The following is a 62,343-nucleotide window of genomic DNA, read 5'->3' on the forward strand; positions in this document are numbered from 1 at the left end:
TCTATTTGAAGTCTTGACGCTGATACTCAAATACAACCTCAGTTGTGGAAGACGAGGACGGGAATTTGTAACAGCAGTGTACGGAACCGAACAGCCGGGTGAGACACTGTGTCGCCGGTCGTCGTTATCACCTCACTACACGGTAACGTCGTGATGCGATGTGAGAGACCCGGAGAGTCTCTGACGGCGCCATTAAATCAGTTCAACCGACTGTGGACCTGCCAGTCGCAAAGACTTGCCTGACTCCAGATTAAAAGGCAAACCTGCGATGTTTTTGCATTTCCCGGTAAGTGTATTTTTTTCAGTGTGCAGAGCAGAGCTTGGGCACATAGTGGGTTTAGGCTACTATTAATCCGTTTTTCAGACATGACAGCTGTCTCAACAGTAGCCTGATGTGCATGCACGGTTCGCCTGGCAGAACTGTAAGTTCGCCTGGCCACGTTATTGGGGCTAGGGGGCACCAGCCGCTGAATAAATAGTTTGCAGCCTACATTGTGTAATAATTTGCAACACATGTTCCTTGTCCAGTTTATAACCCACTTATATGTGACCTCCTAGACCAATTCACATCTTGATAAATCCTTTACCGCTATGCGTAATGGTTAACGCTCCAGTCACCCAGAAACCCACAGGACACGTCCAAATAAACTGGATGTAAATGAAGATTGCAGGACCATGTTTAAATCAGATGCAGCGGATAATTGTCCTTCTTTGTCTCACCGCATGTCCTCACTTAAAATGCAAGTCCTGCATGGACAGATAACACCGGGCTCTTCCAAAGCTGTTCACACTTTCTTTTTCCGCTATGTATTTTAATCTCCCCAAGTTATACTCCTCTCCGCTTTAACACACTGAACTATGTAGCCTAAGTCACCGAGCCTGCTGGACCGGGATTGAGATCACTGATCTTGAGGCATAATCCACTTTGGCAATTAACCTTTCACCGGTCCGAGATCAGTAGGCAAGGTCACCCCTGGGTGCTGTTCTCGCCGCCTCCACGGTGCGCCGCATTTAAAACCGTCAAACTGAGTTCACGGTCTGTGATGCATTGACAGTGACAGAGATCACTGGTGGCCCCTGACAGATGATAAGAAAGCTTCAAACCACCTATGATGTTTGACTTTTTAGTCAAAGTGCAGTTAGAAATACATTTATTCCAATTAACTAGTTGAATTTACGCCGAAACAGTCAATCCTCGCTCACTGAAGTCACTTGAATGAAGTTGTCATATCTTATCACTTCCAAAATCATACGAGCAAAGCATCCTAGTTTGTTACCACATATTGCAGTGCCATTGCTCAAGCTTGAAGTTGCTTTAAAAAAAGTCCTCTTTCCTAAATCTGCCATTTAATGTCCAACTCCAGAGTCATATTTTTTATTTCCCTATAATGAATTGAAATGATATTCCATGCGTTGTTTGAATTTAAAGCTAGTCTCTTTAATTATTTACAAAGAGTTATCACCAAACTTCAGCTTATGACTTTGTATGACTGTGAAACAAGGTGTTGGCTTTACTCCGTCTGTCCTTCAAGCATTCCTGTGACTGTGACCTTTGGAGTGTGTCACGCAGCATAAGGGGGAGGGTACTTGAGCGGCGTGCAGAGATCTGGGTAGATAGAGTGGGTTATGTATTCTTTGAAAGAGATTTTTTAGTTTTAGGAGCACCTGCCTCATTACAAAAGGAACAAAAGTATCTGCACTGTATACTGCATGTTCTCTGTGACATGTGTTAAGATTTGCACTGTTATTACTGTCAAGAGCCTTGTAATCATTTAATAGGTACGACAAGTTCTCGTTCATCATGGTCATTCTTAGGCTGGACGCAGTGTACTTGTCGGTCTTGGACCATTGCAATTGCAAATGGAAGGTTAACGTGAGAGGCGATTGCTTCGGCTTGGCTGTAAGTTCAATGGCCTTTTTTTCTTACTTTGCAGGTGTCGTGATAGCCACAGACTTCAACCCACCGCAATAGCATATCACTGAGCCACCACAGAGAGCGAGGGATATATTGGCTTCAAACTCCAGTTCACCAAACAGGTAAGCTGTTTCCACATTTTTTTTTTTCACTTTTATTCATCTAGGATTATGTACAGCTAGGAGCCTCACCTGCCTTAGCTAGCAATGCTAACTTCATTATGCATATGGAAGAGGAAATGCAGCAAAAGCAGGATCATTACCTTCAGCACACACGTGTGTATATATGTATTGCTCTACTGTCTGAAAGCAATACATGAGAAAATAGGCTGTGATTGTGCACTGAAAAATGAGGGGCAAGTAATGGACAGAGGAGAGGAATAGTGGTATAGATCGATGTGATAATGTCCACAATCCTGTATAAGGAGCAAGTGAGGTATCAATGTGAGGTACCCAGTGACCCTTGCTTTAAATTTTTCTGATTGCAGAATGCTGTGGAAAGAAAAAGCTGCATGCTGCAATATAAATTAGTTCACAAAATAATGCTAAAACATATACTCAGAAAGTCCTCGTCTGTGGTATTCACTTAATTTAAACCATGCCCATCGCCTTATCAGTGAGATGTCAGTATCAGGTTTACAGTTGTGAATGACATATTCTTCCTATAGGCCACCTCTTAACAACTACATTTTGGGATGATCCTCCATTATATGGAGCAAATGTAAATCCCCTTACAAACTTCAAGTCCACAGGCTATAAAAACAAATGCTTGCCATTAGCCAGGTAATTGAACCCCGCTTTTGTCAAATTAAGTTAAACGGTTTCTAAACTCCTCCTTGACTGCTACACTAGATCCATCCTTTATCATTTACCAGCTGTTAGGGAAAGCCGATTGTAAGCCCGGCCCATCTCAACACACAGCCAACACGAGCTAGCAAGGAGCTGGCAGTCTGGAAACTGATTCTCTCTCTACCCTGTACCATGATATCACGCCGTGGGGAGACTTAAGGATAAGTGCTGTACTAGTCACCGCTGTCAGGTAAGAGGCAGCCTAGTCCGGGTTAGAGTGACAAAAATAAACCTCGGCGCCGGGAGAGCTGGTCTGTCAGGATTAACGCTAGCTAGCTAGCTAGCTTAGTTAGCTCAGGGCAGCTAACCTACAGTTGCCATAATGTATCTGCTACTGTTGAAGCTAGCTAATGCTAACGCTACTCCAAACATGCTGACACTAGTTTACAGTACAAACAACACGATTTTATTGTCGAGTTTAGTAAACAACAAAAGAATTTAACCACCTCAGTCATGCTGTACATACTCTTAAACCCGTTTTAATCAAACCAGTGAGTAACCATTGAGCTACCATCGCCTGCTTTTTAACGTTTTGTGTTGTTGAAATCGATGTTCCTCATCTGGCAAAGCAGATGTCGAAGTGGCCAGCGGTGCACATGGTAGGAGACTTGGTGGTCTGCTTATGTCCTGAGGAAAACTGATTCACGTTGTCGATTGTCTAGGCTCAGGCACTAGTTTTCATGGTAATGACTGAGCCGTTCACTGATCTTTTCAAACGCACTCCAGGTAAGCTAAACTTTAAACAGGGTAGGTTTACTGTGACCTCCTTGCTGCTTGCCAAATAGTGCTCATATCCAGAGAGGGCAAACTCCAAAGAAAGTGTATGCCAGCAACTATAGGACTGACTGGGTTATTTGCTGGAGCAATAAATATGATAAGGACATCAGTATACATGGAGCAAGTATTGAATTTCTCTCTTGTCTCGTACCATTTGCTGCCCCAATTCATCGTATTAATATAACATAAATAACATACATATGGTGTGGATGAAAAGCACATGCCATACACTGTGTGAGAGTTTGGCTCAACTTTCCTCATAGTGTATATGCAATGTGACCCTCCCCCCTATTCTCATTATTCCTTAGCTGTTGAACGTGGTTTATGTGCCTGATATTGAACAGCTTTGATTGCCTTCAACACATTTTAATTCACATGTCGTGACATATTATGGATGATATGTGGGGATTGTAGTTTACTGTGAAATGTACTTGGATTCGAAGTTGTCACTAGAGCCCTTCATTATAAACATCTCTTGTCAACAACTGGATAATCTATCAAATATATCAAACACATTAATGGCTCTGCTGGCAGCCCACAGCATAGATCAAGAGTCAGTACTGGGTAGTTATTGATCATATCCCATAAAGTCACAAATTGTTGACTGATAATTAATGTGTTTAGAGACTTCATCTGCAACTAAGAAAGTAAATAAAGCAGGAAATTAATGACCGGATCACTTGTTCCATTAATCCCTGCAAATGTCAGTATTTAATCTTTTCTCCGTATATACTGTAAAGTAAATACCACAAAAAGAACATTTTATCAGTTACGTCAAAGTCCCACAGGTTGTAACTTGTGACTGTAGGCAGGGCAAGGGATCGGAGCAGTGACACCACCACAAATAATGCTTTTAAAATGTTGCAACACTTTGTAAGTTTAGAAGCTGCAAATGGATCACCAGCACAATTAAAGAAAAAGAAGGGGGGGAGATGCTTGTTAGTTAAAGGCGATTGTCAGTATGTATGCAAGTCACAAGTCACTTTCAGGTCTGGATTTAGGCTTTTCTAGGCTGCAGAGATCTCATCTCACCGTCCTTACGCAGTGGTCTATTAAGTTGGGGCAAGGTCGTTCAAGTAAGGCCCTACTAATATACTTACTGATGAGTTGAAGCCTGGGGACAGACATGGCACTGACCACAATTCATGACCTGAAATTTCACAGATTTTCTTCCCATGACTGAAATGCTGTTGGTTAAAATTTACAGCTCTAGATGCACATATTTTAGTTTGGCTCTACAATTCACTATTATCTCTGTTTACAGGGGTGGTACAGTTTTGTTCAATTTGGTGATGTTAGTATGTTTATAATACAACAGCCATGTTCTGAATTAGGCAGGGCAGAGTGGTGGGGACTTTTGCTCACACAAATGTTCTCCCATCGCTTTGTTCAGTAGCTCGAAGGCAAGAAGCCATACAGAAGCGCCCATATTTGACATAACGTGTAAAGGAAATCTGGTTGTGTTTAAGATTGTCTCATTTGTGAAAGATGGAATGTGTGGTTGATACAGAAACATTTGGGATTAGGACTAAAGCACTGGAAGTTTGAATCATCGCTTAAAAGCATAAAAACAAAATTACTTAAGAAGATCTAACTCTTCAGATTGGCATTGGGGTTGGAGGTGTACACTCACTCAGGAAATTAAATCTCCGCTTTCATTTTTATGTTGGAAACGCTTTTATTTCTTCCATATTGTACTTTTGGGAATCATTTTGAATGACTTCAATTTAATCACAAAGCCTTTGTATATTGTATTGTGATATATAAACTTTGCTGCTGTTCGATTTTCATATCTGTAACATTCAGCTTATCAGCTGAAATGGAACAGTTACAAGGGTAAAAAGTGAAATGTATGTAGATATTTTTGAGGACTACACAGCACGTGTGTTGTACAGTATATTTTGTTCAGTCCTTCTGAGATCAGATCATTTTAATAGTTTACATTAAGAAAAGTGCTTGCAAACTTATTCTGTGTCCTGCAATTCTGAAATAATGCCCTAGATTTCTTGACTTTTGAGAAGTTGTGGAAGCAATAAGCATTACAGTATATTGGCCACAGTGTTGGGCTTTTATCAGCTTGTATTTCGATTCATAAATGTAAGCATGAATTATTTACCATTTATGTTTCTGTAATTTGATTGAGAATCACATAAAGCCTTTGGTAGGCATGCAGGTTACTGCAGTACTCTTACTGCCTTCCATGAACGCAAATTACATGTCTGAATAAGGAAGTGTGCCCAGTGACCTTCATCCAGTCACCTTGGCTAATTTAATGACTACAAATGTGACAGACTAAGACTCAACACAATGAGGATGGTGGAGGCACTTTATGGTTTTATTATAGGCATGAAAGGGTCATTTATGGCAAATGTGAGTTTTTTTTGATGGCTTAAAAAGTGTGACAACACAGGCACTTAGTTCTGCTGAAGAGAATAAGCAGACCTTTTGTGATGTATGTGTGCTGATAATGCAAAATCTAAGTGCTTTGCACAGTCCATGCCCCAAAAAAGAAAACTGAACATTATCTCAGTATGAAGTAATAACAAGCTCACTGGTTAATAGTTTAGTAAAGATTAGTGGGGCTTTACAGCCATTGCCCAGGGCATTATGTGTTCTCCCTGGATGACAACCAGGCCAGCTGCACTCCTGTTCTTCTGTTAGTCCACCATAAGCTCGCTGGTTTTACTGATACTGGCCTTCAGGTGGTTGTTGTTGCATGTGATGAAGTTCTCTATCAGTAAAAATAGTCTCTAAGTGAAAGCATTCTGTTTCTTGACTTGGAATAGAATAGACTAGACTAGAACTGGTCATGTCAGTTTAGTTATAACTTAATACCTTTAATTAAATCCCTTCAAAGTCTTCACAACAAATATAGTTTCACTTAAGTCTGGACAGACATGGATGTGAATTGCAACTTGACTGGCTGGCAGAGGCACACAACCGCAAGGCATTCATTCTAGTTTTCTGCCGCTTTAATTAAGGCATTTGAAATCTTTTTAAGATATTTTTTGCTGCCTGTTTTCTTCTAGTCACTATGTTTACACTCAAACCATCCCACATCTCCACGCATCAGTGCAAACAACAATTGAAGGTACAAAGGCTTGAAGTCAGGGACTGGAGCCCATCATGGGACACACAGGAAAACTAATTCAGACACAAGTGAATTGATGTGAGTAATTATGAAAATCAGTGCTGAGATCAAAGTTCTATTAGAACATAGTTGTGAATATTAAAGTGAATATTTAAAAAAAGAAAGAAAAAAATTATTTTTTTTATGAATTTACAACCAATAACCAAACAACCATGTGCAAATGTGCAAAAACAATAGTCCAGAGTGTCATCTGTCACACACAGATGAGAAGTTGTACAGGTGGATGGCTTGAGGTCGGAAAGATTTCCTATACCGTTGTTTGAGACAACAAAGTCTGTGTATTGTGTGGTGGAGAGGGTGGTCAGGGTTATCTATGATTGATAACAGTTTGTTTAGTGTCCTCCTCTCCACCGCCACTTCAAAAGTTTCTTGACTGCAGGAGCCAGCCTTCCTGATCAATTTGTTGTAAGGACAATTGGATGGTAATCATCGAGGCCAGATGGAGACGACTTCTCGGGCACGGGAACTAGGCAGGAGGTCTTCCAGAGAAGCGGCACTCTCTCCAGGCTGAGGCTCAGATGAAAGAGATGCTGGAGAACAGCAGACATCTGTCTAGCACAGGTCCTCGGTATCCTTACCACACGTCCCTCATGTTCTTCTGCTGGGGTTTGGCCTCCAGGTTCCTCCTGTAGGAGTCTTTGCACTCCCTCAGCTTGTCCCGCAGTTGGTGCTGTACCCTCCTTACCTCCTCTTTGTCTCCAGACCTGAGGAATGTACATGGTGATCACAATGGTGGACGCGAACTCCCTCGGCAAATAATAGGGACACAACCCTACAGCCAGCAGTTCCACGTTTGGGCTTCAGAGACGTTCCTTCACGCAGATGTGTCCGGGATTACACCACCGCCTCCCCTTTTCTTACTGCTAGTAGTCACGTCTCTGTCTGCCCGCACAGTTACAAAGCCAGGTGTTGCGATACTGTGGTCTGGGATGTGCGAGTGCAGCCATGTCTCCATAAATCTCAATAAGCTGCACTCCTGAAATTCCCTCTGGGTGTTGATCAGCGCCGCTGTGGCTTTTGTTTGCAAGGGACTGAACGTTCCCCGTGATAATCCTAGGTAAGGCATGCTTGTAGCGCCTCTTCCTTGTATTCACTTTCTATTAAGAGAAAAATTTTGAGGCTCACAAAAACTCTTCACACACTATATTCCCGACATAAAGTGACGAAAGAAAGCACAAAACACGCACAAACTCAGGAGCTGCTGCAACAGGCATCCGCCTATAACGACGCCAAGATTAGTCTAAAACTAAAAATGGTAGGAATAAGGTACGACACCATTATTTACTTTGACCTTTCCTTGTTATTTATTTGACCTCTCCTTTTTTTGTTGCTCTCCAGGCATCATGTCTTCCCGAGAGCGTCGGTCAGATGTCTACATAAAGGCAGAACCGAGCAGTCCAGAGGGAGGTGGGGGAGGTCGGATCAGCCCAGGCGGGGCCTCCTCAGACTCTTCTCAAAGCGGAGGTGGAGGAACCAGAGGAGATGGCACTAAACGATACTCCCCGCCACTGTACACACCAGCTCTGCGTTGCCATTTCAAAGACGAGGGTGGTGACGGGGCAGAGGAGAGCTCCACTGGAAATGGAGCAGGGCGATGCAAGTATGCCCTGAGCACGCTGCCCAAGAGGCTGTGTCTAGTATGTGGGGATGTGGCATCGGGGTACCACTACGGCGTAGCGTCATGTGAGGCCTGCAAAGCATTCTTCAAGAGAACCATTCAAGGTGAGCGTTTTGATTTTCTTTTGTTTTGAAAATGCCTTTCATAGAAAATTGCTTCTGAATCTTTTACATACACTGAATCAGGTATAACATAATCACCTTCCCAATATTGTGTAGGTCTCCCTTGCTCCTCCAAAACTGTTCAGACTCATCAGAGAATGGACATGGACCTTCTGAGGGTGTCCTTTGGTGTCTGGAAACAGAATGTTGCTAGTGGGGGCCTTTGGGTCCTATGGGTTGAGGGGAGGGGCCTCTGTGGATCATCCCACAGATACTTGATCAGTTTGGGATCTAGTGAATTTGGCCAGGTCAACACCTTGTGCTGTTCTTCATGTTTTTTTTTTTAAGTTGTTCCTAAAGTGTTTTTGTGTGTGTGCCTGTGTCAGGCTGCATCCTGCTGGGGATGGCTGCTGCCATCAAGGAGTGTTATTGCTATGGGGTGGGGGTGCCTGGTCTGGTCTAGGTGGGTGGTACATGTCTAAGTAACATCCACATGAATCCCTAGTTTAAAAGTTTCCCAGCAGAACATTGTATTGTCACAAGATGGTCAATGTTAATTACTTCTCCTTTTAGTGGTTTTAATGTTGTGGCTGATCGGTGTACATTCTGTTTATTTTCAGAGAGAATAACAGGTAGCTTGTTGCACCTTTATGAAGTGTGGTGTGGTCTGGTTAGCTTTAGTTTAGAGGGTTAAATAAACTGGGGATCATAACAAGATTATTTTTAATATTGTTGGTACTTGCCATATAAAATTGTAGTTTAGCTCTAGTACCAATCTGAAATAGCCTGAGTAAAAAGTCTAAGGAAGGAGGGAGTAACTAAGGACCCACATCTCATACTAATGTTGTTTTTCTTTATCATGCTTCAGTACATGGTCACCTGGTACCTGTAACTACCACATTTAGTTTATAGTGGTCTGGTAAACAAAAACCTTTGGCAGTTGATCTGCTGTATGTATTTTGGGAAGCTTGGTGTTTGGCCTGTGTGACTGCTGCTTTGGATTGTTTAAAAGGCCAGAGACCTTTTATGAAACCGAAGAAGGTTGTTTTCAATCATACCAAATGCTGTAAAGATTTGTGGATGTACAAACCTTTATATTGCTTTATCATCCAGTGCAATATGAATTGACATTTCCTGTTCCTCCATAAAGGAAACATCGAGTACAGTTGTCCAGCATCAAATGAGTGTGAGATCACCAAAAGGCGCAGAAAGGCTTGCCAGGCATGCCGCTTTACCAAGTGCCTCAAAGTAGGCATGCTGAAAGAGGGTAAGTGTTCATGGTGTTACAGAAGCTTTGGCCATCTTCCACAATTATTATACTATATCTATTGTTATCCCATTGTTACTGTGTAATCTCGGCTTCACTGAAAATGAGGACTACCCTCAATGAACCTCCGAGAATAAATAAAGATTGAATGAATTTTTTAAATATGGCATGTTTAGTCTGGGCTTACTGGTAAAAATCTAAATCTATCTTTCACAATGTAGGAGTTCGTCTTGACAGGGTCAGAGGCGGCAGGCAGAAGTACAAAAGGCGCCCAGAAGTGGAGAATGCAACATACCAGAGTGCCCCTCTACCTCTGACCAAGGAGAGTGAAAAAGGTAGGATTTCTATGTCAGATGATTGGACACAAATCGGCCTGTAAAGTTATGTATGGTCATCGAAATAATTATGCAGTATTTGGAGTTAAGCACTTGGCAAGACTCAAGCCTGTGTTTGAAATAAGGATACAGACATTTGCAGCACTAACAGCGTGGGAGTATATAGGACATTTAACAGCAGTGACGAGAACCATGTTGTTCAAAGTAAGATGTTTTTCTTCAGATAATGACAGAGTTGATGTTTTAGGTATCATTGTATCTGTGGATGTACAGTATATGACCATTAATCTATTATTTTTGCGTCTGTTTTGTTACATAGGTTCCTCCAACATCATTGTGTCCCACCTTCTAGTAGCAGAGCCAGAAAAGTTATTTGCCATGCCTGACCCTCTGCAGCCTGACACAGCCCAGCGTACGCTCACCACCCTTTGTGACCTTGCTGACCGTGAGCTAGTTGTGATCATCGGCTGGGCCAAACACATTCCTGGTAAGAGGGGCACAGAGAATAAAGAAGGAGACGAGAGGCGGTCGAAGCATACCAGCAGTGAAAGAGACTTCCAGTTAGCCATGTTATCTTGTGCCATTTTTCACTCAGATTATGACTAGAATATTGATTGTGATGATCATGATGAATGATCTGTATCGGTCTGATTCGTAAGGCTGAACATTGTAATTAATTTGTACCAAATACGTCTAAAGCCACAACTCTGTGTCATTTGACCCCAGTAAATTGTTACCCGTTGTGTCCTCTGTATTTAAAGATATGTCTTTTTCTCCTGCAGGTTTCCTGTCACTGTCTCTAGCTGACCAGATGTCTGTGCTGCAGTCAGTGTGGCTGGAGGTGCTCGTGCTGGGCGTAGCGTATCGCTCGCTTGGCTGTGAGGACGAGGTGGTGTTCGCGGAGGATTTTGTCCTTGATGAGGAGATGTCACGTGTTGCTGGACTGACGGAGCTTAATGCAGCAATTAGCCAACTCGCCCGCCGTTTCCGGGCACTAAACGTTGACCGGGAGGAATTTGTCATGCTAAAAGCCATCGCACTCACTAACTCAGGTACTTACTGCACACTGCAACTGTTACCGGACAGTGATGAGACATATAGACTGTGCTCAGTATTTTAGCAGACCATTTACTCATGTCAGGGTTAGCTGTTTTTTTTTTCATAGTTTGCCATATTCATTTCTAGCTTTAGGTAGATTTAGGCTCAGTTCTGAGACAGTGTTCCTCGCCCCAACTAATTTATTATTTGTGGGAACACCACTTCATAAGCAGGTGTATTCACCAACTAGTTTGTTTATTCAAATGGATTTAGAGAAGTGTTGACTGAGTGTTGGACTGTTTTGGAGGCTGCGGTCTGTTTTACTGTAGACTTGCATTGTCTGAGTTGTGCTTATAATGCTCCATTCTTATTCATAAAATCCTTCTAGCACGGTGTAATTCAGCAACACCACGGCCCAGTTACCAAAAATGATCAAAACACTGAATCCACAGCTCTGTAAATCAGTTTCTTTAAAAAGTGAAATTGAAACCTTCAAGAAGGATGTATGTGTTGTCACGAGATCACATTAGTTTTACCTAGGTTTACCCAATCAGTTGGGAGAATTTCTTGTACTTGTTTAGTATAAACCTTTTGGTTAATGAGTCCTGATCTAACTGGTACTGTAAGTAGCATCAGTAGCAATAAGTATGTTAGATTAGCCGAGTGCAGACGTCTTTTTAACATGTTAGGATAATACGTCAGCAGAGAAAGACCCATGACTGCAGTATTGTTGACAGTGTTAGGGGCAGTAACCCTCTAATGGGTAGGCAGATCTGCCAACCCACACACTGTCCACGAGAAATGACCTGAGTGGCTGTGGCAAGTTTACCCCACTCATAACCTTTACGTAGACATCCCTTAGAGTTCCACTCAAGATGACTGTCAACAGCCCCTGCCCTGCTTTCACTGCAGGTCCACTGTTTGTTTTGTAAATGAAAGCTGCCATTAGTTTTTGTTTGTGGTAAATTATTGCCTTTCTTTATGTGAAAAGGCTGAGAAGATTGAAACACCGTAACAATGCCTTACCCTATGCTCCCTGTTGTTGTGTCAGACTCTGTTTACATCGAGGACATGGAGGCCGTGCAGAAGCTGCGGGACCTCCTCCACCAGGCCCTGCTGGAGCTGGAATGTCAGCGGCGCCCAGACGACCCCCAGCGGGCAGGACGTCTCCTTTTAACATTGCCTCTCCTCCGACAGACTGCTGGTCGTGCTCTTACCACCTTCTACAGCATCAAGACTCGTGGTGGTGTACCCATGCACAAACTATTCCTGGAGATGCTTGAAGCCATGATGGACTCTCCCTAGAGAGCAAAGCAGCAGAATTCAAGAGGATACAGAGAAAGACCCAACAGAGATCTAGTCTTCAAGAGTGGATGAGTGGTTTTTGAAAAAGGAAAGATTTTATTAGAAAATTAATAATGAGGAAAGGATCGTTCTCCCCTTTCGGGTACAGGAAGAAAAGAAAATATACAGAGAAATCCTAATTTCTTTTTGTTTCTAAATGGGAACTGGCTATGTACAGTAGGATGTAACTGCCAAACTTCAGAGAAAGGCTCCAAGGTCCACGAGTGAAACCTTTTCACATAAATGCCAGAGTACGTCACTGTTTTAACTATTTCATGGCATATTTCATCCCGGCATCGATCTGCAGTTACTCCACCACTGAGGAACAACATTTAAGACCCCACAAACAGACTGCAGCTTTTGAACCTTTTACAATAGTGCTACATCTGCTCATGAAAAGCCATAAAAACATATCTGGTGAAAGGCTCAAGGGTCCGGTACGGGGTCAGATTGAAATGCACATGAAGTGCTTGTATTTACTATAGTTTAGTGTGCCGTTGTAGGCAAATCATAGGAATTACTTGCAATATGTTAAAAGCAATATAATGACTTGGTTATTGTCACATTCAAATAGAGGATAAAATGGCGAGAGATCTGTTCGTGTATATGAGCCGTTCTTCACTCTTAAGACCCCAAGTGCTGATCATTTTTGAAAAATCTAGCTTCTAGTAGAAACTGCTGTTGGTCAGGCTTGCTAGGGGAGTAGATTGATAAACTCTTAAGAGAGTAAAGCAGCAGCACTTTTGGGGTAGAAGTGGAGTCCAGGGTGCAGAATTCTTTATAAAAGGTTGTGCAATTGATAGTCCAGAAAAACTGCAAATGTAGATTGTGCCCATGTAATGCTTTACTTGGAAGGGTATACAGTATACAGACTGGATACAGACAGCATGCAGCAGAAGTAAGTACATCCTCTGCAATGTCACTTAAATGTCAAATGATTCAGAATTATATCACCTTACAGTTACTTTACATCTGAAGAACGGCAGAACATCTCTCCAGAAATGTGTGCAGCACTGCTATTCTCCATGCCGAGGAGGATTGAGTCATCCAAAAAAATAAATAAATAAGTGGACGTATGGAGTATTGGAGAAAATAAAATATTTGGATCTCAGTAATGAAAGGTTGTACTGACTTTTGTTGCTTTGAATTCCTGTAGTTTTATGTAGTTAATAGAGACTATTGGTTTTTATTATTGTTCAACTTTAGAATTACTCTAAGAGGATACAGTGTTGAATCATTTGACATTTACGCGAGCCTGCACAGGGATGTTGACACTCTTCTTGTATACTGTGCAGAAAGAGTGTGTTAAACCTATTTGTTCACGGAAAAATGGCTTCCATACAAACACGAATGAGTTTCTGTGCTGTCAAAACCAATGAGCTATGCCAAGATAAGAAATGAACGTGACTCTTCGACATTAAAGCTAGTGTGGCAACGAGAGTGACTTGAGAAGAACATGCACATGCTTTTTTTTTAATACTACCCTCCACTAGAACCACAGTTTTTGACTTCAGCGACTGTGTGTTGAAAATAACAGTCTGTCCTGTTTCATTTGTGGACTATAATGTGTAACACTAACTATAAGATTGATACCCGTTTGGTGAGATTTTGCTGCATTTTCTGCAGCGGTGAAGAACGTTGCATAGAAGATTTGCGTCGTTTCAGTGCGAGATTTGATGATGCACGTGTTTAACTTCTAAGCGCCCGAAATGGGCTCAGGGCAACAAGAAATGCAACATATGCAACATCTTCCTCTTGGATGTTGAAACCTGGTCTGACAACACCCTGAAAGTTGTACTCATTTGTTCCTGGAGGTTTGTATACTAACAGTATAAGTGATCCATTAACGTAAGCTTACATGCAATGCAAAACTACAGTATCTGATAATGAAATCAGATCCCAAAAAAATAATATTTAGTGGCCAAGGGGCCATTAATCTTTTAGCCATGTACAGTTCCATTTAAGAGAAACATGCAATTTATAGTTGATGATAATAAAGCCAGCAGCTGTGATATAAATCCCCCATTGCAATGACATTTGTGCAGCTTACAGTGTACTGAAATTTGTAAAGACTTGAAACTTGCTTTTTCATACAGTTTCCTTTCTAGGATTTAAGGGTATTTTATTGACATTGTGACACACTGTTTGTGGGTTTGGTATCGAAACGAAGCTTTCCATTCAGGATTTATTGAATGCTAATTGTTTTAATTTTTAAAATGTAAACAGTTGTGTGTTTTCTGAGGCTGATTGTTATTTTAGGGATCAATTTACATGGCTCAATAGATCTGGTGTGGCTACAGAAGGCTACCTCAGGAGGCAGAGTAAGCCAGATGGCCAAATAATTGTGGAGACACGTGTAACGCAACTTAAATTTGGATATTGGGTAAAACGAATGTTGTGCAAGTTTGCTTCAGTTTTTATAACTTAAAGGTCTGTGTGGCAGAGTGTCTCATACAGTTGGTACGGTCGAACTGAAAACTGCTAACACACAGGTGCTAAATTAGCAACAGCTAGCACCGTTGAGCAGGCAATATCTGGCTAAATGTGACTCTGATTCACCTGTTTGGTCTTGTTTTCATAAGTTACAGCTGTCACGTTTCTCTTTTATTTTGCTGTCTGATGTTTTCTAACCAAATTTGAAATTATAATCAAATGTCTGAAGCAAACAAATAGAGGGTCAAATTAGAGCTGTTAAAGGTTTCTTTGTATTAATATGGTTATATATGCAAAGGTAGATTTTTTTTCATTAGCTCACAGATTAAGGTACGGTTGTTTAGGGTGGAGAGAGGGTCACTTGCGATGTCACTGTAAAAAATTATACAGTCATTTTTAGGGACTATTACATACGTGCGCATTAATATAAATGAGCAATACAATAAATTACCAAACCTCACACATTTCCTTGTATAGCCACAGTGTACATTTAACATTGCCAGTTATAATGAAGAATAGCTACTAAACGTTCTATTATTTAGAAGTTCAAATCAATGTTTGTATTTTGAAAGACTATTTAAATGATTAAATTCTATTTTTTACTCAATTTACTGTTGTTTGTTGACACTGCTTTATTTTTTGTGTGTGATATTGGCTGTGAATTTCTGTGTGTAGGTTTTTTTTTGTTGTTGTTGTTCATTTAGATAGAGCAGTTTGATGTCCTTGTCTAAACATGTCCACATTAAAATCACTGTGAAACAAGTGAGATCCTTCACTGCCTGACGCAACAGGGAGTGGATTATTGTAGGTGCTTTGTGTTGTGTAATAAATGGACACACCATCACCACACATCATTGGTCTCATCTCTCCCTGTGGGTGTTTATGCATGTGTATTTGTGTGTTTTAGATGAACGGTACTGTGATGAAGACCGTTTGAAACATTCAACTTCATTTGTTCAGAATTTTGACCCTAGTCCTCTTCTGTACACTGCTACACACCCTTAACTATTGATGTCCTTCACATGCAGCATGGAATATTTCAGAATAAAATAATCCATGCAGTTATTGAATTCTGACTATGCAGTTAAAACCCTTTTTACTCCATATGTTGTTGCCCTTCAACTTGGACTGCAGCTATCAGTTACCCAGACTAGTCACTGGTATATTAAGGATGGCTGCATTCCATTTAGGGGAGGTCTCGCGTTTGTACAGCGTGGTTCCGCTCCAATGAGTTGCTTAGACACTAAATGGAATTGAGCCATCCTTATATGCGTTCCTTGCGTAACAAATACCAGGAAAACGGTTTATTAATACTATCTAAATCATAACTACTAATATTCTTATATGATTTTACACTGCCTTCACTTTAGAGTCGTTTTTCCTTGCTTTATATTTAATAATTATATATATATTTATATTTTTCCCGGTCCAGACAAATGACTTTTCGGCTTCTGCCGCAGATTTATCAATCAGTCCAAGTAACACTACATCAGACATATGGCTACTTGCTAGCAGATGGCGCAGTAATAAAGACTTAGCAGGCCTGAATCTGCCAGCTACGTTAAGTCTCAGCAGCCAAACTAATGTGGGGCACCGCTGTAGAGTGACACTCAGTTTCTGGTGTAACTGAAAGGAAACTACGCAACACACGGAACAGCGCAACACGCAGACCCGACGTGGGACTAGTTGACGCTAGCTAGCAAGCTAAAACAGCAAGCCACAATGCTTTTCATCACATCCTCCCTCATTAAAAGCACCCGTGTCGTCCAGTGCGTCAGGCTGCTGCACATTTCTCCAATCTCCAGAATGCCCATTAAGGTAAGACTCGGAAGAACCGAGCTAACGTTAGCTGCATTCTGTGTCCTTGGCAAAGACGTGGGGGTATTTTAGTGTAAAGAAGCTAAATGACACGGTTACATCTTTGGTGTTCTGTAGCTCTCTGTGCTATCTGCCCCCTGAAAGCCGTCGCCATGACAGCCGTTACCAAAGAATTATAGAGTTAGTTTCTAACCGTCCTGTCGGTACTTTACCTGCAGCTTTACCTACTCTACTCGTTTAGGGTGTAGCTTACTTTTAAAGTAAACCTAGAATGCCGTCTGTTTCTTATACACGGACACTGATAATGAATTTTTAAAAACCTGTGTGGCTAACATTACTCTTCTGTGACTGTCTTGGACACTTTGTTTAATGTGCATTAGCTCCACCTATGTGTTTGTCTATGTATACATTCTATAAGTTAACCTCGCAGCAGTAGAGGCGTGCCTCTACTTCTCCATAGCTGCCCTGCGCAACTTTACAAGTATTGGTTTATTTAAAAAAATGAATACTATTGTTTAAGTTCAGTGTATATTTTTAAGAGCGTGTTTGAGCATATTTCAAGCACTCATTGAGGAAATGTGTGTCAATTAATTAATATGTTCTATCGGCTTTAAATTTAGCAATTCGGCCATTTTAACCAGAAGCATATGTGATGGTTTGTCGCCCTCCAGTGGCCAGTAGCGGCCATTCACCTTGTTAATAATAATCTGTTGCTATGAAATGCAATTGTGACAATAATATGTTAAATCTTTATGCATTCACATCTGTGATCTACTATCATTGTAAAAAATGACTTTTTGCATGAAGCATCAGCCAAAATCTAGCAGCAATGCCGCATATAATACATGCAACTGTGTCACCACAATAGCAGTGCTTTTGTGTATGTGAAGTGTTGGCAGCATTTAAAAGGCTCATTACAGAAAGTACTACCAGCCTGTACTGTATAAACTGTAAGTTACTTCGTGGCTGTGTAGCTATGCTGATTGTTGAGATAATAATAACCGCATACTGCTTAATAGTAATAGTAGGGACAAAAGTTTTTATATCTTTTTGGTCATCTCAACCCCATCAGGTAGGTGAGCATCTTCCCGCAGTGGAGGTCCAGGAGGGGGAGCCAGGGAACAAGGTGGCGATGGACCAGCTCTTCAAGGGGAAGAAGGGAGTCCTCTTTGCTGTACCGGGAGCTTTTACACCTGGCTGTTCCAAGGTGAGTCCACACTGTCAACCAGGCTAGCCATGTCTTGTGCACAAGGGTATTTCGCATCAGTCAACCTTATGTATCTCTTGGTGCTTTCAGACTCACCTCCCAGGATTTGTGCAGCAGGTGGAGGATTTGAAGAGTAAAGGTATGCAGGAGGTTGCATGTGTTTCTGTCAATGACGCATTTGTCATGGCAGCCTGGGGAAAGGAGCATGGAGCAGATGGCAAGGTATGGACTACAACTTTAAAACTTACATCACCCTGACCTTGCTAAGAAGATGGAAAGGTACATGACATAACAGATTCTTAAAGATATGTTAAAAAAATTTCTGCAGGTTCGAATGCTTGCTGATCCCACTGGAGCGTTTACAAAGGTAAAACTTAATATCTGGTGTATGCCAGTTCTGTTTTCAGTTTTATAACTGTACGTTCTCATTGTTGTCTTTCTCTCTGCTTGTTAGGCAGTTGACTTGCTACTGGACAGTGATCAGATTGTGCAGGTTCTTGGGAACAAGCGCTCCAAGAGGTAATCATTGTTTTGCCTGTTTCCTTTTGGCAATAATAAACAGGTGGCTTGTGGCTGACCTGGAAACCAGCCTGAACATCCCCCACACACACACCCTTTTGTTGGGAAAAGTTGATGTGGGGTCACTCTGTGGGGAACTGATGCTCTGGCAAATCTCTCCTGAGCCAGACTTATTGTTTGGGTGGGCTTTATGAGATGATGGACAGAAGAGTAACAGCAATATAGTCATTCATATTGTCTGAGTATTGTAGATTAGTTTTTTTTTTTTACAGCCGAAAGACTCTGATTGGTTGCAGGATTATGCAATTGTGTGAGGTGTTTTGTACTCTGTATCGGTTGAAACAGTCCCCATAATGAAATCCAAATGGTGTGTTACCAGACTTGTATTCTGATAAGACCTAAAGGCTGTAGTCTCCTGACAACTGGCCGATTGTCTTCGAATATGCTCTCAATTGGCAGTGTTACTTTTAAAAAGAGAAGAAAACGATGAGTGTAAACTTCCGAGCTCAACAGCCAATGTGACTTATCATTAAGCTTTTTTATTTTTATTTACAATTCAAATGTAAAATGTACTTTTCATGACAGTTACATTTCTTTCTGCTAATGATCTCACTATCAATGATGATGCAAATTGATTATTTATTGGTGTCAAAGGTCCATTCAAAGAGCACTAAAGAGATAAAGGAGTTATTTCACTTTTCATTTCGATTTTTTTTGATTTTATACCTCTACTGCTGAATTCTCTTTATGGTGCAATGGTCAATGAAGCATAAGATTTTTTACGAATAAAAATATTTGTAGAATAGGCCACTCCTTTCACTCAGGCTTCTACAGATCACAGTTAGCTCTGTGTCTTTTTAATAGGATATAAATACTGATAATAATGATTCTGGTTTTCCTTAGTTGAATTAATCAAGTGTGTATTTCATCTTGTGTCAGATATTCCATGTTGGTGGAAGATGGAGTTGTGAAGAAGATCAATGTGGAGCCTGATGGCACTGGACTCACCTGCAGTCTGGCTTCCAACATTCTGTCCGAGCTGTAGGCTCATTCCCAGCTTACTATACCAAACAGCACACCCTAGTTACTGTGAGATTTGCACTGATGCAGCCTAGAACCAACCTGTTCAAACAAGCTTTCTCCACTTTCCAAAGACGGATGCAAATGCTATGTGGATGGTAGTGTCAGAATCTCTGCTGGAAGGTCAATTAATGCGCACAACTACAACATGAATGGCAACCCTGAGAACAGTGGATCCATCTGTGTATAGTATTACTTATGACTAAATAAAAATTTACCCTGAAAGCAATAATCAGTGTTTTCTGTAATGTGCACTGATTATAATACAGCAGTTAGTTTTATCATTTTGACTCGTAGGAGTGCAAGTCTGTGATCCTGCGAGTCCGTGAAAAGGGTAAAAAAAATCCTGATCGTACGTCACCACCTGACGTAAGGGCGCAAGAGGCAGGCGCATTGCATTGTGGTCGCCGGTGCTGGGACTACAAACCTACTAGAAACAGAAACCATACTCTGCTCCAGCAACGCACGGTGGTTATCATTTTGGACGGGACCTTAAAAGGTGAGTTAATAATCAGCCTTGTCATATTTCTGCAATTAGCTAAACTTCTGCCGTTGGAAAAAATATGTTAAAAGGCGGTCATTTTAAGAATAAGTAAACAGACACATTTGAAGCCACAGTAGCGTCATTTTGGGCTATTTGGAAGGCGCCTAAATTATGAGCCACTGTCCCCTTTTCAACTTAAATAGTTTATTCCAGCGATTAGTGTATAATCTCGCAATGTTAGCAAACACTTCTTGCTAACAAGCAGTGGTCACTCATCGAAAAATATGCAATACCATGAGCTGGAGCTAGTAAACGTTAGCTCGTTGTGCTAACACTGAGCGCTAAAATGTGTTGCGCGCGCAATTCATCACTGGGAGCGTATCGCGCTGATGCTAACTATTAGCTTAAGTGTTTCATCGTATAAACACAGGCGTTGGTTGTCCAGGTTGGCCTCTCTCGGCCTTTAGCTGTTTGCATACTGCCCAGAAAGTTCATTCGTGCAAGCAAGCGGTGGATAAGTTATAAATGAAAGTGCACCGACGCCCCTAGAATTAGTTTCTGTTTCTGATTTAACATCGAGATAGGTCAGTTGTATTTAGTGTGTATATCATCATATTTGGACTTTAGATTACATTATGATATGCAGTCTTTAACATAATGTGTAACTAAGGCATTAAAGCGTCAGATGATGGCTTCAGATGATTTATCAGGACAATACATCTTAATTTGGATAAACCTAAATTTGCAGCCAAGAATGACAGAATATACATACATAATTACATACATACATACACTTTCTTTGTGCTGCAGCAGCTATACTGTTTATCTGAATAAAAGTTTTGTTAACTGTTTAACAGTACAAGTTTCCAGTTATTCAAGTAAAAAGTAGTTATGTTGTATTTTAATTCCCTTTGTGTTTTTTGTGTTACAGCTCAGTTGTTGGTGTTCAGTCACAGCCTTCAAAGCAGCCATGTCGTCAACATCCCAGAAGCACAAAGAGTTTGTGGCTGAGCCCATGGGTGAGAAGCCTGTGATGGCTCTTGCAGGCATCGGCGATGTCCTTGGCAAAAGGTTGCAGGAAAAGGGTTTTGACAAGGTAAAAGATTAGATCATTCAAAGAAATGCAATGTTGTTTTTAATCAGCGTTTAATACAGAACCACCATTTTAAAAATCTAAATAAGCTTAGCTTGATGATCAGGTTAGTTGGCATTCTTTTTAATGACTGAGGAGTAGGGTTGCAAAGGGGTGGAAAATTTCCGGTAAATTTCCAGAAAATTTCCATGGGAAGTTAAACTGGTGAATTTTGGAAATATTCCAAATTAGAAACTGTCCATGGGAATTATGGGAATTATTGGGAATTTATGGGAATTAACTGGAAATTGGGGGTAATTTAAACAAACTGTATCATATCCAAACATAAATGTAAATATTTTTTGTCATAAGCAGACATCCATGCAAAATAATACAAAAACATGACATTTCAACAGCCGAGATTTCAACAATCTCTTCTCCAGAGAGAATGCCCCTGTCATATATAACAACCATTGGCTGTGCTGCCCATACTCTTAATCTTTCATTTAGCACCTAACTTACCAGATAGTTAGCTACTGTATTAATACATTTTTATTTAATATTTGCAAGTTAAACATTAATAACGTTATAGATCAAGTATATTTACCCCATGATATTATCAAAACTTACTTGACTTTATATAGTCCGCGGGCTCAAATGTGTGGCTTCAATAGTCTTGTGCTTTGAGCTCAAAAGTGTGGCCTCCAGGCTTCAAGAAATCACCTGTCCATGTGATGGAGGAATGCTAAGTGCATGTAGGGGGCGTGGCCTCAATAGCCCTGCAGTAAGCAGTGCTGTGTGGAGGAGTGTACTTGCATTAAATCTGGTTGTTTTAGCCAAGACTATGCTACAATATATTCCCCCCAACTATATTTAAGTTCCCTGTTAAGGGCCAACCTTCAATTTTGTAAATTTCTTATTTATTGCTGTTTATTCCCATATATTCCCGTTAATTCCCATATATTCCCGTTAATTCCCATGGACAGTTTCCAACTTTGAAAATTCCCGGAATTTTGCAACCCTACTGAGGAGTGGAATAAAAGTGTGAACTAACTAACTATTATATGGGGGGGAAGTACCAGGTGCAATTTATTTTTATATTTATCTGTGAAGTGTCATTTTGCTTTCCAACTGTCATCAAAGTGCCATCCCACTTCTGTGTATCCATCGTACCATAATGTGGTTGTCTGTGCAGTTTTTCAAGTTCTGATTCGAAACACAGAATGCTTGACAGCAGGGCATTGATGTGCTGGCACCTTAATTAGATTTTCTATTGTGTGTTCACCTCTTCAGGCGTATGTTGTCCTTGGGCAGTTTCTGGTGCTAAAGAAAGACGAGGAGCTTTTCCGAGACTGGCTGAAGGACACTTGTGGGGCAAATGCCAAACAACAAGGTGACTGCTATGGCTGTCTTAAAGAATGGTGTGATGCCTTCTTATAAACATGCAGTCATTGTTTTCTACTTCGGAAGTCCCAACTGTACATTACCTCTTCTGTGATTCTAACTCAATTTATTTACAACATATATATGAACTGTGCACAGTGATGAGATCTATTGACACAAGCTATTTTCGTGGTCTTTAGTTAGTAGGTCTGATAATAACTGATTCTCTCTTTCAACAATTAGATTAGTAAATTATACAGTGGACTGTGACAAATGACAAAATGTCAATCAATTTAGTTTAAAAGCCCCATTTACACACACATTTTGGCTTGTCATAGTAAAACGAGGCGTAGCTAATAACAGTAATGATGACTCCTTTCTATTTAAGTTAGCAGTAAGTCATCCACATTAGCAGGGCTGTGACACTTACCTTATAAATGGTGTTATGTCTCTATGATAAGTCCAAATGTCTACTGTAAGAAGATCCTTTTCAATTTTCAGAGGAAGCTACCCACATACCTGTAGCTTTCAGTATGCACTAGACCATAGGAATACTGTGTGTACTTTCTGTTCATGGCTACATTTTAAATTTATGGTTCATTCATTGTAAACAACAAGCTAAAAATTCATGCTTTTAAAGCTCTACAATGCTAATTTGTTCCGTGTTTAAGCCTTTTACCATCTTGATTTGTTCAGTTCAGCCCATGTGTCTTACTGTGCAATGTGGTTGATTCACCAGTCCAGTCCAGACTAAATCCTGTAGTCACCCTCAAGTCTTGAGCTTTCTGCCCCGTCTGCCTGTTTTTAATGCCATTGGAAGGTTTGAGCAAGAGTGTTTATATTGTTTTTAAATGGCACATAATATCACAGTTAAATACCATGTACTCTGAGTCAGCCAACAATATTGAAAGGTTTCTTGAAGGAGTGGATTGTCAATTTCAAGTGTCTTGCAGATTGATGTGAAATATAAAGGCTAACCCCTGCCCCCAAAACTGATTTGACGCTGCTCTTTACAATGGCGCAGATTTAAAATGTATAAAATTGTTGTTTTAACTTTTCCAATGAAGGAGCAGCACATACTCAGTCTTGTCTAAGCCTGTTTTGATCTGAAGTGGGAATTGTATGCAAATAAAGATGCCAATACAACAAACTCAAATCCTGTCAAAAAAAACTTGTCACTCTGTTGCTGATGAAACAACTTTGCCAACATGTGTTTACTAGATTAGTTCAAGATTATAATCAGCTTTGTTAGTAGTAACAATACATTATCTTATTGTGCCTGCTTGGTTTGCTTACACTGCTGGCATGAAAAAAAAATGGCTCACATGCCTGTTATCCTAATTCAGACCATTATATGCCAATCAGCACAATGTCTGTCCATTAGCAGTCACTAGCTGAAGGAACTGATATGCTTTACTTTTATGATGGGATGCATCAGAAGAGCGAAAAAAATTATCCAATCCATTACCCGACACTTAAACATGAAATGTGTTTGGTACAGTATCTTTGAATGAAGATGAACTGCCATCCATGCTGTATTTTGTAGCACCAGTATCCTATTTTCAGGCCAGGTCTTCATAGTTAAGATTGATATCGTCTCGCTGTGTTTCTAAACATGAGATGCCTTAAATGCACGCGTTTAATTCAGTCAAAGCAGAAGATCTGCTCTAGTGCATGTCCAGACTGATTCACGTTATTCTTCGTTCATGCAGATTGATGCTTATGCCCACCAGTCACCTGCTGTAGGATGTAACCGTTGTAGCAGCTCCTTGTTAAAACACTGTTTAAATGTTCAGCTTTTATATCACTTGTATTATAAAACAATAAAAATATCAGATCTGAGTTTACGTCTTATATATCATTTACGTATTTTATTTTTATCAAAGAAAATTGCAAGAGACATAACCTTCGATGACAGGTTTTTATTTCAATGCTTTATATTCCATGGTTACTTTTTCGGCCAAAGCTCCAAAGTTGATATTTGCGCGTTACTGAAAAGACATTTTCTGGTTTTTGAAATGGTTCAGAGCAGAGGTTCCTACCTCAAAGAGGCCAGAAGGAAAGCGGTTTCCTTTTTCTTGGGTCGTGATTTGTAACGACAAAAAAAAAAAAAAAGTAGATGTAGGAACTAGAGTGAATGTGACATTTATTTTAAATGTAAATTCCTCTTTTATGGAAACCACTATAGGACCTCTCTGCTCTGAAAAACCTTGGTTAAAATGATGACGTACACCCTTCCGTACATTATAACGACTGTATTTATTACATTAAAGAAATAGAAAACTGTTCATGTGACATTCAGTAATAACCGAATAGCTGATTTTGCTTCAGTGGCTTTGATCATTTATTGAATGTCAATAACCCCTGGAATGTTTTTTTTTTTTTTTCTCTTTTCTTTAGGGGGTCTGTGTGCTATTAACTATAAAATTTGACAGTGATCAGATGCTCGGACTTGTTGCTTAAGTTTCACAGTAGCACCTATGCCAACACGCACACGTCCACATCCATACTACAGTATAGAAATGAGCAAAAATGCTAAAATCTTAATAAAACCTCTAAAGAAATCAGCTATGTTCATAATCCACTCATAAACAGCTGTTGTAGATACAGGTAACTGCCAAGACAGAATAAAAAATAAATATAGGGACAATAGATGGGCTGCAGCTATAAGTGAAGCATTTCTATTCTGAACATACGGTCAGTGCTTTTGTTGGTTGCCAGATCTGAAACGTATGGACAGTTTATACGGGGACATCTTTGGGCCCTGTGGGATCAGGGCAGCATCCGAGACATGTAGCTGCACCTTATAAACTCCGTAGACCTAATGTCAGAATTTAAGAGTCCCAGTTAAAAGTTTCAAAAGCTGCAGCATCCGTATGAATCCATTGGTCGAGTCTTTGGCAGTTACCTGTAATATATTTGAGCATGAGATGTATGTTTGTTTTTTTTCAATTTGATGATAGCTATTATTTTTTTCTTTTTTTTTTTTTTTATAGCTTCGATATCTCTGACACTTAATCGATTAAATGTTTTTGTCTTCCCTTCTAACCTTGAGACGGATGTTTTCAGTTAAATTTTAGTTCAAGACATTATTTGTTTGGAGTTGTTTATGTACTGTACATCGGCAGCTTTAATGCAAGGTTACTATAGTACATGAATGTCTTATTTAGATCGGGAGTACATGTACACACTGTACATACATGTACATACTGTACAGTTGTACTTTTAATCGCAGCAATCCCTGATTTGTCTCAAAGCAGAGCACAGAAGAACTTCTTCTCCCTGAAGGGGTTCTCTGAGGTGGGCACGGGGGTGATCAGGGGGTCGTCGCAGACGTGCGCGTCGCAGTACGCCATCAGGTCGGCCGCTGCTTTCGATACCTGCGGGTGGAGGGGATGTGGTTTAGAGCGGTTTGTGGACACATGCTAATGTTTTCATCCATTAGCAGATTCCACAAAAAGCGATCAGTCTCTGGTCAGACTCTCATAGCAGAACAGATTCATTCTGGTAAATGAGCATAATCATTGACATACATATTACATGAAGTATATTTATATATTAGTATGAGCATCATTTTTGGCCTTTTGTTTTATCTGATTTTTCCTTCTTGTGTATGATGTGAGATGTACTTCAGTCGTTCAGATAAACTGACCCTCGCAAAACCCACCAAGGCTTTTTCTCTACTTTTCTGTGCTAATGATTGCTGCTATTTCCCCACTTCATTTCCTCGGTTTTCTGTTCTTTGTCTTTTTTCCAAGCATGCTTTTCCCTCCAAATGGACTGAGAGAACTGATTCATCCGCTTCTTTCTGCGGTCCATCCATGTCACCGTATATACTGTGCAGTTCCTGATATTTCCTACGCCCTCACCAGGTCCTTGCACACACAGAGCCTTCAGTTTTTAAATTGTGACCATTTCACTCACTCATCTCAAATTTGCCTTTGTGAAATAAAGATGCAATGAAAAATGAAAACAGAAATCTTGTTTCAAAACTAAATGATGCCTGTCCGTCAAAATTAAACTGCATCAAAACTGGCTTCACCAAACATGGAAATGAAGCAGAAATCTTAAAGTGTCTACTAACAGATTGAGTCCATCATTAAAACTATCAACAAAAAAAAAGGAGTTCAGAATTGAAAATAGGGCAAAGCATTGGAATGAATGAGTTTTACACTTATTGCTTAATTAGATTTGTACATACAGTTGATCTCAATTGAATCCTTATTTAGTTCTCGAATAGCTCAAATTTGAATAATCTTTACATTAAGCAGCTAAAAGCAGCTACATCCTGTGTGTTTTGATTTCCCTCATGGACGAGTCTGGTATCAAGTGATGTTCTTCAAAAGGTGACAGCGGCTAAAACTATCATAAATATCATATGCTAATGACTGCTTCATTTTTAGACTGCTGGAGTTCTCTTTCTAAAGGTGTCTTCAAGGTGCCATTGAGAACATCGGCGAAGCCAACACCGTTTGGAAACTCTCCAACAGAAAGCCTTGACTTTAAGTGCATTTGAGAAGGTCACCTGTGTCCTTATAAAAAAGACTTCTGTAAACCAGTGTGGATGCAGAACACTTGTCCAGATTCTTCAGTGCTCGCCTTTCAACTCTAAAGCCAAGGTTAGTTTGTGCAACACGTGTACATTTACTTGACTTGCATCACATATAAGATTAATTTAGCACTTGATTGGTTTAAGATAAAAATCTTGTTTTATGTTATTTTAAATATAGATTAGAGTTATATTTTATTTCATACTGTTAGCCCTGTGATAGACGACCTGTCCAGGGTGACAGCTGGGATAGGCTGCAGCCCCCCAGCGACGCTCTAGAGGACAAGCGGTTATAGATAACGAATGAATGAATGAATGGTTCTGGTGCTTTATTTAGCCACAGCCGTTTTCTAACATTGCACTGTCTTGATTCGTATCCTCCTCTGAGGCCAGCACGTCTCACCTTTATCCTGCAGAAGCTAGCCTCGATCTTCAGTTGCTCCACGAGCTTCCTGGCTTGGCCGACACTCATGGTGCTGTTCACTGGGGTGTCTCCTTTCATCCTAGCCACAAACACGGCAACATGTACACGCTTGAAGACACATTCAGTAAATATTTGCATGAGCTTTAAAAAAAAATGTAAATGAGTTCTCTTATAGTGTTGCTTCCCCAGGAATAACCAAGCCAGCCAGAATATAGAAATCTTGTCAATAGGTTGCAATGTAGTGTTGTAGTGTTTATATCCAGGTTACACACTTGATAAAAAGTAGCCTTTTACTGCTTCATTCTAGGTGAATGATGAAACACACCACATATAACATCTACTGTAGAGACACATATATTATGTGCCACTATTATGTAATATAAGAGAAAATCTGGCAGCAAAATTGTAGTATTTGACAGCTTGTATATAGATTTAAGGAGCCTCGACTGCAAAGCAAGCATGAGGCCAGACTGTCTCCAGTAATGATGTGGATATGTCAGGCAATATTGTGTCACAGAATCGACACAGCCGCCACATTATGTCATCTTACATGAGAACAAAAGCCTGGATATTTTTTTCGAAAACGCCGAAGAAACCCACAAACTGGGCCAAACGGTCAGATTTATATTCACCATGGCCCCCAGTTTCTCCCTGTCTGAGCAAGAATAACCACAGAAATATCAAATGAAGAATGAAACAGCCGCTGCATCCATTCAGACATCTATGAAATGATGGCTAAATATGGATATGACTGAAAATAATATGCCACAGATGGAAAAAGGAATCAAGTCACATGTCAACAAGGAAGAAGAGAAAAAAAAAAAAAAAAACAGAGCAGCAAAGGAGAGAATCTATGAACCATTCTGGACCTTTCCCCATTGTCTTTTTCCTTCTCTCTCCATCCACCCCCTTTTCTCCTTACCCGTATTATATTCCTCTTCAGGTGCAGTCTTCCCCCCTCTTCTCTCTCTTTTTTTTCTGTCTCTATGTGTCCCTCTGTGAGCTTATGTTAGGTGGTATCAGTGTAGCCGGACCCCACCCCTCACAGACAACAGCCTGGATGGTACCCTGCTCTGTACAGTCCAGTGCACTGCAATTCTGCCACAATGAGCTCTAGATTTGTGGTGGATGCAAAGGAGCACCCCCTCTGCAGCGAGTGGTACCTGCCAGACGATGGGAGGGGGAGATCATTAGTGAAGGCTTTCTTATGTGGGCGGATTGTACCATCTCTTTTCTCAGGAAATTGGGGCCAACTGGAATCTTTCAGGTTTCAATCTATGACATGGAGCAGGATGGTCTGTGTGGTTTTGGTCTTCAGGGCTAAAATATTACATATAGCCCGAGAATTGAACTCCACGAGCCTGAATCCTGATGTGCCTTTTGTGATGCCCATCTCCTCTGTTGCTATGGGGACTGCTGCGGTCTGGTGTAGTAGCTTACATGACATTTTAAATTGGGATATTTTGCGTTTTATATAAATGCTACACATTAAATGAATGCCTAATTTTGTGCATACCAAAAGAACACGAATAAAAATAAAACGACAAGAGTGGACGTATTTTTGTCAGTAGCCAGACTTTAATGAGTCTCTCAGTCCAAAGACCCTGCGGAGGAAAGAGTTCCGTCAGTTGAACTCCCACAGCAGCTGTGTCGAAACAGTACTGCTGTTTAAAGCAAAAGCGGCACATTTATCAGTTCCATAAAAATACGTAGTGGTAAATGCGATAAAATACCCCATCTCGTGTAGTATTAATAGGAGATAAAATCGAGTACAGAGGTAGACAACCGACAAACGCAACTGAAATCTCTAACATTGCTGGACGCCATCTTTGCTAAGCTAACGTTTCATTGACTTTAATGGCGCTGTGATGCTGTTACTTCTCTTTATGGGCGCTGACATATCTTTCAGTTTTACAATTTCTGGTATCGAGGGGCGTTTCGCGCTTCGCGGCCCGTCCTCCTGCTGATTCGCCCTTCGTGCTTGCCGTATTAATTATTTTTTATTTGTGTAAAATTTACGTAGTGAAATAACAATAAAAGTTTTCTACAGAATGTGAAGGTTTTTGTGAGCCAACGGACCAAATGCAAACCACTTCTTATCAGTCCACGTTGTTATTACTGTCCAGTAAGACTACTTTTGTCAAATTAAAATGGATTAGGCTAACTAAATATATAAGATATATACATAAAAGGGAAAACATTGAATATTTTTTTGCATGATGAAGTAAAAATGAAACAACTGTGAAAGGTATGCCAATGTAACCTTACCTTTAGTGTGTTAAAAAGAGCTGCACAATCAACATGCTTTTAATTTGAACAGCATTTTCCTTTTACTGTGGACAAATGACTGATTTTAGTATTGATTGCCCTGTTGTAGATGAACATCATGTGGACAGAGCAAACTACACTGGATTTGGATAGATGTGCTGCGGCTGCAGTTTAAGGACTCCATCTGCTGGAGGATGCTGACAGGTTTGGACTCTTGTGTGAAAACTCGAGCAGTAACAGGCCTGCTCATGATGAGGTAAACGCTATACTCAATTTATACACAGAACATTTTAAGTAGCTGATTAGCACAAACACAGCATAGAAAGCTGTAGAGGGTGACAGTATATTAAAACCAATGCGAATCTGAACTTATTATTGCAGAAAATATATATTGCAAAACAATTTCAGAATTTTTTTTTTATTAAGGTCAATTGTCAGGGGTTAAAGCAGGAAGGCTATCAAGGAAAATCAGGAGAAATATTTAAAAAGCAGTTTCAGATCAACACTGGATTTTGAGGGAACGACCAAATTGCCCCCAAAATATTTTGTAAAATATTATCTTTCATAATGTATCTCCAGCTCTAAGTGGAGTGGACTGTATATCCAAGATTCAGTTTACTCTTGTTGTCATTTCCACAATATAAAAATAACAGATAACAACAATAACTCCACTATAACTATAGTATGTCTACTACAACACTACAATCTACTGTGTCACAGAATGCACAGAATACATGGACATGAAAATATAGACAAACTGAACAGTTGCAACAATACCACAGATGCAGATAATGCAAGTGTCCATTGCAGTTAGAAAGTGGCCCTTTGATATATGTATCTATCTATCTTGATATCCCACTGTCTAGAGACACAATTATTTTCAAATGACGTTTGAAAGTGCGTAGTTCCTATTTATAAAATCTGTAACACAAACTGTAAAAAGTCGCCTACTCTTTGTCTTTGCACCATTTCACAGTTTTTCATGTTGCAAGAAGGAAAAGCACAGGTGTAACCAACAACATTAAAGATGGCTGAGTTCCAACTGGGTACTATATGTTGCCGCCTCTTAAATGGAACTCGTCACTTGGTGGTCACAACATAGAAAGTCGTGCATGTGACTCGCGAACTCGGACCTTATCAAAAACGTCCATATTCACAATTTCTGCGAATACCACAAGATGAAGGCGTTCGTATGGACACGGTAAACACAGCAGCATTTGAAGGCAGCGTGCTTCCCCAGCAGGTCAGCACAAATGTTATTAAAATCACATCAGTGGCCGCCTTTAATTCCAGCCAATAATACCATGAAACAAGACAGCAGGAGGCAGAATGTTTTTGATTCTGTTTCAGGGATCTAGAGACCTCCGGTCGACTTTGTATATGTGATCTGTGTGTGTTCATCTGTATTGAAATAAGCATGCACTGTTCATTTCACTTGGCTTGAACTTTTAAAACTTAACATAAGACTTATGTAATATATTCTAAACTGCTTGTTTTAATGCATTTTTCAACAACCATAACTCATAAAGGAGTCAGTGTAATCAGCTGATGAATGCATAATAACACAGTACAACATTGCTGTCATATCGTATTCGTTAATTCCATGCCTTTTACTTGTATTAAGAGAGTAAGGTTAAGCGTGCAATTTCAAGAATGTACCATCACCAACAAACCCTACTATGAATGATTTGCACTTGACTTACAGGACACTTTAGAACTGAGATGAATAACTTATTCTTAATAAATGTAGATGCTTAATAATAATGCTTAATAACAGGTAGTTTTGGATAAATACACTAACAGCCATGTTAAATGTCTTAAAATCTGCCTACAATGTAAATGTAAATGTAAATGTACTTTATTTATATAGCACCTTACATCGACCGATAGGTGAACCAAGGTGCTTTACAACAGATTAAACAACGATAACAATGACGTTATTATATTATAAACAAGTCATCTTTATGTATAAAATGAAAAATATACCCCCACATGTCTAAGTTCTGAAACAGTAATGAATAGATTACTGTAGCATTTCACTGTTTCAGATCATTTATTGTGTATGTATTTTTCCGCAGGCCCTTCCACTGCAGCAAATTCTAAACTGGTTTCAGGCAACACATCTGAGGTGTGAACCCACGTTTTATTTCAGCAGGGATCTGGCAACTTTGCCTCTCATTTGAAGACCACTTTTAATCCCAGGATTTTTATTTTTTTTTGTCTTGGCACAAACTCTGAAAAACAGTGACAGCAGGTACAAGCCAGTACATGACTGCAAGGGCTGTGTCTAAAACGCTATCCAGATGGTCCACGAGAGCTCTTCTCCCGTCTCTGCAGGTTATTCTCTGTTGTAATTAGTGCAGGTGCAAAGCATCCAACAAATAAGTCACTTAATAATGTGATGCCACAATACAGTCACAATGAAAAGTAAAGTAAGTGATACTGATGTACAAGAAGAAAGAACATTTAAAAGCAACAAAAGTTGTAGAAACCGCTACAAAATTATACAGAAATAAACACAGTCATCTCAAAGACAAGAAACATTAGAAGGAACATTAAATTAAATACCAAAGAATAAAAGTAAGTTTTAAGACATTTAAAGAGGTCCTAATAAATGAAATTTCTAAATGCTACCATAAACCAATTTCACAAAATCAGTCATTAATATATTAGTATATTCATCTTATATCTATTGTGGTATAAAAATGACCATTAATGGAGTCGTATTACATGTCTTTTTGCTTAATTAATAATGCTTAATTAAGGTGAAGTTAATTACTGCTGTGGCACACCGGGACCTTCGAGTCTAGAGACTTCAAACCTGTCTGATGTCTTTACCACAGTTTGATTTCATGCACTTGAATTCAGTCAGAAAACACATCTTGTTATCTATTTGTGTAATTCAGGTCAAACAATGACTGCCCTCTCAAACTTGCATGACCTGGTCAATGCACTGTTGACATTTTGATTTGAATCCGTGCAGCATGTGGTGCAGTGATCTGCCTCGAGCTTCGTGTCAATAAATATTGAAATAGTGTTGGTGAAAGATTTTCATTTTACGCCATTTGGGCCATTGATTCCATGATGGGACTCGGTGACTAGCACACATCCAGCTAGCTGCAGTTTTTGATATTGAATAACAAAAACTTTGATTCATTATCTGCGTGAACATTGATGTTAGAAGCCTTGAGATTTTTTGCAAAGAGCTGCTGCATCTAAATATTCTCCAGAACCAGACATGGCCTCTATAGACATATAACAGTAAAATGTCTACTACAATTACCACTGAGTTATATGCTACAGGCATTCATGCACCAGTGGCTGAGCTGTTGTGTAAAGTGCCTGCACTTTGATAGTCCAGCAGATTGATGATGGCAGTTAGAAATCTCTTATTCATAAATACAGTGTAGTGAATTAATAATTCACAGCAGAGAGCCTTATACTATATTGGACGTGACAACAGATGTTCTAACGGCCCAGATGCTTCATTGCTATAAAACAAAAAATCCGGATGATTTCCACACAGAACAGAAATTGTGATAGTTCTAGTTAAATGACCACCTGTTTCATTTACTCAGACCTTTTTGATTCATTTTCTGCAGTTTGCACATATCTTGCAAAAAAAGTTATCCATGTAGCAGTATTTTTCATTTATTGTACTTGTTGACAAGTTCTTAAATATGAATCCCGTCTTGTATATCAGTGTACATAATACATTAAGTTATTCCTTTCATTACATAGAAATCACACATTTAAATATATGTATTAGAACAAGTTAATGTTCTTAATGTTAGTTAGACTTTAGTTAAGTTGTACAGTTTGCTTATTTATGAAAGGTCTGAAAGGTCTGTCTGGTGACCAGAGACATTATAGTTTTCTGCAGTATGTTTTGCTAATGCCAGATTAGCTGCACAGATTTTGCATATACACTGTTACACACATTGCTACTTCTTCTTCTTCTAATTCTTCCGTGTCATTAATTACACTCGTATTGTTTCATTTTTCATGCTGTTCAGTTGAATAGCGTGTCCTTTGTGATTTCATGGCACAGATTCAGTTTAATATGTGCAGCACCCCTGGTGGCAGTAAGCCATTTGGGCTTCTATAATTACTGCTCCTCCTTGTAGGTAGATGAAGCGTAACCAGTTGGGACTGTATTCACTTAGTCGCTGGATGTGTAATTCCAGCCACGGACCCAGCGGGGTTCGGCCACGCATCTACATTAGCCCTGTAACGGACCGGTTACAGACCAGCCGGCGATTCTATGTGGCTGTATGTGTATAAAAACACTGAATGACTAACACATTCAAATGCTCTATAGTCACCCAGTATATTTCCTGTTTGGTTGTATCAGCACAGTTTAGAGCAAAAAGCTCAAAAAGCCTGCTAATGAGCTAACTCTGACAATGCTACCTTCTGGCAGGTGATCCTTACCATCTCCGCCATCTTGTTTTTGGTCATAAACCATTGTGTAATCCAGTGTTATTAGGGTTCGTCCACAGGAGAACATGAACGGCAGTACCAGATTTCATGGTAATCCATTTTATTGTTGTTGAGGTGCATGTACAAGCATGTATGAGCCTCATGGTGGTGTTTGAGGAAAAAGTCTGGTGAAGTCACACTAAGGGTGCATCCTCTGGTGAGTATGAACCTCCATAGAATCGTGTTTGTCTTTCTAAAATGAGCAAAACGGATGATAGATAAATATCTACACATCTAAAGGGCTTCAACTTTAGCACAATAATATCAACCAAAGTGATGACGAGGCATCCAGCGTGGTTAAATTGTATTTACAGGAAAACTTCATTGTGAAATGCGCAGTTAAATGCAGTCAGCTCAGCGCTGCTTTTATCCGAAGTAGTTATTAACAGGCACACGCTGAGTTTGTTTTAACCTCTCGCTCTGATCGATCTGCCCCCGGGTGCTCCATCACTCAGCTGTGAATCCCAGACCAGCTTTATGTAATGATGAGCAACGCTGATCTGGGTGGGGTGATCATCTGAATCATCAATTGCAATTGGTCACTTGTATCGACGGCAACAGAACTGCTCAATACTTTCCAAACAGACACTACTGGCTTCACTCAGAGAGCGCTGGTGATCAGTCGACAGGGTGAGCGTCGGATTCACTGGATGTTGGAGTCCGCCAGAGCTTTCAGTGCACTCCCTCAAAATATCAGAAAATGGAAACAAGACACGATCCCAGAAAATGTTATTTCTCAGACTTTTCTTTTATTATTAAAAGAGCCAGTTCCAGTGTTTACTAGAAATTAACATGGAGAACAACTTCACAATCCAGCCATCAGGTTTTGTACTGCACACTTTAGGATGCTATTATGGTTTTAACATTATCATATTCAGCTATAACCAACAAGAGACAAGACAGCAATTAAATCACTTGATGGGAAGTCATCAATCATGTCACTAACACAGGAACCAGTTTAATCAGAGCTGCTTTTGATCAAATCCGTGAGAAACGGAAGAGAAAGTCCATGTGTGAACTGAGTTTGTCAGCAGCTACGTCCAGAGAGCACTTTCATCAGACCTTTTAAAGCAGCTAGTGTGCGTGTATACGTATTGTACAGCGGTTAGGCTTGAATTGCAGTTCATGCTAACAAAGTATTCCACATCACAGTTCTCCACATTTACACATCTAACACTTTTCAGACCTCCAAACTTCAATCCTCTCTGGGTTGTCCTGGATGTGCGGAAGGCTTGTGTGTATTTGAGATGCTAATAATCTTGATACTGGCTGACTCCCTCGCTACTGACTCTCTGAAGAGTACTTCAGTATAAATCCACTTGACTTTTTTTGCATATGATTTTGAGCTACACTATGATTTATAGATGCATATTTTGGACTATTTCTGAGATCTAGTCTAGATTCTCAAATTGTGTAAGTTGCAAACCACATTTATGCTAAGAATATATGTAGTCGTATAAGGAAGCAAATGAAACAAAGTTCAAACATGTTGTAAATGTTGTTTCTCATAAGATGCAGGCGGTTTACCACAAAGGAAAACAGAGTGCAAAATGCAGCAAATGAATCTTGCTCAAGGCCTATGGATTATTACTGACATTTTAATAGTATTACTGTTGCTCAGTATTCAAATGGTCAATTTCTAGATCAACTGAGATCCACCTCATATGCTGTACAGAGCTCAAAATGACTTGTCGATTAAAGGATTAGTTGATCTACAGAACAATAATCATCAACTATTATCTGACTTATTGTTTGTCATTTTCCGGATTTGCTTAGCATGTTAATCAGCATATTAATTGGAAGAAAATAATGCTGCCCTAATACTGTAGAGAGATGCTTTTAAAGTCAAAACCAATGAAATCGCCCTTCACACTAAAAATTTATTTAGGGACACTATTTATTTGCTCGACCACTTAAAAAACTGACAAGCATGATTGAGCAGTTTGATCTTATGTAGCTAAAATCAACTATAACCCTGCAACTGAAACATGCAGACGTGTAGCAGAGCAGAGTTTACCTGACAAGGGGATTTGTACATTTTTCGAGACGTCTGTTTGTCTAAATTGAGCTAACTGCCAATGTCAAGATGCTAACGGGCTCGCCATGATAATGCTAGCACGGTGATGTTCTTAGGTTATCTGCTAGCAGATTAAAACTGTTGCTGACAATTCTTCCTCTGCGTATTGACCATGAATGGCAATGCATTCAAAAGTCGAGATAATTTACTTGGAGTCACCAACTTATGGTGATGCTGGAGGATCATCAGATCTATCCTCTGGGGAACATGAATACCTGAACAAAGGTTAGTAGCAGTACATCTAAAAGTTGCCATGCTCTTTTCAGCATGGACCAAAGTGGACTGATCAACATTGTTGACTTTATTTGTTAAATTTATCAAACGTGTGTTTAATTCTGTGTCCCTACCATGGATAACACATGAAGCATAAATTAAAACTTGTGCTTTTCCTACATTATATGCTTGGTGTCAGCAGCATAGAATAAAAAACGGTACTTTGCTTTGAAACGCTAGATTCAAATATGCATCATCCTTAAATTTCAGTGGCAGGATTTATGTTTTAGCTGGACAGTTCAGAGTCTAGACTGGTCAGAAGAGTCAAATAGCTACTTCTGTATATTTGGGCATTTTTCTAACTAAATTCAATTATGACTCACTGACCCTGGACACAATTTATGTCAAAATTGCATGGGAAAAAAAGCAACATCACAGTCTTGTTTAACCACAGTGAGCAGTGACATGGCCTTTACAAATACTTCATGGCTACATTTTACGTTCCTTTGCTGTGCTTGCAGAGGGAAGACCAACAGGAACAGCTACAGATCTTGTGCACAAATTCACTCTCACTGCACCGAGGCAGCAGAAAGAAGCCTGGTCTGAATTCAGACAATGGAAGCCGGGGGCCTCTGTACTCAAGCCCACTTCGTAGCAGTCACCTTTAGCGTTAGTCATCGCTCGGCCTCCGCTAAATGTGACGCACAGAATAAAAGTCTTTGTGATATAGCAGCATCGTATTTGTCACAGTGCACCTCAAAGAGTTATGAAGAGTATAGTCGGTACATGAAGGTAAAAACGTTGTCTAAATCCAAGGACCAGATATTACAATATGAAAATATTACATTTGCTTAAGAGAAAGAATTCACTGTGAAAAGGGAAGGGGGTAACAGGAGAGCATCACAGGTTTAGATAACATGAGCTTTTGGGTCTCTGGAGGAGGCGGGACAAGGAAACAGCACAGCATTACTATGATAGTCATACCTGAAGAGTTCTTACCCCCATTAGGAAGGAGGGAGGTGGTCTGCTTTTGTCATCATCATTCCTTAAATTCAGTATTTGGTACAGGGAATAATAACACAATGCTGAAAAATGAGCAATAAAATACAAACAGGAATAGTTAAGTTCCCACAAAGAAACGCAATACACAGATATACAACGTTTCCGAAAAGTTATCGTACACACACTTTCCTCTTTTCAAGTGCAAAACACAGTTTGGACGCGCACTCGCTGACACCCACAGAGACACTGGCCCTTTAGTTCGTATGAATGAAAGAGAAAACGGTGAATATCCTTCAATGTGTCTCTCGGGGGCAAACGTCTGAGGTCAGCAGTGCCTCAGCACTTGCACAGCAAGTCCATACAGCGTGGAGTAAAAGAAAATTGCTTCGGCAGCCATTTTGCATATAAAGTCCGTATAAAAATCAAGGAGCAGTAGCAGTAGGCCCTCTTCAGATGTTAACACTACACCTACTGTGAGCTGAGCTGGAGAGGCGGGAGCAGTGAACAGCATGTTTGGTTGAAGTCTCTCCAGCTGAAATAAAGGCGAGAGGTACAAACAGGAATACGGCACATCGACCCCCGTTCGGGGGCCTGGTGACGGTGGAAGTGTAATAACTGCGACGCAAACCACGGCTGTAGATCCGCATTGCCGCGGCAGAGTTGGAAGATGTCGTTCTGTCCACACGGCCTTTCATATAAAACAAAGAGTCATGTAAAAAAAAAACTTATGATGAAGAAGTCTGACCGTAGAAAAATAGAGAGCCTGTATCAAAGTCACTTTGACAGAAAATAAATTCAACAAGCAAAAATTTAGGATAATTTCACAAAGTCTTGACAGCAGGACCAAATTACACAAGGCTGAACTGAAGGCATGTTGGTTTTAGAAAACTGTATCAGGGCGTTTTTTTTTTTAAATAACTGGTTAAATCTGGAAAAGGGAAGCTTGGTTGCGCCTCAGTTCTATGAACTCTTGCAGTACATATTCACTGATTTGTTTGGGTTTTTATGGATGCCGAAAACTAGAACCTTCCCACTAGTCATCTGTCAGCCTGCATAATCATTTTTTGCCTTCTGTCATAACAGATCTAAGAAAATATAATACAAATAAAAAAATTACAAGTCTCCTCTTCCTACCATCTTGTCTACAGAAACTGAATCTTCATTTACAAGTAGGTTTCATTTTAAACTGCCTAGCAACTAGAAGAATTAGTGTAGACATTGACAGCATGTTATCAAAAGTGTATATGGCATCAGGTTAGAAAGTGTGCAAAGGAAACAGCAGTCAATTCTAATCACAGTTTCTTTCCTTTAAAGTGAATTAACTGATGGGGTTTGAACAGGAAGCCGCGATGCTTTGGAAATCTGTCAAAGCTGAATGAGTTGCAGTGTGTAACACGTTGCTTCACACCATTTGTTGCCCCAAATGAAACCAGATTGCTGCACAACACAGAAGGCAATCTGCACCGACTTTGTGCGCTGTAGTTGATTCATTAGCCACTTGTGAAGAAAGACGGTTTGGTAACTATTTGTGTAATCACTCCTAAGAGGCAGTTCTCATTTTGTTTGCTAAACCTAGCCCTGAAGTTTCAGTGTGCACATCAGCTGCGCAGGATCCGTAATTTAAAGTGTGCTAAAAGGAACTCAGGCTTGAAATATTAGATAATGCATAGTCATGAGGAGGTTGCTGTAAATATGGACAATAAGGCAAAGAATGGAGTGAGGGACAACACCGAAATTAGCTAAGACCTCAACGTTTCTGACTAATATTCCTCCTTCACAAAGGCTTGAAAACAATTACATAAAAAGTAGATTAGACTTTTAGAACTATTCCTGACTTGGCAAATTATTGTAAGCTATGAGAAGATACACTTTCCAAATTAGCCCCATTCTGGAAATGTGATTCTGTTCGAGCAATAATAAGACTTCAAAACTGCAACAAGCTAGTCAAGGTCAGAAATGAAGAGTTATAAAACACAGTAGTATAGTTCCAGGACCAGAACCTTATGTGTCGCCTGTTAATGTTAAATAAAATTGCCATGTGCTCTTTAAAGGACTGTTTTGTGACAGACATCAAACCATTCTACGTAATAAAACTTAATACAAACAATGCATCTCTCTTATGAATTGACCATAAAATACACAGTGCACAGTTGGAGAAGATCAGTTGTTTAAAGCCCATCATAACTTGGTTGTAAATGCTTTTACAATGAGCTTATTTCAGTGTTTTAAACTGCCTATTTAAATGTATATAAGTTTTGTTTTCACAAATCCTAGTGCTACTCTGTAGCACAGTTCTCTTCATTTGCTAATATACTGGCTGCTTCACTGGAATAAAAACACATTTCAATGAGTTGTTTGTCCCTGTTGTGATAAGTTTCCTGACTAGGTCCATGCTACGCTATTGCACAGTTCTCAAATTAGAAAAAAAAAAAGACATGTTATCATTAACCAAAAACAGTGACTGAAGTTTTTATGACATATTATTCTCATCCTTGTGACATTTTAACTAATTTTAGTTGGAAATAAAAAAAACTACAACACACGAATGAATGGGAAATAAAGTGCCTGTGTGTTTCTACATGTGTTGGAAACATCAGGGCGGTGATGTTGTACATGAAGGATTAATGGTGGATCTTTTTTTTTTTTACGTTCTGCATGCATTTATGAAGTCACTATTTCTGTGTGGCTGTGAATGTAAACAATGGGAACAAAAAAGAGATATCTGAGTGATGTTAGATCTATACAAAATATTGGCACATTATCTTATAAACAGTATCCCGGATGAGGATCAAGTTGTCTAAGAATCACTTAAACAAATGAACCACCCAGTCCTTTGTCTCATGTTTCACAGCATTAAAAGTGCACTAATTGCCAAACACACCAACGCTTTCCAGTTGAAATATTTCTCATCGCGTCTCTCCTCTCAAATGTGCTGCACTCTTTCTGTCATGCTCATTAATGCCACTTTTATCTCTCTAGTTTCTCCTTCTTCACCTGCGGTAACTCTACACACACCTGTCCCTTGGTCTTTCTCACACCTGCGTCTCCACGCCGTTAAGTTTAGGCATCAAGATACGAGGAGTCACCCCAGAGTTGAGGTCCCTCTCGAACTCCAAAAGCTGGCCCATGAAGTTTAGATTCGGGGACACAACGGGACGCCGGCTCCGCACGTATTTGTAGGCATCTGTCATTGTCATGAGGGTGTGCTTCATAAGGTAGGCGATGACAATGGTTGCAGAACGGGACACGCCTGCCTGGCAGTGCACCAACACTCCCTGTCCACTCTGATATGCCTCCTCTGTGGATGAGAAGGACAAAATGGATGGGCTCAGTATTGCTTCCAAACTTAACAAATGACTTAATGCTCCGTTATTGTCAGTGCAACAGTCACCCAAATCTCAAATGTACATTCAGTAATGCCTGCGGCAAGTACCATTGCACTCTAAACAATGAATAAATCTCCTCTACATGCCTGTAGGTGAGTCACAGTGTAGGTGGGAAGAACAGGGTCAGGAATTCAGTGGCTCACACATTAGTCAGTGACAGCTTTGAAAGCAGCTGAGGATCCCTTTGAAAGTTGCTGCATTATTTCTCCTTTTTCAGTGGAACTCATCACACAAGAAAATCTGGTTACCAGGAAACAGTCCACACAGAACACTGATTTCGTCCTATTGTGATCGCAGTTACTTACTATCATTACAATTCACCTAAAAGCAAAAACTTATGATTTACCAAGTGGCAAGTCTACAGTCTTTGCCCAGCTTCCATCCTTAAGGTAGGCCTGTCTAATTTAGGCGAAGCTACCGATGGCTAGCTAGCAGCTAAGAAGACCCAGAAGCTTAATTTGGTTGAGGCTAACCCTCTTACCGCATCTGCAGCTCTTGTGCTAAGTTACCATATCCTGGTTCACTCTGAATGCCTCATCTTTGCTGACACCATATACACACTCACAACACGTCAATGACCTGAGGCGGGGCTCTCACCTATAAACTCAAAAACCTCTTCAAAGTACTGCCGAAGGTTTTGCTTGCTGTTGTCGGTGGCTGGGAGTCTTTTGTAGCGCAGCCCGGAGTTGACGTGGTACAGGGGCAGGTGTGTGGTCACGTTGACCACGTAGCCGATGTTGAGGCGCAGGAGCAGCTCCAGGTCCTGGGCGTCTCTCTCATTGCCCAGAAACAGGAAGGGCAGAATCGGACTAATCACCGCGTTCTCCGCATCAGGAGTCATCACGGTCTCGTCGGACAGAGAAGCCGGCAGTGAAGAGGAGAGTGGAAGAGAGAGGTGCACTGGAAAAGGGTGAGAAAACAAGGACACACATTATTTGCTTTGTATGAAGTTGTTGAGAACATCTGCCACAGAGCATGAAATTGGGTGACAACAATATGGCAGCTAATATAACCCGGGTTTATATCAGTGGTTGAGATTTAGTTTCTTCCCATAAAAATGTGCTTCAAATGTTACCACTTGCAAAGGTGAACAGTAAGACATTCTTACTTCTGCTGTTCTCCTCATCTTGCTCTCTGTTCAGGGAGTTCAAGGCCAGGTGAAGTGACTGGGCTGACGGCAGAGAGTGCCCTCCCTCTCTGTCTCTCTGCCAGGGTTTGGGTTTGACGAGTGTGGTAGGGGCAGACGGTGGAGGGGAAAAGGACAAAGGTGATGGTGGGGACGGAGAGCGGGGAGAGGGGGAATATGCTACATCTTCGTCTTGCTCGGGACCGTCACTCATTCCTGCATCCTCTGCTTTGTTCAAGAGCCTCTTCAGTGAGCTGCGGCCGTCATCATACCCAGATCCTGACCTGCGCCCCATAAAATCAAGGGCGGCCATTTTGCCCTGCTGAAGCCGCCGCCGGCCAGCGTGGTCTGTGAGCTGAGTGTGCGAGTAATCCTGGAGGTTTTGACAGTCTAAGAGGACAAGGCCTGTTCCATTACTGGCATTCTGAGCCTGGCTTGCACAGGTCTTCCCGACTCCTACTCCCATCCCGGTACAGTGATTCTTTTGGGATTTAGAATGGGTCATCTTCTTGGCCAGTTCTTCAGGCCAGATAGTACGCACGCTGTAGTCATCATCATCGGCTTGGAACGTAGCCACTGGATGAGCTGTTCCGATGCCTCTTCCTGGAGGTTTGCCTCTGCGGGGGTTGAATGTCACCACTATGGGATCGCTGCTGCAGTAACTGCAGGTGGAACTGCCTGTCTGAGAAGCTTTGGGGTTGCAGCCGGTCACGCAGCTCTGTATCGCCCGCAGGGGTGCCGAAGAGGAGAGTGGGGTACAGGGCAGGCATCCTCCTACCAGCTTTTTGCGCAGGATAGCAGGACTTTCAAAGTTTCCGGCCTCACCAGAGCAGGAGGGACAGCGGACGGGTTTGAACAGGCTTGCTCGGCAGTCAGACGCAGTGCTGTTAGAAGAGGAGGTGTTGGAGGTGGAGGCGGTGGAGAGACACCCACCCAGATTTTTCAGGCCCATTTCTTTACCGCCTCTCTTCACTGTTCCGACATTGTGACCACAAGAAAACGAGGTGGAAGTGCTTCCTCCACCTCCTTGGAAGCTAGAAGAGTGTCCCTTACAGCCTCTGCATCTTACGAGCCTCCAGCAGCCGCAACTGAATGGGTGGGTGCAGTCGATGGTGCAGGTGTGGTCAGGGCTGGGGAAGCCCCCAGCATGGGAGGAGCAGGGGGACAGTGGAAGACCATGAAGAATATGAGGGCGGTGATCCCTGGTATGAGGCAGATGAGGCTGACTGAGCTGCTGAAAGGAAACTGGTACATGGGTGGGTTGGGAGGGAGGGGACGAGGGATAGTTGGAGTTTAGGATGGAGGCATGGGGCACGGGGACAGAGTTGTGGTGGTAGGGAAGACTGTGACTGTTTTGGCTTTGATGGACAGTTCCCAGTTTGGAATTCTTCTTGTGACTTATAGAGGGAAATTCATGATCGCTTCTGTTATTAAAACTAGTGTTTTCCTTTTCCTTTTCGCTCCTGAATTTATGCTGCTGTGACTGAGCGGGGACAAACTGTAGGACCCCTCCAGGGGAAAATGACAGCTGACGAATTCGCTGTGACTTGTGTTCAGCTCCACTTGATCTCCCCGCACTTCCTGTTTTTCTCTCACATTGTCCTTGGTCCAACTGTGATGAGACACATTTCCCTCTGCCCCCTTTTACACTCCCGTTACGCCCTAATGAGTGGCTGAATCCTCCTCCCCGTCCTCCTTTGTCCACCGTCACCCTGATATCAATGGTATGCGTGTGGGAGGGCAGCCGAGGGCCGAGAGTTACTGTGCCATTGCTGTGGCAGTGGCTAGGGATGTTTGTGACACCCGCTGGGGTGACAGGCTGGTCGCCCTTGAATTTCTGCACACGGGAGGACCTGCGCTTGCATTCCAGAGTCAGAGATTTGCAGGAAGGTGAATAAAAATGGGACTGAGAAGGGTGGAGGTGAGGAGGGTGGGCGACTTGTCCATTGGAGGAGGCTGTTATCTGAGAGGAGTGCTGTGGGATGGTTTGTGGTGAGGCTTCACATAGAGCTAAGTTTTTAGGGCGCTGAATGACCACTATACGCTCGTCAAGAGGGAGGGGAGGCATCTGGGTTTATGCAAAGCTGCCCAATGAAGAAGGAGAGAGAAACAGAGAGAGAGAAGTCAGGCAATTATTGTGATTTCACACGCACTAAAAATGTGGAGCACACTTTACATTTCATCACAAACGGCATGCTCACAGAAATGAGGACCTTTGCCTTGCAGAATTATTTATATAATGCAATTTATACAGAATCGTGAGCATAGCTTCTTTTGATATTGTATGTTACAATATGTGATAATATATTATAAAAAAGAATGAAGCTAATTATTTATGAAATGTAAAGCAAAACTCCAAATCCTCCACAACAATGACAAAACACGTTCACAAGAACAGATTTTTATGTTTTGCATATTTTTGTAAGAAACCTGCAAGGTGTCTTTTCCACAACAAAACACACCAAGGGCAAAACCAACCACAAATCAATTTCACATCTTAGTTTTGACCTTTAACACGTCATACATGTATTCCCTCAAATTTGCTGCAAACGAAGGAGAAATTCTACAGAGAGAATAACCACTGAGGTGCATGTCAGATGTGAATGGATATCACAGTAGAGAGTACATCTGCTGAATCCATTTGAACATGGACCTCACGTTCTGTCCCTACTTATACCACAGCCACTAGCAGACACTTAATGCTCGTCTATATTTACGGGAATTTGAGACTCGAGTTTAAAGTTTCCCCTTAATAGCTTTGTCATTAGACAATTCGGGATGTGAATGGTGCAGAAGTGTGTACCTGCTTGCTGTTAGCAGCACATAATCCCAGCTAATCCTGGCGCTGGTGAGGCTTATTAAAAGCTCAGTCACAAAAGCTGCATCAAATGAGCCTCAGCAACTTTTATCCCTCTGAGGAGTCTTCATTCTTAACACATGAAATAATAAACCAGGCCAAGTCAGGGTTGGTGTTAAAAATATCTAAATACACTGTGAAACACTGATGGACTGTGAATGTTACACTATGGGATACCGTCAAAGCCATGAGTGCTTTCTAGGCTGCATTGTAATCTTGCCCATCATGGGACAATAAATCTTTTGGCACTGTGTTGTCACACAGGGACTCACAGTTAGCTAATGACTCTGTGGGATTCTTTACTCTGAATGCTGTTTAATGCCTGTTGACTGTTCAAAACCGTGTGATTAACAGAAAAGAAACACTTCCTGCCCCGAGCCCTCTAGTCTGTTCATTTTGTCTCTGGTACGTATAAGCTAAATTAACCACATCCTTTGGGCCAATTGAAAACAAGCATTTGTCCAGGCCGTGGTATAAACAGAAGGTCATCACATGCACAACAACACAACTCTGCTGGAGAGAACGTTTTCACGGCATGACAGAGCAAAAAGAGATTAGGATAAAAGAGTGTAGCTTGTGAATATGCACTTTATAATCAAACACCTGTGAAAGTGTGTTTGTATCTGTAAATTGCCTCTGTGATTAATGTTAGTAATAACAGGCTGCTTTAGTCACTACAGAACTTTTATACTCTCGTGGTACATCCATTACAAGGCTGCTCTCAAACATTAAGATGAAATATTATTGTCGTTAAGCTGAAAATCCACCCTCTGGTACACACACTGTTAAATACAATCAGCCTGTGATGTTCGCCCCCCCAACCGAGTTGTTTGGTTGATGAACGGCTTTAATTTCCTTTTCCCACACTAGGGGCATGGTGGTACGGATGCTGGTGCTGGTCAGCTGGGAGGATGTTACCATGCTAATGCAAGCGTTGAGCTCCAAGCACAGTTGGGCTGACAAAGTACAGAGCTAGAGATTTCCCAGTTTAGAAAGGAAAGGTGAGGCACTTTACTTCAGCCACGAAAGTTTACTGTCTGTTTAATTTTCTAGTCTTTGGAGGCTGTTTGTACCTCTGCCTCGAGTTTGATGAGTTTCTGTCCTTGTGATTGTGAGGCTGGTATAAACTGGGGAATCTATTAAGGAGCACTTGTTCTTTGTGATGGGCTGTCACCAAGACATACGGCTAGATTTTAGATTACTGACAATGTTATTACATTTAAAAGGACATTTCATTTGTAGAAATAATAGCGGCTATAGATGAAAGTGTCATCTGAAAGTTGGTCAGCATCTACGTATAGAATAAGTAGAATAATAATCCAGTCGAAACAAAAATGCCTCAAGTAACCGATTCAATCAGAAGACACTGACCTGATCTGAAGGACACAAAGTCTGGTGATGGTAACTTGTTTAGAATCCGATCAATAGGACAATATTAACACCTAATAAACTCATAGAGCTAGATCTGATTGTTTCTCTCGGGCTGGAATGAATACATTTAAACATCAGATGACACGATGAGTTTCTGAGAGGGACTCAACCATGGAGGTAGCAAAACTAGCTGTAATCAAAATCAGTCAGGTTGAAGAAATAGTGTCCACGTAAACGTAGCCACATTCATTTCCCCCGCAGGTTGAATTGCATCTGGTGACCCTGTCAACCTTTCACTCGTAAACTTCAAATATTGTTTTGCATTACCTTGACTTATGAATATCTTATATATAATGTTAGCATGCTAACACAGGAAAGTCATTCGATGAACTTGCCTGCTTAACATCAGGTAATGTTGTTGGCATTTAGCTCAAAGCGCCACTGTGCACATACAACTATACAATTATAGCATAGCTGTAGAAAAAACTAAATGGTTCAAATTATAAATTGCATTTTTTTTTTCGTGGATCTTTGTGATACCTAGCCATGCAGACATTTTTAATTTGATTTGTCCAGGATACCTACATCAGTGAATGTTTTTTATTGGAACTACTTTATATCGAAGGACTAGGTCTAGTAGAAACATTACTGTATTACTGTACTGTATATACTAAACATTGTTGCACTGGGAGGCTGAATTATATTCAAAACAACAAACTGCCACATCACATGTAGCTGTTTACACAGTGTTTTTTTTTTTTTTTTTTTTTTACAGTGGATTTTCATTTTAGGCTCTTGAAGAAATATTTTCAAGAATCTCTCAGGGAGCAGGAGAACAGCAAGTTAAACTGGGTACAGGGAGGACGAGATACTCAGGACACCACCAGCTGACAAACCAGAGACAAAAAGTGGGTAGAGATAAAAACACAGGGGGGCAGATTACAACGTGACACTGTAAACCACAGACTACAGGGGAGGAAGGAACACGTCCAAAGAATCCGGGGATGCCTTCAGACCCAACACAACACAGTTACCGACCCGTAGAGAAATCAAACCACGCTCCAGTGTCCCCATGCTTATATCCGCACACAGAGTCTGGTGATGGTATCCTCATCTTTCTTTTTTTTTCCTTTTTCAGCCTTGCCTGTGGTGGAGGGGGGTGGGGGTTACATTGACCCAGTTTTATCATGGTGGAAGTCACTATCACTCTGATCACTTTTCTCTCACACACTGGAAAGTGCAGGCTGCCTAGTGGCATTTTCACTCACTCACAGTCATAGCTTAAGTCACAGAGATATTAAAGCACACCAGCGATCATTGTTACAGTTTAATCTTGACATGACAGGCAGGAATAAAGTACAATGCACAGCAGACTATCAATAAAAAAACTGCTCTGGAAACATTACACCATCTCTTACGGTTTCAGTCAATTATTCCGCATTATCTTCATTTGTTTGGTGGCTGTGACTGCTCATCGGCAAAACCCAAATCGCAATATCAGTGTGCATTAAGAGGAAAAGGTTTTTATTTCAATCCATTAATGTAGCAGCTTTAGTTTCTCTGAAATTTAAGATTTTACATGTTAAAATGCAAGTCCTGGTTTTAAGATACGGTTCATTATTAAAAAGAAGTGAGTTGCTCCAAACCTATTATTTTGGCACATACAAAAATGCTGTGTCTGGTTGTTATTTCTTAGACTTTCCTAGATTATCCAGCATTTACAATAAATGTAAAAGAAATTAAGTAAAACGATAAAGATTTCCAGATTTATGTAGTACATCTTTGTTTGTGGTGTGTGTGTTGCAAGCAGTCAGAACTACTAAAAACACATAAAGGCCGCCTTCAGCAGTTAAATAATACTTGAACTGCAATTTATTTCCCCAGAAAAGGTACTTTTACTTTGATACTGTAATAATAATAGTACTATACATGTAATAAAGCTTACACTTTTACTTAAGTAAAGGATTTTAGTTCTTCTTCTACCGGTGGTTCTGTCAGCAAGACTGTAACTCTAAGGCAATTACAGAAATTATAATACAGCAAAAGCAGTTATGAATTCAGATATTGTCTCTGGACTCGAAGGCAGATGCTTTGCTGTGACTAAAGCTATTAAAGGCTATGAGAACTGTTGATTAGGAGGTTAATCGAAATGTCGTTTAATTAACTGTGTTTATGTGAAATCACTCCAGTTGGTTGGTCCTAATTAGTCAGTGCGCCTCACATGTTAATTGAATCTGATAAAAGTCTGCGAGCTACCTGCTCTGCCAGCACGGCGCGCACACTGTTGTGTGTCGCCTTTCCAAAAACTGAGCCTCCCCAGTCTGCTTCACTCGGAGGCTACAGCCGAACAGTGCAGCGAACAAAGTGGGGAGGCTTGTCTGATGCTTGTCAAGTCGGGAAACTGGCAGTTGTATGATCAGAGAAACAGACTTGTTCTTTACAGCTTGTGATTTCACAGTCTTTCATTGTTGTCCCCTTGCAGGTAGCTGGAGTTGCCAGATACTTATATTGCCTCTGAGACGGCAGCCAAAAAGAAACAGAGAGCAGAATGTTATTGTACAGTGGCAGATCATAGGCACAGAAGGAACTTCTTTATTGCTGACTAGAGATAGCGATAGAAAGGAACTCTTCCATCAATTTAATGGCCCCGAATCAATGTCTCACTGACACCAGACAAACTTTAATGGTAAGTCATCCCTTTGTAAGAAGCACCTGCAGCATATTCAATTTTAGACAACTCAGTATGGGAGGTCTCATAATATATCTGCAAGACATATCTGATGACAGATAAAAAGCTGACTGTAAAAATGTGAATAAGTTATGAGCTCCTTCCAGAGAAGCTGAGCCACCGACGATCCTATATGAAGGTTTTCATCTTATAAACAAGCGTCACAAGACTGATCAAAGAGCACAGAGGGGAAATGCAAATGCGTGCACACGATCAGGTGTGAGTATTTAGGGGAACGGCTAACGTTTGCTAAGCTATCACGTCGACTTTTGGATTGGAGCACATGAAAGTGTAATGGTTTCAAAGCAGGACAGATGAAAAGAAAAAAATATATATATATAAAAAGAAGAGTGTCACTCTGTTCCAGTTAGTGAGAGTTGCAAGGGCCTACGGGGGAGATCATGACGCCCTCCCTCGGCTCAAACCCCCCCCAGCAGAAGAAAGATAACAGCTGGCAACAGGCACAGGCAAGAGCTACAGAGAGGAGGAAGCTTGACGTGCTGGTGTTTTTCCAGTTAATTTAACTCTTCCAAACACCTGAATATACACAGATAACCCGAAGTCTAACCCCAACCCCATATATACACGACATGATGGGGCAGGAGGACAGTGTAAGGCTGAACCACCGTCGCTGCGCACGCTAAAGTCAGTCACAGTGCTGATTTAGGCAGCCCTGGTGGACGGCCCATCTTCGGCTGCAGAGGCAGTGCAGTGAGTGTTTTTGGGGACAGGCTGTTGAGTGGGCCGGTGTTTTTGGGGAACAGATGGTTTTCTGGCTGCGCAAGATGGATGGCAATCTCTCCACTCCCTGTCTCCGCCCCGCTTTTATGCAGCTACTTCATCAAAAAGCACCTGACGGCCAAACACCCACGCAGCACACTGGACAACACCAGAGACGAAAAAAATGTTTTTTGTAAAAATTGAGTTTGAGTTAGAGAATATCTCTGCTGCATGATTTTTTTCCCCCCCTTTCATCACAGTGAGTGCTCTCGAGCATGTAGATGGCAGGAAAATTAGTCATCTGAGTCACTTGTTTCCAGAGGCTGATGAGCAGGCCGCTTCAGTCAGAGGACAATCCACGTCTCTGCATTTTTTTATCATTTTTTTTTGCGCGTGTTAAGCTCAGAGTTGGCACAAAATGACAGGCGGTCTACTCTTTAAATGCTCATTCACACGCCAACTGACAGATGGCTAGAAAGAGTTAGGGGCGCCGGACACGAAGGGAGAAGGCAGCACGATTAGCAGCGTTGGAGGTCGAGCAGCCGGTGGCACAGATTCTACGGGGGATTCCTAACGTGCAGGTGCGTTAAGGTGAGGACTGCAGATGTGACTGGAAACTAGTGAACAGGTTCCTATAGAGAGCAGTGCTGTAGTGTTGGTGTGGCTCAAATAATATAAAAACCAACGTGTAGTTCTGTGTGTATATTATCACGCACCTAAGATGGAAAGATAACAGCCTGATTAGAGCGTGAGTCATAGTGACTTGAACACATCTTTGAGCCATCACCTGTCCCTCTGGACACTGCTGCTGGATTCGTTCTAATGTCACCCTGTCTTGCTTGCTGATTTTCAACACGTGAATCCATTCAATAAAAAGAATGTTTGTGGTATTAAAGGAGTAGTTTGACATTTTGCGAAATAACCTCATTTGCTTTCTTGTTGAGACACAAGATGATCAATACTGCTCTCAGTTTAACAAGGGGTTGGTTGTTCTTGTTGTCCAACAAGACTCCAGAAGTCTAGCCGACACGTAACTGTTACACCTCGGTTTTTGCACAGCGTAAATAAACGAGATATATCATGCGTATCAATGAGCTTAAAAGGCAGAGAGAGGTAGACGTTTTAACCTTTCCACAGAACCAGTCCTGCTTTCTCCCCTGCTTCCAGTCTTGATGCTAGCCCTGGCTTTAGTTTTAATAGACAGACATGAGAGTGTGCTCGATCCTAAAGAGATCGAATGGGCATGTTTCTCCAAATGTTGAACTATTCCTTTAAAATATAGATTAAAGAGAAACCACCAATTTTTGGTTCTTTAAATGTGGATGTGTTTTTTCACAGTTATTCTGCATCTTACACTTTACATTCTACATTCAGACCTGAGTCTAACTTATAGTATGAATGATCACTGCCATATTTCTGTTTGCAAATGCTACTTGTCTGCAACCAACAGGCCGAGGAGAAAATGATCTGTGTGAGCCGAGTCAGTTTTTAACAAATTAAACTGAGCAACTTAAGGGAAAACAAATCAAAGCACAAAATAAGCATCCATTGTAGCAAATCATCATCATTCTTCTGGACAGATGTCTCCTGGACTAAATCATCAGAGAGACAGAAGATTATCAGGCTCATCAAGATTTCAGAAAATAACCTGTCTGTGGCATTGCTAAACAATAAAAATACTTTTAGCGTTTTGAGAGCAGCACTCAGCACCGAAACCAAATACACAAACCACAAAAGTCTGCTTGCTAGATAAGCTTTGTCACTGCATCTTGACACTCGTGTCACAGCAGCATGTAGGGTCTCCCCTGCTACATCCCCCAGGGTGAAAATGTTAATTGTAACAGCAGCAGAGGGGCTTGTAGATGGGGAAATGCAGCGGAGAGTGAAGCTCCTTCTGCACATCACAAATATGAACGATAATGGCTACTAAAGCACTTTGTTCCGGCAGCTCCTGACCAGAGCTGGAGAGAATCACCTTTGAATGAGACGTTTAACCCCAAACTTAGTTAACTTGAGGCAGTGAGGATCCTTGTGTGAATGTCACACGCCGTAGTTTTGACAGGGTCAAATAAAATCAGATTTATCTACATAAGGACTAAATGATTAATCATTTGAAGACTGAGTCGTCTAAACTTAATGTTAAATGTGTCAAATGCAGCAGGAGAACAGAAACGAAAAAGAGTATACAACTGATTTATAAAGAGAATGGTTTTCCAGAGAAAGGCTTAAAGATGTGTTCAAGTCACCATGACTCACGCTCCAATCAGGCTTAAGTCACACATGTAATGATGTAAGACTTACTTTAGACAAAGGAAATGACTGGCAGCTGAGTTATATGTGGTGACTTTGTTGTGACTCAGATGCCTAAATGAGAGTGTTTTGTCAACAGTGCCATGATAATGGCACAATAATGACACATAAGGATTGTTGGTAGTCTTTGATCGCCGTGTGTTAAGAACGATACTTCCTGTTGTTTCCTTTATTCAGTCTCATTTGGATGAGTTGGCAAATCACATGTAAGTTTATGTCTACTCCTAGCCTGTGTTAAATTAATTTTTCACAGTCTCATCAGAGCTCACACCACTACAGGCTAGCGAGAGGAAGTCAAAGTAATTACATCACCTAAACTCCACAGTCAGCGGACAGACAGCGATGGAAGCAAACCGGCCAATCAGTGAGCAGCACGACGGGAGACATTCAGCCACTTCCTCTCCTCCTCAGCTCAGTCAAACTGATTTAACAAAGACTTGACAGGACATATAGCATTAAATTCCCCACGCATACGAGGCGAAGCAGTTCTTATTTTTAGCTTATTTTACATGCGGGAGAATGGGATTTTTGGCTGCAGAGCAATAGGAACACAGGGTGGCCCAGGGTTTCTGTCCACACCGATTAAAATATATTAAAAATGTGATATTGTAATCGAGCAGAAAACCAGCGCTAATCAGTTACAGACAACAACTCTATCACCTCACTGACTTGAACTTATAAAAACAGTTCAGTGTCACAACACGCTGTTAATGTTAAATGAATGAGGCAGTAGTTTAACCTCTGTCTGAGAGACTCCTAAAATAGAGGCTGACAAAAGCGGCTCAGAGAAAGGTTTTATGGTTGATTGGGATTTGGGCCCTCTGTCAGGTAAAGATAAGAAGAACAGTAATATGCTTTGAATATATTATAAACGGGCTCTTTAAAGGGAACGCTGCCTGCGTTGGGGAGGAAACTGCACCAAATGTGCTCGTCTCCAGCCAACGAATGTCATTCCCAACTGTAACTTTCATATTGGAGCTTGCAAAGAGTCAAAAAAAGACAGATGGGCGACTAAAAACATAATTGGCGGAGGCAGGAACTGTACAACTGTGGTGTATTGTTACACACGGGAAGCCTTTATGCGAGTGTGTCTGATCGTTTGTTACAGAGTGTATGCTGATCCGATGCAGGGGGGTGATTCACAGATTTAGCTGAAGATTTCAGATACACAGGAGGATTTCCCCAGGTGTGTTACAGGTCCAGAGACTCCTCAGATCATTTGTCCCCTGCAGACCTTTCCCCTCAGACGAACAGACACCAAAAAACCATCTGACACTATTCTATTTGACAGGGAGTTGCTCAACTTGAACAGAAAACGTCAACAACAACATCTGTTGGTTGCAGTTGTGGTAACAACAGTCTGTTTCTGTTTCCCCCTCTGGAATCTGTGCCAGGCCGTCTTCATATCCTCAAAGAAAGGCTGGGAGAAAGTATGAGTGTGCATGAAGACAACAACACAGGAGGACACCCGGAGGCCGTCGCAGACCCCCCCTCGGCGTCAGAGCCGGCCTGCAGCGTCAACATGTAGAAGAAGGAGTGCTTAATGACTCCATCATTATTAACGCTGGGAGTGATTCTGAAGCTATCTTTGGAGTCATTCTTATCCCACAAAATCCAATATCACACATTTGAAGTCTAATATTCATTTTAGAGCTGATCAGTTTTTTTTTTAATCTTACCAATACTGTAGATTATTACTCACAAAAGCAGCACTGTGACCTGTTTGCCCTTTAACAGTGCTCTTTATTACTAATTTTGATGACACACCCAATTTACACATTAAATCCGAGTGAAGCTGCATTTTAATTTTATTCTTTTCTTGTTTTAATTTTAAAATTCAAATGACAAATGGCTTTTCACACCTAATGCACAGACTGAGCTCTTAACATATTAAATTGGAGAAACTGGAACAAGCATTTTTGTAAGCATTAAATAATAACTCAAGCTCAAGATCATCGTCACTAAATGCTTCACTCTTTGTTTACTGTTCAGCAAACTGACCGCGTAGCCGCAGAGCTGCCATTTACATTATGGGGTTATCAGCAGAAACTCTTCAAGGACATTATATGTTACATCCAGTTCACACTCATAACCATAAAGCATATACAGCACAAAGCGCGCTATGGATGAGGTAGATGGTGAGCGATTTTGGACACAGCCACAGTCACGTGGAACGGAGGGCTCTCCCAGCATGCACCTCGCAACAAGCGGTGAAACAGGACAGGTCAGCAATCCCTCAAAGGATAAATCCTGCTGTTTCTATGTTGGCCCTCTTGGTTTGTATTTGTGTAAAGAATATGGAGTTAAACAGAACAACTAGGATAACGCACAAACTCCTGCAGGGCCTTAACCTTCTTACTGCTAACTGTTAATACTATTCTGTGTTTGATCATCACCTCTCTTGGTACCCATTTCAAATAACACCCATGTCTACATGTTTCATAAATATCTTGTGAACTGGTTGAATCTTTTATATATATATTTTTAATTTTACCTTATTGATCTTGTAGAGTGTAAGCTCTCATTACACGCTGAGATATGCTGAGAGAGTCTAAGTCAGTTTCAACATCGTTAGACTGAAACATTGCACCATCACCGGAAATGTATATGGGCAAGTTGATCAAAACCTTAATTCAACTCTATAGTCTCTAAAAGTAGATTTAAACCGGGAGCTCAGGCGGGTGATCAATAGCAAGTGATCTTATCACATTAAAGAAGTGTATTAACATAAAAACCACAGCCTGGAGCAGGTTTGCTTTTGAAACTGATTTATCCCTGCACAACTTGATCGTGGCACTGCAGTGATTCTTCTGTGTGAGTCTTGCTGGTGTAGTTCAAGCAGTTTTCCTCAACCGACTGTACCAGTGATTTCCAAATATAGCATGCGTGCCACCTTCATCACTCAAACCGGATCCAAATCACTGACTGTTGCTATTCAGATTTATCGACAGTATCAAAACGTGCTGCACATCCTTCCTGCTCTGCCTCTCCTCATTCCTTTGTTGCATCTCATCAGCATCAGCATCAGCACAGGCGGAAGAAACCTGCCAATGTTTACATTCTTCCTCTGCATTGTTGTTGATGCATGAGGCTGTTTTGCAGGCCTGCGATGGAAAATCTATTAGTTCCTGTTTATACAGTCTCTAGATGGCGCACTGCCCAATTCCTCTGGATTCTTTTAATCGTATCTTCGTAGCACAGTCTTTGAACCTTTACCATGATAAGAAATAAAGCTGATGTGGGCGACGGGGCCCCGAGCCTGCAGGCCTGCACTTTTACTCTTACTCTCATCAAGTGGATGTGTATATAATTAGAGTACGTATGTATGAATGGCAGCTTCACATGGCTGCAGCTATTTAAGTCAATAAATGACTGTGGTAAACAATCATATTTGCCTCATCCTCCAGGCAACGAGAAATAGAAATGCAGTGATTTGTTTTTGTTTTTTAATGTTGCTGCAAATAAAAACGCAAGAAGAGCATGAAAACATCCAGGAGATTTTTTTTTTTTTTCTAATTCTTTTTTTTTTTTTCTTCTTCTTTTCTGTGCTGTAAGCTAAACCTGACCAAAGCGCTTTGCTGTGAAAGCCGCTGCACTGAACACTGGCTACTGATGATGGTGGGACTATCACAGGCTGCAGGCCGACCGGACCGATCGCCACGATGAGTAACGTTACTAAAAAGAAACATCACTTACATCAAGAGTGGCAGTCCCGTAGTGTGTTCATCATTAGTGCGCGGCGGAATGAGAAATCCTCATGTCTGTAGTGGAGCGAGTAGCCCGACCCGACGTGTCGGTAGGATCCAGATGTGTAACACCTTCCCTGCCTGCTCGCTTGTGCATGTATTTCAATAATAAATAAAATGTTCTTTAAAAAAGAAAACGTTTGACTTGAAGATACACAGCTCTGTCGGACTCGGAATAAACACACATACACGTAAATAAATAAATAAATGTGATCAGAAGTGCTTGGCTAACTCAGCTGGCGTCACGTCTGAGCGTGTGTCACTCCGAGCTGCGCTGTGTGTGAGGAGACGGTGACGGGGAGGAGGGCTCTATTGTCTCCGCTCTGGATGACATCATCCCGGACCAATGGCGACACGCACGCGACTCAGGGGCGAGCACGCAGCACGTGCGGGGCTGGTGGGGGAGGAAGAGACAGCGGATGATGTTTACCCAAAAAAAAAATAATAATAATTTAAATTAAAAATAAACTAAACTACGTGTATATAAGTATATATGCGGTCTGTTTTGCTGTATATGGTCTGCTTTAATAGGCTAATTATAAACAAGCTAGAGTGATGCGTGTTGCTCTGCGCATGCTCAGTAGGACCCTCTTTCTGCCTCTGGAAAAACAGCAGAAACACTTTATCTTGGAACGGGCTTTCAAGACAAAACAAAATATAACAAATATATTGAAGATGCAAACCTATTTTTTATTTATTATTTTTTTATTTTAGTGTCTTCTGCATTTTTTTTTCTTTCTGTCCAAACTTTAGATGGCAGGGAATTAAATCAATTTCATCTTTAGGCTATTAGTTACAAATCAACATGAACAAGCTATGCTAACATATTGTAGGTGTTGCTTCCTAGAAAGATGATTTAATCATGGCCGTGTCTCCTCATGATCTCGTTTTCATTTCCTACTTATGGACCATATTTTTTTTTAAAAAAAAGTATACCATACAGTAATTTATAAATAAATGAACTGGACTGCTTAGACAAATGGACTTGGAGGGTGACTGGGTCAAATATCTGCATAAAACAGAAACACACTTTTTATATTCTACTGCATTAATGTGGTTCCTCTGGTGTGTTTTTATTTGAGATATACATTAAGTTAGTATTACTTTTGATTCAGTGTTACTACTGCCCTCAAACAATGATAAAACTGGAACACCCTGACCTGTTGCATTAAAGTTAATATTACAGTCTTGTGCATATCAGTGAAAATAAATCAAATGTATTATTAATTGGTGCACATACAGTACAGCCCCTTAGGGCTAAGGGCCTTTTTTTCTGCATTGTGATCATTTATTTGCATTTAGTTAATCATACTCACTTAGCTTTCAGTGCCAATATTTCTATATTTAAGTAAGCCTACTTAAAAGTTTTACCTTCATCACTCCTGATTTCTCTTATAAAATTACTGCAATAAACTGCACAAATTTATAAAGACATATATATATATAAATATATATATACATATATTGTAGACCATTGTGTACATGATCAGCCTTCAGCATGTGTCTGTTCTGGTTTTAAGATTGACAAGAGAGACTGAGAAGAGCATTGAGCTCTAGCATTAAACTAAATATGGTTGTACCACAGTTAATATGATAATATTCCATTACCAGTAAGCAAAATATTCTACTAAAAGCTCTTTTTATTGAGGAATCTGTCCTCTTTATTAGTTATGTTTAACTCTTTCAGCAATAAATCAATCAATAGAATCAATAAATGTAACATAAAAATAAACAAGTAATTTGACTGAACAAATATATTAACTCCATATCAAATGACCACATTTTGTGTTTGTTATTCAATTGACAGGTTACATATCAATAATTTTTATATAATCATTTAAGTACAAAAAATCAAATATGTATGTTGCATATTTGATCAGTTTTGTCATGTCCACTCTTTCTCTGTTGGTTTGATTTCCATTACTCTAAAATATGCGATTACGCACTCACACCATTAGCTGTGTGATTATGATATTTTTGGCAAAGTCGTCTTAGCTTAAACAGAAAAAGTCTCATTTGTGTCTTCACAAGTAGAGGAGATGATTGACAGGGATGTCACGCTGACCAGGAAATTATTTTGTCATTGTGTGAAATCATGAAGTAGATGGGAGCCACCAGTTCCAGATTCATTTTAGCAGTGTTAGCTGTCACAGCTGCTGAGAAAGGCTGAAAGCTGAAAGAGACACCCGCACTTTCTGATTTAATGGAATAAACTGTTCTATTTTATATATGTTCCTCGCTTTAACTAGTTCCTCACTTGGTCCATCCCTCTGTTGTTGTTTTCACATGTTTAGGAGTGCATCTCTGTACCAGCCACATCTGAAAACAATCAGAGTGATGTTTTGGTCTCACCCTGCCAACACTGGAGTCACTCCACCCAGCATTCAGGCTCATTCACAGCTGGGACTGTAATGTGTAAAGTCTTTCACATTCTCCAATTAAGACAACAGTTTAGATCCCAGAGGAAGAGTACGGGATATGCTTGCACCTGCTCCATGTGGTAGTATAATAGTGATTGACTTATCACATTTAACACCTGCAGTGTAAATTAGATAAGGTGTATATGTTTTATATGTGTCAAATAAAACCCCCTGTAAACCACATAATGTGGCACAATTAAATACAGCTCGAGGTTTCTGTTACACCTCCTGTAAGCCTGTTGAAGAAACAAAACAGACTGTGTGTTAACAGATTCTGTCTGGTGGTCTGTCCTTGAAGATTCCCAGTCATCCAGGTCAGGCTACAAAAAAAAGAAAACAAACTAAAACTGTTGAAATGTCTTCAAGAAAACTCAAATAAGTCCAGCTGCCTTTCTTTCAGCTTTGTTTTTGAGAGTACTGGTAATTCACAACCACTTCCTTTTTGAGTTTATAACTCTAACAAAACCAGCCGGGACAGTCAGGATGACATGGTTTCTTTGTGACTTTTGTGATTTTTCCATAACCTTAAAGGGGCTGTATGAAATCTGGCAGCAAGAAAGCTTAGCTTAGCACAAAGAAGTAGCTGGAAACAGGTAGCTTAGCGCTATCCAAAGGTAACACATACAACTCCTAAAGCTCAGTCAACATGATATATTCCTCTAATTTAATGTGTGGGCAAAAGTGTAGATAAAACGTACAGTATAAGTACTTTTTGGCAAGGCACTGTGAAGTTGAAACTTGTCCCTTTTACATGTGGTGTTTCCTCTCAAGAATAAATGAGATATAATATATTTTAAGGTGTCGACAGGCAAAGTTGGTCACTCTTGAACATTTTAACTACCCATACTAACTGTTCACTCATTTTCATATTATGTGCTAAAATAAGCTAAGATAAGTAGCTACTGTCATATCTGATGTGGTGAGGATTTTATGTTTTCAAACTCTTTGCAACAAAGAAATAAAAAGTATTTTCTGGAGACCTGGGTAAAACACAGCTAGATTTAACCCTAGCTCAAGGCCACAACATCAGTTCCTCCTTATGAACTGTCCGTACCTTCTACAAAGAACAGCAAGGTTGCAGCAAGTTCCACACTGGACCATTCATTCATTCATTCATTCATCTTCTGTAACTGCTTGTCCTGTGAAGGGTCGTGGGGGGCTGGAACCTATCTCAGCTGTCATCGGGCAAAGGGCGGGGTACACCCTGGACAGGTCGCCAGTCTATCGCAAGGCTCACACTGGACCAGATGAGTGAAACTGTACCCCCTTTAAAACTGTTGATGCAAACTGGCAAAGTCCTACCTACTTACATAAAAGACACAAGAGACAATTTTTGCAGCGTAAGCTTCATTTTATGTCATATTTCTTGCTCCCTGGTTTTCCTTGAGCTCTCTTGTTGGGCTCCACTAAGTCCTGAGGGAAACATTTGTATCTTTAGTTGTTATGCTCACCAGCTATTTATGAGTAATCAGGGGCTGCACTTTGAGCTTATCTGCAGAAAACAACTCATCACTGCTGGAAATATGATGAGAGCAGTGAGAAAACCAAAACTAAACTGTAAACTTACAATAAGCCCGTAGAGCTCATGCGATCAGTGTCATCACTATAAGCAACACATAATTTACATATAGTTATCTGCTAAACAGCTAATATCAGCATGGTATTAGTGCAGCCACAGCTAGCTACAGTTGCAGCACGGTGGCAACAACTGAGAAAGTGGTGAAATATAGCAGACTCTACAAAAAAACAAACAAAATTACAGAAAATGAATAAAGTATCACATGCATACGCGTACATTTTTACCATTTTTTTTATATCTGCTTAATCCCTCTCAGCTGGATGGAACATATCCCAGCATCCTCTTGGCAATAAATGGGAAACCCATCTAGCCTCAGCATGTGTCTGCATATTAAGTAAATGGCTCATTTCCTTCTCAGTGCAGTTAAATAGTAAAGCTGGGAAATAAGGAACACAAAAACATAATCCAATATCTCGAAGCTCTGATGAAATTAATGGTTTTCCAAAGACATTTCTGGAAAGAAAAGAAAAAATGTTCTTGTTGTTGTTTAATCTGTTTGGGTAAAAGAAGTGGTCTGTCTGGAATTCAAAAATGAACAGGACAAGATGTTTTAAATTCTTCATCTGCACCCAGCTTTCTACTGCTGTTCAGTCCTCAACCTCCATCGGATACAAAAAGTGCGACCTTTAAACAGACTCTGCCAGAAAGTTCAAGTCCTTCCTGAGTCCTCAAAGAATAATATGAAAAATTTACTTTTGTGAATGTTACTGTACAAAAATAAAAAGACTGTGTGTGCTGCCAAAAAGTTATACTAATAATCTTTTTTTTTTCCCCCACAGCAGGGCTTCATTTCATGGTAATGTGTGTGAAATCAGTGCATCTTTATGCCTGCAATAAAAAAAGACAGTTATTAAGACACAGCATGGAAAGCGAGGAGATTATTTTCTTATATCAAACCCTTTTCCGTCTCTTTCAAATTATTTTCTGCTTTATTTCTGCTGCTGAGGAGCAAGCGTTTACCAACATGATGAAACGTAAACCTAACACTTTTAAAATCACCCAACCGGAGCTCAGAGGTTCTTTTCACCCGTGGAGTGCCAGCTTCTCTTGACTGTGGTTTTCAGCGATGATGAGCTGATAAAAATCACACTCTCACTCAGTGTCAGCCACATCCCTCATATCTTACAGCTTTTAAGGATAGTGGACGCTAGTACAGTGGTATGATGTTGTTGCAGATTGTGCGATTACGTAATCACGTGATTGACATGCGAGTTCAACAGCTGAACACCCACAGATATCTCCCCATGAATGTGTTTGATCGGTGTCTCGCATATTTTAATTAGCGTCGATTTTCCAACCGTGGATTCAATCACTCGGTGGCATTTTGATGTAAGGCTGGAAAAAGAGAAAATAGAGCTTGATTATGATTATAACACAATCCAATATAATAACAGGCCTGCCACAAATACTTCTCAAGCTCACTTGTGAGGTACCCGTACAGTAGTATTTATTTTTATGCTGCTGTATCCTTATTCTTTACATTTCAGTGGGAAATAATTTTAGCTCCTCTATTTATTTGACGGTTAAAATATTTTACATATAGAATTGACAGTATGACTGAGACTAAACTATTGATTTATGACCTATTGGAATTAAACCTTTCATATGGTTTCAGTAATGGATAAAATCTTCTAAATAGTTCATTCATTCATCTTCTGTAACCGCCTATTCCTGTTAAGGGTCGCGGGGGTCTGCTGGAGCCTATCCCAGCTGTCATCGGGGGAGATGCGGGGTACACCCTGGACAGGTCACCAGTCCATCGCAGAGCTAACACAGAGAGACAGACAACCATTCACACTCACATGCACACCCACGGAGAATCTTCAGTCAACCTAATGAGCATGTTTTTGGACAGTGGGAGGAAGCTGGAGTACCTGGAGAGAACCCACGCAGACACAGGGAGAACATGCAAACTCCACACAGAAATGCCCAGTCGGCCCATGGCACTTCTTGCTGTGAGGCATCAGTGCTAACCACCTCGCCACTGTGCCGCCCCTTCTAAATAGTTTATTAAACAAAATAAAAAGAGAGAAAATAGTCTAAATGACAACATACCTGTATGGCTATGGCTTTGGTTTATCTTCTTACCTCTCATTAATTATCTCATGACTCCCAGATTTACCTTATGGACCCTAATCTGACCTCTACATAGGGCACTGCTAACTCAGCCAGTGGAGTTCTACTTCATTATAACTTGATGTGGGCGGCACAGTGGCGAGGTGGTTAGCACTGATGCCTCACAGCGAGAAGGTCCCGGGTTCGAATGGGCCAACTGGGCCTTTCTGTGTGGAGTTTGCATGTTCTCCCTGTGTCTGCGTGGGTTCTCTCCAGGTACTCCAGCTTCCTCCCACCGTCCACAGACATGCTCGATAGGTTCATTGGTGATTCTAAACTGGCCGTAGGTGTGAATGTGAGTGTGAATGGTTGTCTGTCTCTGTGTTAGCCCTGCGATGGACTGGCGACCTGTCCTGGGTGTACCCCGCCTCTCGCCTGATGACACCTGGGATAGGCTCCAGCAGACACCGTGACCCTTCAGAGGAACAAGCGGTTACAGAAGATGAATGAATGAATAAAACTTGATGCATCAGGAACACTGAATACCTGAATTTATAATTATGACTAGTAATAATCACATTTATATTATAGTGCAATAGCAGCAATTTTCAAGCAAAATTAAGCTTTCTGTATGCTCAGT

At 40.7% G+C, this 62,343-nt stretch overlaps 5 protein-coding genes across 6 annotated transcripts; 3 read left to right on the forward strand and 2 right to left on the reverse strand.

The window, feature by feature from the left end:
• Nucleotides 1–2,595: 2,595 nt before the first annotated feature.
• Nucleotides 2,596–16,306, forward strand: esrra (estrogen-related receptor alpha). Of its 2 annotated transcripts, XM_084564700.1 has the most exons (8): nt 2,596–2,953; nt 7,394–7,946; nt 8,030–8,413; nt 9,561–9,677; nt 9,899–10,012; nt 10,332–10,499; nt 10,795–11,064; nt 12,102–16,306. In XM_084564700.1, exons 3-8 carry the CDS (start codon nt 8,035–8,037, stop codon nt 12,353–12,355), a joined length of 1,302 nt encoding a protein of 433 aa, XP_084420826.1. In that variant the 5' UTR covers nt 2,596–2,953; nt 7,394–7,946; nt 8,030–8,034; the 3' UTR covers nt 12,356–16,306. The 2 variants fall into 2 exon arrangements, with proteins under 2 accessions (XP_084420826.1, XP_084420825.1); XM_084564699.1 differs by lacking the exon at nt 7,394–7,946.
• A 62-nt stretch (nt 16,307–16,368) lies between these two features.
• Nucleotides 16,369–19,674, forward strand: prdx5 (peroxiredoxin 5). The gene is made up of 6 exons (XM_084564701.1): nt 16,369–16,645; nt 17,718–17,852; nt 17,943–18,074; nt 18,181–18,219; nt 18,307–18,371; nt 19,311–19,674. Exons 1-6 carry the CDS (start codon nt 16,550–16,552, stop codon nt 19,414–19,416), a joined length of 573 nt encoding a protein of 190 aa, XP_084420827.1. The 5' UTR covers nt 16,369–16,549; the 3' UTR covers nt 19,417–19,674.
• A 130-nt stretch (nt 19,675–19,804) lies between these two features.
• banf1 (barrier to autointegration nuclear assembly factor 1) lies at nt 19,805–24,236 on the forward strand. The gene is made up of 3 exons (XM_084564702.1): nt 19,805–19,950; nt 20,867–21,031; nt 22,301–24,236. The coding sequence occupies exons 2-3, from the start codon at nt 20,906–20,908 to the stop codon at nt 22,445–22,447; spliced, it is 273 nt and encodes a 90-aa protein (XP_084420828.1). The 5' UTR covers nt 19,805–19,950; nt 20,867–20,905; the 3' UTR covers nt 22,448–24,236.
• A 1,219-nt stretch (nt 24,237–25,455) lies between these two features.
• On the reverse strand, nt 25,456–27,441 carry gng3 (guanine nucleotide binding protein (G protein), gamma 3; the record flags this gene model as incomplete). The annotated part of the gene is made up of 2 exons (XM_084564146.1): nt 25,456–25,770; nt 27,343–27,441. The coding sequence occupies 2 exons, from the start codon at nt 27,439–27,441 to the stop codon at nt 25,642–25,644; spliced, it is 228 nt and encodes a 75-aa protein (XP_084420272.1). The 3' UTR covers nt 25,456–25,641.
• Nucleotides 27,442–39,962: 12,521 nt separating this feature from the next.
• Nucleotides 39,963–42,869, reverse strand: LOC311503067 (dual specificity protein phosphatase 10; the record flags this gene model as incomplete). The annotated part of the gene is made up of 3 exons (XM_084565582.1): nt 39,963–40,703; nt 41,389–41,691; nt 41,900–42,869. The coding sequence occupies 3 exons, from the start codon at nt 42,867–42,869 to the stop codon at nt 40,438–40,440; spliced, it is 1,539 nt and encodes a 512-aa protein (XP_084421708.1). The 3' UTR covers nt 39,963–40,437.
• Between the last annotated feature and the right edge of the window lie 19,474 nt (nt 42,870–62,343).

This window comes from Chelon labrosus (assembly GCF_963514085.1).
Source record: "Chelon labrosus genome assembly, chromosome: 17".
Classification (NCBI taxonomy): domain Eukaryota; kingdom Metazoa; phylum Chordata; class Actinopteri; order Mugiliformes; family Mugilidae; genus Chelon; species Chelon labrosus.

What these genes read in the sequence shown, in the direction of transcription:
- esrra (XM_084564700.1), top strand. Translation starts at nt 8,035, where the DNA reads ATGTCTTCCCGAGAGCGTCGGTCAGATGTCTACATAAAGGCAGAACCG. An exon ending in GACCAAGGAGAGTGAAAAAG is followed by an intron (nt 10,013 to 10,331) that starts GTAGGATTTCTA and finishes TTTGTTACATAG; the next exon opens with GTTCCTCCAACATCATTGTG. An exon ending in CTGGGCCAAACACATTCCTG is followed by an intron (nt 10,500 to 10,794) that starts GTAAGAGGGGCA and finishes TTTCTCCTGCAG; the next exon opens with GTTTCCTGTCACTGTCTCTA.
- prdx5 (XM_084564701.1), top strand. Translation starts at nt 16,550, where the DNA reads ATGCTTTTCATCACATCCTCCCTCATTAAAAGCACCCGTGTCGTCCAG. An exon ending in TTACACCTGGCTGTTCCAAG is followed by an intron (nt 17,853 to 17,942) that starts GTGAGTCCACAC and finishes TGGTGCTTTCAG; the next exon opens with ACTCACCTCCCAGGATTTGT. An exon ending in GGGAACAAGCGCTCCAAGAG is followed by an intron (nt 18,372 to 19,310) that starts GTAATCATTGTT and finishes ATCTTGTGTCAG; the next exon opens with ATATTCCATGTTGGTGGAAG.
- banf1 (XM_084564702.1), top strand. Translation starts at nt 20,906, where the DNA reads ATGTCGTCAACATCCCAGAAGCACAAAGAGTTTGTGGCTGAGCCCATG. An exon ending in AGGAAAAGGGTTTTGACAAG is followed by an intron (nt 21,032 to 22,300) that starts GTAAAAGATTAG and finishes TCACCTCTTCAG; the next exon opens with GCGTATGTTGTCCTTGGGCA.